Source organism: Rhipicephalus sanguineus, chromosome 5 (genome assembly GCF_013339695.2).
Source record: "Rhipicephalus sanguineus isolate Rsan-2018 chromosome 5, BIME_Rsan_1.4, whole genome shotgun sequence".
NCBI classification, from domain to species: Eukaryota; Metazoa; Arthropoda; class Arachnida; order Ixodida; family Ixodidae; genus Rhipicephalus; species Rhipicephalus sanguineus.
The window spans coordinates 64,095,438-64,167,526 of NC_051180.1; the positions used below are offsets into that span (position 1 = coordinate 64,095,438).

A 72,089-nucleotide genomic window follows, 5' to 3' on the forward strand; every position below is an offset into this window, starting at 1 on the left:
CGCGGCTTTTTGCGATCAGCGCGGGTGATCGCGTGCCGGCACTTCCCATTTCGTTGTACGCGTATTACGGCAATGCGGGTGCAGAACAGTTGATGCCATGTAGTGCGATTTCCCATTTGTTTTGAAGCATTTCTTTTAGGGAAGTATGGAATTCCAAACCACTGCATTTGTAGGCATTTGTCCACGCCTGTAGACTTTTTATATTGCAATAGCAATTATATAGACACTCTCTGCTGATTTTTGCCGTCGCCGTCGCCGTCATGTCCCAGATATGTATATGTAGGTATATATACATATGTATGTAAGGGTCAAAGAAAAATAAAGCAGAAGAAGAAAATTCCGAAGCACCCTATGGGTGATTCGAACCATCGACCCCTCGCTCTCCAGCCCACTGCTTTGACAACTCAACCATGTCCCAAGCATGCACCGGTGAAATAACGGCAAGCTATTTATGTACACCATTTACCGCTGGTGGTAAGCAAATCTCCGAGGACCTTAAGAGTGTTTTCTATCAAGCAACGCTCCTAATTTTCAGTTCTAAAACTGCCCTTGAGACGCGCACGACAAAGTGGCCTTTTTCTGTACCCACTCATGATGTGGAAGGGAAAAAAAGACAATGAACACCGGGCAAACCTTGCATCAGACGCCCCCGTGTGGCAGGAAACGCAGGGGGTCACACCACGTGCCGCTGTTTAAAATAAATAAAATAAATATCTAACAGCATTTGATTCTCCATTTGCGGCGCGTTGCTCAAGCACAAAGACGTTACAAATGCGACAGTTGTTAGTTCACGCTTGCCCTGTGTATGCCTGCGCAGTTTTTTCGGGCGTCCTTCTTTGTGCTTCAGCGGCGCGCTGCAAGTATTGAGCTGCTTCTCGTTCTTCGTGTGACGTTCCAATTTCTTGCTATCGCATTGATTGCTTCGCCCTTGCGGCGAAACTGTGCCTTTTTTTTTTCTTATGGGGATAGCAATAAAGTAACAAAATCATTTCATGTGTATATGCATTTATTGTGCTTCCGGCACTGCGTAGCTCTGGGCGCATCGAGAGAATCCACAGGCTCCATGATCCTATTTCTGTTCGCTCTGCACACAAAAAAATGTATTGGTTCCTAATGGCACGCCTTGCTTCTGGTATTGCACCGCACCAAACAGCATGCTTCCAAACATGGAACGTGCTGTTTGGTTCTTCAAATATATGGCTTTTGTGTAGCGGCTCGCCTATTCTTATCCGTGCATCGATCCTATCTATTCATTTTTCTCAACGCCTTTGTAACTGGGAGGCGACGTATCCTCTTCCCTTCGTATCCCTCAGGGGAGAATCACAGCAGCATGCAACATGGGAGCATGTATAGAACACAGCTACACGACTAGGATGCGCCCGAGCCCGTCCTTTCAATCGCAAATTCTGGAATTGTCATCGCCAACGCACCCGCCGAGGTGGCGAAAAGCCACGGTGCATTGTATTGTCACACGGTCGTGACGTTGAAGAAGGGAGCAGTCGGCGTGTTCAAGATGAAACTTTTTATGTGGCCGAAGCTGTGCCGGAGAAATTGAAACTCAAAGTACTGCAGTACACGCTGTACACTGATAGCGGTGAACAGAGCGTCGGCCGTCGATAATGTGATTTGTAGCTAGGCTCACCGGCATTTATACATGCGGCACCGACCATACGAATCTTATCGCTGGTGGCTGCGCTAGTTCCAGGAGAAACTCAACTGTTCGCATTCGCGCGCTCAAGCCTATCAGAAGATTCTAAAATAATCCATAAGCTTTCCAGACATTCTGGCGCGGTTTGCGAAAGGCAGTGGCTATATGTGTAACGGAATGGTTACATAGAAATAAAAATGGAGTGCACGTGGCAGTATGGTGCATGACAACTGTCAGCGAAATTTTCGCTGACAACTGTCAGCGAAAAACCTACACCCACTTCAACAGCGAAAGACGACTCACAGGTGAAAGCCATCTTCTTTTTCTTCTCAGTCGATATATTACCCACCGAGAGCTTTTTGCACCTAATGTGTTTTTGCACTGCTTCCAGGATCGTAGGCATTGCAAACTTTCTGCACTTCACCTGGTTTTGCACTGCCGCCTGAGAATTGGCCCACCTTTGCTCAAGCCACGATCACATCTGATGAAGTAATCGTGTGACATCGCGTTATGTGACGCCATGATGATGGCAGAAATTTTGGCAATCTGTGCCGTCATAATGACGTCGTCGCGTGCTGAAAACTTTTAACAGCGGAGCTGTTTAGGCCAACCGTTAATCAGTGCAGAGCGAACAGAAAGCTATCATCATCATGACCAGGCACGCGCGCTCTTTTCCTCCTCACCCCCGTCTTCTTTTGCTTCGATCCCAGAACACGTGCGCCGATTTGTCGGGCGTAGGGTGCAATAACTGTGATGGTCGAAAGAACGGTTACAGAGAGAGGGGGGAGAGAGAGAAAGAAAGAGAGATAGAAAGCAAGAAATTCTTGGCGAAAACATTTCGGAGAGCTGATGAACTGTGGGAATCTGTTTCATCCAAAGCAGTCAGCGAGTAGCTATGTACGCTGCATTTTGTTTTTACTTTGGGTCAAGCGTTACGAGCTGGATCAACGCGTTTTGCAGATCGAGTAGTTATGTGCACAGCTTGGGCTTACCAGAGACGTCGGGTACACTGATGTTTATAGGGTAACATAGTCTACCACAACCTCAGCACTCACATTATTGCACAGACGTCAGTTTCATCGAAATGAAGTGCAGGCTACGGCGCGATTCTATGAATATCATACCTAGCAGCCGTTAGCGTACTCCTCTGAGGTCAAGCAAAGCTTGAACACAGCTTAAACAGTCATAGGTGTACACATGTAATGTTTATTAGACTGTTATAAAAGTGGAGCCAACACTGGAACCTCAGTCGACGTTTACCCAACATGACGCCTGTATAATAACAGTGCATAAGTAATGTTTATTACCCTGACATAAAGTTCAACAGCCAGCGCTGCAACCACAGTTGACATTGCACCGACATAGCGCCTGCATGCGATCTTTTTCCGAAGCTCTTCGAAAGCCTGGGATGGCTCTGTGGTAGAATTCATGACTGCTACGCCAAGTGACTGGGTTTGATTCTTCTTGGGATTCCGATTTTAATTATTTTATTAGTCAGCATCAACGCAACCGAAGCTGCAATTTCTTAACGCTTTTGTGTTTAAATTAAGAATGTCTGATCTCCCGTTCCTGGCAAGATGTAAGCTGCCAATCATCAGCTCTCGCGCATACCCGTGACCGCGGCCCAAGCTATACGGGTAGTGCACACGTGGCTCGAGGAAAGGGTCTCATGATGTACACGACAGGATTTTCGCGTTATTCATGTCATAACCAGACAGTCATATTAGTCAAACCCTCTTACCCTCCCATGTAAATTTTGGTCAACACCATATTAAGGAGGCGACCACGAAAGCACCCAGACGTAGGCGGCTGGATAGAGATAGATACGCAGATAGAAACGCTCACAATACCTTTGGTTCGCTATGAAATCCTTCGCATTTAAAGAATTTCTTGGCGAAGCAGGATTCGAGCCCGCCTACCCGCGATGCGATTGTGAGCGTAGTGAACATTCGGCTATCCAGGCATGCGAGCAGAGAAGAGCATAGCCTTGTATAATATTGTCACGGGGTCGTGACGTTGACGAAGGCAACCGTCAGCGTGTCCAAGATGAAACTCTTTATTTGGCGGAAAATGTAGGCGGAAAATGGAAAGTCAAACTGCAAGTAATGCACACTGTGCACTTATAGCGGCGAACAGAGCGTCGGCCTTCGATAATATGACAAGCGGTAAAGCGTGTCGGCTTTGACACCTGTGCTAGCGAACATTCCAGCGTTAGCGCTGGTGGCAGCGTAATCTCTCGAAAAAACTAGACTATTCGCGTCCTTCGCGCAAGCTTAATAGAATGCGCTAAAATATTCGTGAAGCTTCTGCAACATCGTGGCGCGGTCTGCGCGTAGCGTTGCAAACAGTCTTTGCGGTTGAAGCCCGAATAGATCAAAATAACACGCGTGGCAATATAGTATAGCCGTGGGGAGGGGCGGAGAGAAGTGAGGCAGAGAAGGAGAAATGTGAGGGTAAGGAGGAGGGGGAGAGTAGAGCATAGCATAGAAAGAGAAAAACAAAGAACAAAAAGAAAAAGAAATAAACAGACAGGAGGAAGAGATGAAAAGAAAGACGAAGCGAGATATATATAGATAAAGACGGAGAAAGATACAAAGAGAAAGAAGTATGTAAACAGGGGAAATGCAAATAAACAGAAACAGAAAATATGTAAAAGAAACATAGAGATGAAAGGAAGATAAAAATAAAGAGAAACAAAGAAGGTCGCCAAGCTCCGCACTTCCTTCAGGCTTGGAACCACTAGTGGGTAGCTGCTCTAAGTTTCTTTTGCATTACTTATGCTGACGCCGCCGATGGTCAAATATTTTCGCGTTTGATCAGACACCTAAGGCTTTCGCCTTAATAACCGAATCAGACGAATGTGTACCCTACTTAGGGAGTGTGGTAAGCCCTCACATAAAACTAAACGACCTAAAAGCAATGTGTTTAGAGAAAGTGGTCGACGATTTGAGAGTACTATGTACTCTCTACTGTGGTGTACTTCTCTTTCGCTTTCTTCAGCAGGCACACGCAGACATATTCTCAGCATTGCCTTTCTAAGAGGAGCCAGTCGCACGACGTCATCACATGCATTGTCACTTGGTCAAAGTTTGGCTGATCTCGGAGGCGGTGCAAAACCAGGTGAAGTCGGAAAGCTTGCAAGCTCGCTGATCATGGAGGGGGTGCAAAACCACGTTAGGGGCCGGGGGAGACTGAATACATCGACGGAGAAGCAAATAAGGATGGCTTTCGCCTTCGAGTCAACTTAGGCGAAAGCAGAAGGTACCGTGTGAATTTTTTCATAAGCGCGCTGCTCCTCAGGCGTTCTCACAATGCTTGGTCTACTCAAACTTGCCATTCACAACAGCGCCAACGTAGCGCTTAGACTCAAGTGACATGACGAAACACGTATGAAAGGCGCATCGCTCTGCTGAAGCTTTCTGCACCTCAGGTGCTGCTGCAATGCCTCTGTAATCGGCCCACGTTTGACCAACAGAAGATGTAAATTGATGATGTCATGATGCGACACCGTGCAGTGACGTCATCGTGTGATATCATGATGACGTGACGTGAACGTCACAAATTATGCTTATCTGTCACGTATGGATGGCGTCACAGGATTGCATCATTCTGTGACATCACCGTTCGCTCCTAGAAGCTCACGTGGCCTTTCAGTTCGAGGACAAACTCGGACGGACGCCGCAAAATCAAGTAGGTGTGGCATTTCCACCCGCAGTGTAGCGAACTGATAAGCGCCCTGCGGCAGCGGGAATCTAACCCAGCGCCTCCCGTACTGGAGGCAGATCTCGCGTACATTAACGTGCGCCTAAACGCTTTCTCGTAAAAATAGATTAGCTTTAACTCGAACTTGTCTATCAATGACTTAGGGTAGCGTATCCTCCTTACTCACCAGAGAAACTGAATGCAGGGGTTGGCTATTGAGAACAACGAGTTGTAAATAGAACATCGGCGGACTGAAACAGCGTTTGATTTATATTTTCTGACGATGACTGAATAGCTGAATCTTCGTACGCGCCTACAAGCACGGACAGTACCGTAGAAATCTCAAGATATATATACAGGATGCTTCAAGAAATGTGTCCGACCTTCTCGAAAAATCAGGAAGATGCGATATTTCATTGCTCCTTTCAGAATTGGTTTTTCTGTAGTGGCAGGGATTTTAGGATGGTTAAAGGAATTATTTGGGACTGTAATTAAAAAAGTTAAATTAATTAACGTTTTAATTAGCGGAGTTAGGTGGTTGTGTCAAATTGGAGAATTGCAGTACTTCATGCCAGAAACCCAACGCAACTTTGAGATTTCGAAAAAGTGGCATCTAGTAATAGTTACCAAGTAATGAAATTCAACCAAGTTCAATGACGAAACCTAAACAGAAACACGGAAGAACGCAACTGCCATATTCTTCTGAGACGTCCAAAATGAGTGAAGGACTTTTTCTGTAGCGCTAGGCATCTTAAGATGCTTAGAGACATGCATTGAGACAGTAATTAAGAAAGTTAAATTAACTTTTTAATTAGTGGAGTTAGGTGACTGTGTCAAATTGGGGAAATGAAGTCCTTCGTGCCAGAAACCCATCCTAACATTGAGATTTCGAAAAAGCGGCCTCTAGTAATAATTACGAAGTAATGAAATTCCACCAAATTCGACGGCTTTTGCTGTTGAAAGCCGTTGCATTTAGTTGAATTTCATTAAGCCAGAAAAATTACTAGAGGACGCTTTTTCGAAACCTCAAAGCTCGGAAGCGTTCCTCGCATGAAGAGCTTCAATTCTCCCATTTGACACAATCACCTAACTCTACTAATTAAAAAGTTAATTAATGTAACTTTCCTAAATGATGTCCTTAACTACCTTAAGATTCCTGTCGCTACAGAAAAAGCAATGTTGAAAGCCCCGGGCAAATATCGCAGTTTCCAGGTTTTTTGCGATGCTTGCACACATTTCTTATATATATATATATATATATATATATATATATATATATCTGTGTGTGTTTGTGTGTGTGTCGATAATTAATGGAGGCAAGCCTGTACGCACTTTGCATAAAGGTAATGCGAATAAAAAATAATATTGGGAGGAAAGCTGCGAAGCAAAAAATGAAAAAGCACATACGCACTAACGTGGTGCAAGGCCATTCGATGAAGCCACTGGTAGACGCGAGTGGTGCCAATTTCATGCGGCAAGATATGACAGTAAGGAAGGAAAATAAAGAAATGGCATCATCGGAGAATAATACGACGCTTTTTTTGGCGCGGCGGCTGCATTTTAGATGGAGGAGAATGTGTTTGAGGCCCGTGTATTTAGATTTAAGTGCACGTTAAAGAACCCCAAGTGGTCGAAATTTCCAAAGCCCTCCCCTACGGCGTCTCTCATAATCATATCGTGGTTTCGGGACGTTAAACGCCAGATATTATTATTATAACACGAAGATTTGTCTCAAGCGTGGACTCGCTTCCCTTCGGCATGGCGTAATGCCAGCAATTAAAGAATTCATGTAAGAGTGTGCAAAATAGCGGCTGTGCAGGAAACGGTAGGCCTTGTGCCAGAGGAAAGATGAGCAAATCAACTTTATGATTGTTGACCCAAGCAATCTTTCTTGGGTGGCGCTTTAACAACATGGCTGGACCAACCGTCCAGTCACAACAATCATAGGCTCCTTTTATTCCCTTCTTTTCAGTGCCTTCTACTTTGCAATTGTTCCAATGAGAATATTGCCACTGCAGCAGAGTTCCCGAAGAGAAAAATCGGGTGCTTGTGTATGTTCCCAAACAAAAAGGTCACGATCGATATGGGAGCAGAACGCTCGATAGTGCCTCTCACAGAAGCCGGAGAAAAGAAGTAAAGAAAAGAAAAGAAGTAAATCCAGCGCACTCGAAGAAGCAAGGAGCTTAACTTAACTTGCTTCCTTCGTCCTGGTGCAGACGTTCAATATGAAATTGTGATGCGGGCTTCTGCTGCCTGCGGTGGATAACGAACGCAGAAATATGGCGCGGTGGTAAGTGCTGCAGTGCCTATGGTCGAGTCCACGTTACCATGGAGTAACAGTTGGTTGTGGTAAGGGAGCATTACTGCTCAGACTTTCCCATTCTTGGAATCGAGGTCGTGCCTGTCGACATCGCCAGCGATGAAGTGAAAGCAGCAGCGTCGCTGTGTGCATTTTCGCTTGTGTTACTATCATTTATGTTTCGTATCACCTACGTTAAGCTCGACATGCGTTTGCTGCACGTCTTCGGGAACGACATAAAAAATATATCCCTGTTCATCTACATGCGCATCCGGATTTCAGAAGAGTGATAAGCTAGGCAAGTTAGTCTGGAATCTTATGGATGCAAAATTCGTTTGCAGGCTAATCAAACGCTTAAGATAACTGAGCATTTGCGTTTATTAGCAACACACCGCTAATGAAGTTAATCTCATTTAATGTTAGTATTATAATATTTACATGAACGACTCCACACATCTTGCTGTCAGCGGCGGCTCATGCTTGTGAAATTAAAATTCGAACCTTTAGTGTAACGGACATTTTCACTCGTGCTAAATTGTTCTCTTTTGCAGCTTATTCTTCTCAGTACAGCTGTTTTTTAGTAAACGATAACACTGTTATTCGTGTTAATTACAGAACACACAACGCAAGTGGTACGTACAGGGCTTAAAGTCACGGGGTGCCCAGGACGGCCCGGCTCCCTTTCCATTTTTTAAGGAGGGGCCCGGGCCCCCCTTCGGCAGGTCAGCTCTAGATCTGCAGCACCCATTTGATAAGCGCTGGAGCTTATTTTGTTACCAGTAGTAATTTGTGCGGGGAAATTATAACTCCCCAATTTTCCGATAATGATTTAATCGCGATTATTCGGTTGACATGGCGCCCCGCAAAGCACTAAAGACTGTTAGGCGAGATTATAAAGTACACCTTTTTAGTACATAGGAGCATTATAAAGCAAGACCTATTTTTTGTTAATTTTTCATACTTGAAAATTTCATTAAAAATGAACCTTACGCGAACACTCCAAACCGACATTCCTCTCAATAGAAAACCCAATTTTTTTTATAGGGACATAAAAGAAGCTTTTTTCAGTGCAATGAACCAAAACAAATGAGATCGGATGACTATTAAATACATAGCTACTAAATAACCAAAAATTATGCACTAACACTAGGGGCGCGTTCGTATAACAGGTAGCCATATCAAAACTTGTGGCACAACTTTGCACATTAAAGTTTATTGCACACCTACTAATGGGATAAGGAAGTGTGTTATGTTTCAATGGAAAATGTTTTTTAGCAGGAAGATTATCACGGTTCGACTACGGAAAAATGTCAAAAATATGTTATGAGAAAATGAACAAAAAAGATTTGAAACAGGTGCAGCGCTTACACAAGATGACCAGGAGGGCTAAAATACTCGATATTTGTAGCCAGTTCCATCCTCGACCTTGCTCTCGTCTGCCTTTGCTAGAGCGGCACCTCGCCATATTTTTCTTTTCTAGCTCACTCTGCAGCATCAGTGCTGGGACGGGATCCTTTCGCGATGCGGGGCTAATCATCTGTGATACAAGCTTTTGCAGTGTAGGGGCCAGGCTCGATATGCCAACTTGCTTCAAAATATCAAATGTGCTTCTGTTGCCATTACTGCCATAACACACAGTCTGATACAATGGAAATTTTATGATTAACAGGCACACGCGTGTACATGAGCTTAAAGAACACATGTACGACGTTGCGTGTCCATCTGGTGAAACATTTAACTATTATGATAAAAATTATGGGATGACAATGCTATTAGAGCAGTATTACATGTTCGCACTTGATATATGTTAAATAAATAACAAAATATTACGTATCAAGCTAATCTTATGATGCACACAAAACTGGCGCTTTGAGTTTAGGTGCCTTAGATGACGCGTGGTCTATCATTTTTGCTTACATCTTTTGATAGAAGCTGCGTAAACAGAAACTTTATGCAGCACAATTACGGGCGATAAATTGTATATCTAACATAACCAAAAACCAAAAAATGACGTTTTGAAAAAAAAAATTACTTTTCCACTTGGCCTCATAGCTTACTCCTTTACATCCCGAGTTATTTTTAAAAAATCTTATCCCAAATACCAATTTTATTATTGCTTGATTGCATCGGCACATTGAATAAATGCCGGTAATACGCGACTGCCCCCCCTCCCCCACACAGACACCGGGTGTTTCAGCTAACTTGTGCCAAGGGTTAAAAGATACAATATTAGAGGCAGGCGAGCGAAATCAGTTGCATATTGCTGACAGCCACCTTGCACACTGCATATGTTTTGTTTTATAACTAATGAATTTATTAATTAGGATTATTTAACTAAATTGCTAAATATTGATTTAGGCAAGAAATGGGATTTGCAAAGTTCGAGAGCTTTACAAACCCGCATTGCACTATTTGCAATAAAGAAAGTCTCAGTATATATATATATATATATATATATATATATATATATATATATATATATATATATATATATACATACACACACCTGCATTTAAGAGGGGGGCCCGCCCGCTTAGGGTGATGACCGTGTATATATATATATATATATATATATATATATATATATATATATATATATATAACCACGCGGTAACCTTCAAATCGCGCTCAACTGTACAATGGTGTTGGACGCCCGTGCTCCCTGACTCTTGAACGGTTTTGCTGCATGAAGAAGAAAACAAAACGAAAAGAGGGGGGGGGGGGAGCAGCTACTGTACATGTCTTCTGTAGGTAAACTTGCAGCCGCGTTACAGCGACGGCAGACGGCCACTTAACCGCCCCTCGTGCCCCGACATAAAGTGCCCCGTCACTACAGCGACGCGGCTTGCGATAACCGTTCACCGCGCAGTGCTATAGGATAGGTTCACAGCCAGCCTTCTCGTCCTTGTTCTCTTTGATGAGATAAACGACCTCGGAGACGCCGTCACGGTGCAAAAACGAACGGGCACTCACGTAGTCGTCCGGGTAACGGACGTCAAGCATTGCGAGTCCTGATGCTAAAAGAAGTGCGGGGCGGCATTTTGCAAGAGGAGCAATATCGGTGAAGTGTACTTGCAAATGTGTGCCTAAGTTAAACGCAGCAGTCGCTATAGAATTTTGCGCGATTAGCCCGCACAAGTGAGCAGGCTGCGTCTTTTTTAATAACCGAAGAAGCCAGTAATCACACAATGCAAGCGACCACCTCCTGTGGCTCTCTTTGCAGTGCATGCTTTGAGCGCGGCTCTTTTAGGGAAGTAACCAAGCATGCAAGAATGTTCTTTCTTTGAAAGAGCAAAACAAGATGCTACCCCCTCTGTGTGCACGCAGTAGTATAACTATGGAATACGGCTCCGTACCTGAATAAGGTTCGTACATTTATGCCGAGAAGTAGTTGTGAGTTCGGTTTGTTGACTGCTCATCGCTTGAATAATATTAATAGTAATAATTGTTGACGATTTACGTCCCAAAACCACGATATGAATATGAGGGCCGCTGTAGTGGAGCGCTCTGGACATTTTGACCGTCTGCTGTCTTTTAACGTACACCTAAATCTAAGCACACAGGCCTCCAGCAATTCACCTCCATCAAAATGCGGCCGCCACGGCCAGGATTGGAACCCACGACCTTCGGCTCAGCAGTCGAGCAGCATAACTACTAGACCACCGCGGCTGGTCTCATCTCTAGGGAAATAAGAGCAAAAGTCTGTTTTGAATGAATAGTGTCAACGAGTGTGGATAGAGCTTTGTGTAAAAACAATCATCCTCGTCAATTGTTTATTTTTTTAGTAATGCCAAGCTTTTGCCAGATATGCCGCCAGGGAACACGCTTGTCTGGAACGCCTGCTCTTGTTTCAAAATTACAACTATGACAGTTCTTTCAGTTAGCTTACATCACTCCTCAAGTCTGGGTCGTTCTTGTGACCGCAGTTCTTTATAAATTTAGTTCGTTTATAAGAGCTAATTTGCTTGTCGACGGTCTTCTACAGTCGAGTGCAAAATTCTAGAGACCACGGCAGCACTTACCCAACCCCGTCTCTGCGCCTTCTGATGGTATCACGGGCAGCCTCGATAGCATACGTACTGCACATGCGCGTGCTTTTTTACCTTCCCGTCTCGCCCGTGCGTTCGCTTCATCTGCTCTATTATAGGAACGCGGGATGATGCGCAAGGTGCCATTCTAGACACGCCGTCCAAGTATCCGAGCGACGACATTGTGGCGAAAATACCCCTTTCATGCTACACCTCAACCGCTTTCGCCATGATTTCATCGCTCGGCGCTTCCACACTCATTGTGAAAATGGCACTTTGCGCTCCCTCCCGCTTTCTGATAAGCCAACGAGCAAGATGGACGTTTGAAAAGCACGCGCTTACGACTTATGTACACACTTTCGAACTTATCCGTAAAACCACCAGAAGGCGCAGCGATGCATTCTAGCAAGGGCTCTCGTGGTTTCCAAAATTTTGCTCTCGACTGTACACGAGTATACCCTGTGCGCATCCAAATGAAGTGTTGTGATAACCAAGACTTGGTTAAGAGACAATCCCTCAGCCCGTCCTGCCGATAACTGCTGGAAGAAAAAGCTGTGAAGCCTTGCAGTCGTAGGTAGTGAGACCTACGGATAGCAGATAGAGAGACAACCAGCACGCATGTATGCTTCTCCAAGGTCCAGGGTCCAAATGTGGGTGTGTTTCGAGAGCCGTATAAAGACAAGAAAATACAGGACGTTCTGCTGAAAGATTTCCATAGATCACGTCGTTTAGCCTGTCGTTTGTCACTGGCGCCAACTTGAGAATCTCGCCGAAGCTTCACTGTTTCCGAAAGATTCACGTACTTCGCCCGGCTGAGGCTGTGTACACATGGCCTTTCTAAGCTAGCATTTCTTTCGGGTAGCCTGATCTTCGATGCATTTCATCACATGATTTTCTTATTTTCATCGTGGGTTGGGAACGGCGAACACTTTTTTCGCTTATTCTCACCATTTTGGCACTGTATTTGTGCAGGTCTTTTTTGTTTGTTTGTATTTTGCGATAACGGGCTTCATTAGCACCATTCGAGCAGCCAAGATTCTTAAGATGAGGATTTCTAGTTGCGTGAGCTATCGCATGTGTTTCTTGTTGCCCTGATTTGCAGGAGTCATATTCTTCTTTTCTTAACTATGCAAGGTAACTTTATTGGCTCGCTAACGAGATAGCACGATATTTCTGTAGTTATCAGAGATGGCTCCTAACCACTCTCACTATCTCTCATCCGTTGTTATGGCTTCGGGAGTCAAGGCACCACTCCGGTCACTGCGGTTTTGCTGATATGTATAAAGTAGGAAGCGTTGTGCAGACAAACGTGTTGTTTACAAGTTAGAATAGCTAACTGACGAAATATTGAAACGTTCCGTATGCCATTCCAATAATTCCATATGTTCCACACGGAATACATATGTTCTCCGAATATTTTCCATATGTATCCGTAAGATAATAATATTCTTACGGAAACATATGGAATTATTGGAATGGCCGTACGGAACGTTTCAACAGGACCTTCTGTGACATATATATATCACAGAAGGTCCTGTTGTATGCAGTAATGGTTCATAGATACTGAACTGAAAGCACTAGTAAGTCAGACGCCTCAGCAGCAAGATAAGCACCTGTAGAAGCAATATATTTTGAGGCCTTTCTCTTCTCGCGAAAAAAGCCCCCAATATTATGCTTAGACACTCGCAATTACCTTAAGAAAGCGAACCCAATGAAAGCAGCTTTCATCAGCCATTAGCACACGAGGGGTGCTTAACCTCAGAAGCGACCACAGCTTTGTTAAGCTTTTCTTTTGCTGAAAGTGGAAAAGTTTGGCTCCAGTTATCGAACGTCTGTTTGCGTGTGTGGGTAGCTTAGCGAAAGCTCTAGGTTTTATTTTTATCTTTCTGCCGAGGCTTTGAGAGGCCCCTCTCTGTTAAACGACGGGGCTTTCGAAGCAACCACGCACTTGCCAGGAGGCGCTACCCTTTATTTGCGTAAATAAAGTGTTAGCCGCAGCTGCATCTTGTGGTAGCGTAAGCCTAGGCCGTCGACTTTCAGGTTACGTAGAGCTCCATTTGTAGCCGGGGCTGAGAACCGAGACCACATTGGGCTGAACTTCAACCTGATCTTTACAATATTGTGTTTACTTTTGTTTTTTACATAGAGAAACTATCATTTTATTCCTGTCGTTTTTTTAAAGATGGGAATAAATCGTTCAGTTTCCCATAAAATTACGCACTTAGAGGTGATAAATTGAGGCACCTTCCCACTAATGGGGCTAAGCCTGAAGATGGAGCTGGGTGGCCTTCTTTGCCTCTCTCTATTTTTTCATCTTTTTCTTTGCTTTCCTCGCTTCTCTATATTCTTTTTTCTGTCTTTTCTGTCTCTGTATATTTCTATCTTTTCTTTCTCTTTGTTCTCTTTCCTTCTATCTCCTTCTCTTTCTGTCTATATCTTTATCTCTCTTTCTTTGATTCTCTGATTTCTTTCTCTTTCCCTTTCTGTTTTCCCCTTTCTGTCTTTCTTTCTCTCATTTTATTTCTGTGGTATGCCTTACTCTCCCCTCCTACTTACCCTCACCCTCACTTCGCTTTTCCACCCCCTTGCTGTACTATAACTACACTGTACTATGCAAGGCTATGTTTTGCCCTGCTAACGTGCCTAGACAGCCGAGTTGTTACGATACTCGCTTTCGGATCGTGGGTATGCAGTTTCGAAATCTGGCCACGTGCCTCCCCTATCACTTTGTCATTCAAATTTCGAAGCAGCTCGCTGCACCGCACTTCTCTAACCTGCAAACGCGACACCGTTTAATGATGCTTTCGGTTATGCAGGAGACGACTGTGAAAGTTGAAAACATTCGGCTTGCACTCCATTCCCTCTCATCGCGCACTTTTCCAAAGTCATGTTCACCTTAAAAACTACGCATGAAAGATTTTGTTCTATCACGCTGTCATTTATAATTGCGACTGCTGTCGAGAACTCGGAGTTGTCGCGAAGAAACGGCGCATGTGCGGAGAGCGGTAAGGATGAACGGACGGGGATCGGCTGGTAACTCGTGTTCTCATATATCCGTATATCACACCTAGCTGCAGATGTGCGGTTCGTTTTGCCTGGTGCGGAGATGATCTATTAACCACGAAAACGCATAAATCGAAGAGTGTGCGCCCATTTTTGTTTTTGTACATAATAAAGTGGAACAGGCTGCGCGAGCCGGCACTCATTGATGCCCGATCGCATTTGACAACGTAAAGATGGCACGCATATCACAAGCCCGTTCGTATGTGTTTCTGCCAAAGAAAAAGAAAGAAAGAAAGGAAAAAGAAAAAAAAACTTCCACTTCTGTCTGCGCTCTACAATTTGCCAGTTCATGTAAATTAAAAACCGGAAGGATAATTGCGGCTGCCTGTAGGAACACGATAATTTTCTATAACTACGTTGTCGAACTACAAAGTTACCACAAGTGAATGCTTAAATGATTATAAAAAATCACAATTGTAATTGCCCAATTATGCGTCCACGCTATGATAATCGTAACATTTAGTACAGGTGATGGGCTTGAAGTGCGGCAGTGTTCCTGTGAAAAAGAATAAGACAGATTGCAGTAATGTCTTCGGAATAATGCAGAAATATTTTTTTCTGTGCGCAGCAATCCTGAAAAAGTGACATCTATCGTGTCTGTTATAAATGGGTCAATAAAAGGCGCTTTTATATTTTATTTTATAAGTGTCAATTTTGGTGATTAGTATACATTTACCTTCTGCCAGCTCCTTAGATCTTGGCTGCGTCTAAGCTGCATACAACAAAAAATACTTCCTACTGATTTATTTCACCCGGCCACTTACTACCGCCATAAAATATGAAGTGGCCTTTCCACGTACGACAGCTCTAGTCTCGTAAATCCTACTGAAGTCGGAGTCCCTGCTTCCATTGCATCATCTTTTATAGAAGTACCTCATCTATCCCAACACGTGTTCGTAGTACTAGACACCCACGTTTCCTGGTCCCTCAAGTGGCGTATACACTTCAACATAGTTCTTCAACTCCCAGCAAGTACCAGCAAATGAGAAGAAAAGCAGGAAATAAGAAATAGGTAAAGAAATAATGAATGCTGCTGGAGAAAGGAGACGAAAGTCATAAAGTGATTTACACGACAGCTGCGCGAAACTTTGCCGGGGTAACGAAACAGGGCAAGATGAAGTAGTGGAAGAATGACGGATTGTTGATGGAATTATAATTATTTATTCAGATTTTTCAACTAGCATCATACTTATCATACACCATGTTGTAGACAGCTCTCGGAAATGCTTATATTATTGTGCCAGCATGGAGTCTAAGGCCAGTAGTATAAAATTTACCATTCTTTGTAGCGTCTGCCTTCCTGCCCTTGCGAAGGCAAATCTCGCTACCAAAACGTTGCCTCCATTGGCCTTCCTTGTTTAAGAATTTGTCATCTTTATCTAGCCTTAGATTTTCTTGTGAATTTTGGCATCGCTTTGAATAACTACCCAAGGCCAGCGAACAGATTCAATATATTGGCACCAATAGAGTCAAGCAGGAAATGGTTCACCTATATTGTCTCCAAACTTTGTGCTCTCTTTATGGCACAAATACAATGACTTGAAAATTTACTTGAGAGATTTTCTTTTTTCAACAGCAGGGAAATACCTTCGTCTCATATTCAAATGTGTAATCAATGCCGTAAAATCAAAAGACCGATTATCTCACTCAGACACTTCAGTAGGAACAATAAAAAGCGGAATCAGTGTCAACTTGAGTGTTAATCACTACTAACGCATATCGTTGAAAACTTTAGGTACAATTTAGTGAATTTGAGTATACGGTTTGAGGGTTCTATGTCATTTGTGCTAGCCTGTTACGATAATCACTGTCCTAATTGAGCTATTCCTCGCATCGTTAAATTGTCTTCAGCAGTCTGGTGTCGCCGCGCTCCTTCGTAACTATCATTAGGAAAATGGAACCAGCTTTTATCCTAACGAGCTTTCAACTCTCTGTAAATGTAACGAAAAAACATGCAAGCTCATATAAAAAAGATATTCCAAATTTCGCCATCTGTTTCAGACGTTCATTCTGTTGCCATGTATAAATCGTCATGGGGGTTCTTTCTATAGTGAATCTTTTTAGTTTTGTACCCTGTACCACAAGAAGGAGGATGCGCTGTTTTTTGCAGCTCTATTGGGAAGCGCGCTTGCAAGCATTTGCAGTCTATCTCGCGCACAGAGCTGCTCTTGATCAATTATCCTACATTGCCCCTTATTTATTTGCCTCGTCAGGAAATTGACCGCCCTCACAGCTTTCTATGTCTCTTTAGAATATGTTTTTTTTTCATTTAAGTCCCCTACCAGGCTTCTCCTTAATGTATTAAAATGATCCTTCACAAAGCAATGCAACATCAGCGAAATACACAACAGTGGCTCCTGATGAAAGCTGCTTCGAAACTCCATCGAGTTAGAAAGCACAAGGTATTCACGAATAAAACAAAAAATAAATAGAGAGGACCGGTACCGCGGGCAATGAATCTGCTCTATAGAGGGATGAGAAGTGGACCCCAGTGTCAGGCAAGTCGGAAATTGGAAACGCTCTTTTAGATTTTTCAGTGCTCAGGCACTCAGCGAACAACGAAGCGAGGGAGTCGAGGGAAGAGCTTTGAGATGGCGACAAAATGAGAGAAAAAAGACAGAACTCGGACTGAGTGTATCGGAAAAGAAGACCGCACTGCCGCCGCTTCAAATGTAAGTTCGAATGCGCAGAGAACGTTAACTGGAGCTGGGAACTAAGAAACTGATGGGCACAAATAAATTCTGAGTGCCACCTTTATAGCAGCTTTTTCTGATGAGTGCCTCTTAGTCTTGGATCCAGGTCGTCCTGGATCTCGGCGGTTTTCTCAATACAGCAGTGCGTGGTACACATAACCAATTACAACGGCGTTTACAGCGACCGCGTGTACTTATTATTACGTCTTGTCAATTGTGCTAAAGCATTTACCATCACACAATTGATGGCCTGCGCGATTTTGCACGCTATTTGAATTATACTGTACTAAAATATTTCATTCGAACTTTTTGTTAATCTTCAAGTTACAAGCAGCGGTGATCAATTTGTCACAACCTTTTTGCCTATGGACATTTATTTTCTGTGCACTGGTATAAAGTTCAATATTTCTATTACGTTGAACTGGGGTTCTCTGACATTGTAAGTCAACAGTTCATTGCTCAATTTTTGAAGAAAGTGCGCGTGATTTCATTGTGCCTCATGCAGCACAGTTTCCAACAAGGACATGTCTTCAGCCTGTACAAGTGTAACTGCGCAGGACAGTATGACTGTGGGCAAAGCACCACAGCTAGCTTAGGAACAACGCACGACCGCAAATTGTAGATATGTCACGTATTACCACTTCCATCTTCCTCACCAAAGACATGTAAAATGGAGCGTACGCGGAGTGGTTAGTGCGCATAAGGGGAAAGTTCTTCAATCTGCCGCGTTTTGCAGGACAAGGCTATGCGCTATGCCACGCCCTCTGTAGGCGTAACGCTGGCATGTAATGGTATGTACACTGGTGCTTTAGTAGTATATTCAGCCGAGTATAGGTGGGATAGCGATTAGAATGGCATTATAACTACGCCATGTAGATTTGAGCAGTGTTCAAGTGCTAAACAAAATAAGCAGTGAAAAATTCTTGTGGTATTCCGTTATACCACGCATTGTTTTGTTAGGTATCCCTCTTTGTGAAGTTACATGCTTTCGTGATCCTAATGCAGTAAATTAGAAAAAAGAATTTGGTGCAGCATCCAGATTAAGAATAGGAATTTTGTGAGCGATGACAAATTGACGCAAACTGCCGCAGGGTTTTTAGAAAAATGCAACAATGTATCTTTAAGATTAAGCATTTTGTTGTCAATACACATTCAACGGCGTTGCAAATAAAGCTAATTAGCTGATTTCACAGTGAAAGACACATAAGCTTCGACATCTACAAATATTTTCCTGTCCTGAAACGGCTTTAATGTGAAAATTTGGTGTTGTTTCACATTATCAATACAATGCCCTCGGCATGAATGCTTTGGTACGAATTCCGTTTTGAGGTAAACTTTCCCTTTCATTTGTTGTTTAAGAATGAGATTGTTCCACGCAATAAGTGTGCAAGGAGCTCGGAAGTTGTGCTCTGCAAGTCGCAGTTTCACTTTCTGTTCTCTGTCAGAACCGCGCTCAATTGTCTCTATTAAATAAAAAGTCGGCAGATCGCACGTCTTGTGGAAATCGGTTGCACGCGAAGCAACCAGTGAATAGTTGTTTATGCTATATTTTTTGTCTTTGAGCAAAACGCTACGAGGTGGATTCACGTGTTTTTCTAAGCGTAGTAGTTGTGTGCCCATTGTGTCTTTACCAGGCACGCCGACCACACTGGCATTTCAAGGGTAACTAATGGTATGACGTAACATACGCACTCAGTTTAGAGCACTGACGTCAGTATTATCCAAACTAAGTGCATTTCACACTGCCACAATGTGAATATCATACGTAATTTTCGTTAGCGTATTCTTCAGGGATCGAGAAACGCTTGAATATAGCTCGTTGAATCAAAGCAGTACAAGTGTAATGTATATTAGCCTTCTATAGAAGCGGAGCCAACACTCGAACCACAATTTACACTAACATGGCATGACGCCTGTATAATATATATACGATAAATATGTAATGCTTATTGCTTTGTTATAAACGTAGACTGCAGCACTGGAACCACAACTGCCGTTGCACCGACATTACACCGGCATAGGGTCTATTTTCAAAAGCGCTTTCAAAACACGGCCTGGCTTTGTGGTAGAATACCTGACTGCCAAGCAGAACGCTGAGGTTCGATTCCTGCTGTAATCCTGTTTTTTATTCTTTGTATTCGTCGGGTCAACACTGTCGATGCCGGTTTTTCTTAATGATCTCGCATTTCAATGCACGATGTCTGTTCTCGCCGTTCCTTGGATTATATAAACTGCCAGTCCCCTGTGCTATTTCAGAGGAGGTCGACGGGGATCCCTTAGGATACCGCCTCCTCCACCGCGCGCTGGATGAGCAGGCGTTGGTCTTCTGGCTCGGAAGCACGCAAGAGGGACTCCCACGACTGTTCCCCTCCATCTTTTCATTTTTTTGTGTTCTGGTAGAAATAAAAATACAGATACCACCACTACCAATCACCTGTGGCGCATACCCGCTTACCATGGCCTGTGGTATAGGGTATGTGCACACGTGTCCGGAGGAAAAGGTTTGACGACGTAGGCGACAGGATTTTCACATTATTCATGTCATGACCAGGCAGTCGTATTCGCCAAACCATCTCACCCTCTCATGCCAATTTTGGTCTACACCAAGCTAAGGATGCGAACACAAGAGCACCCAGACGTAGGCGGCTAGATAGATAGATAGATAGATAGATAGATAGATAGATAGATAGATAGATAGATAGATAGATAGATAGATAGATAGATAGATAGATAGATAGATAGATAGATAGATAGATAGATAGATAGATAGATAGATAGATAGATAGATATATAGATAGATAGATAGATAGATAGATAGATAGATAGATAGATAGATAGATAGATAGATAGATAGATAGATAGATAGATAGATAGATAGATAGATAGATAGATAGATAGATAGATAGATAGATAGAAGCGCTCAGAGTGCCTGCAGTTTGCTATGAAATGCTTCGCATTTATTACAGAAGGGTCACCAGGTGGGATGGCTGCTCTCCACCCCTATTATAATAATAAAGAGATCATGCAGATTCAATTAGCTGTGGCCATCCATGTTATGTGAAGATGTTTGACAATCAGCAAAACGTTACGAAGGAGATTGTCGTCGTTGTGTAAATCGAGGAGTTTTGTGCAAGACACTGGCTCTAAAATGCTTTGTATGGGCAAATATGACAGAAAAATTTCCGTTTTTAGCATTCTAGTTAGATCTACGGTTGTCTGCTGATTTGCTTTCAAGTTTTAGTGCCTTAACATGCACATTCAGTACCTCCTACTCAATTTTGAAGAGTTAAACAAGGAAAGTGTCTTCGTTTTTCGGTGTTCATGGTGAACTATTCCAGATATATTTTTCGTAATTCTTTATGTAACACATTGACTGTACTTTTTTTGTGTAAGGCAACTTTTATGAGCTGCAAATAATACGCGCTTTGTTCGTTTAGGTGGGGTAGTTAAGGCTTATGTGTTTAATATTTGCTACCGAATTTGGAACATTCATTTGTGTCGTGCTGCAGAAGTGTATGTCACGGTCATTAAAGAATTTGCTTGGGCGCCAACCTCTAATAGAATGATAACGTCAAGTATGTTAATTGTAAATCATTGCGAAACTCGTTGCGAAATTATTTAAGCCAAGCTATAAGTCTGCTGGCAACTAGCGGCCCTTATGATAAAGTACGAGTAACTTGATTTAGGCGAATGTGACTGCCCCATGAGCGGAGCGATATTTAGGCCGTTCAACATTTAAGAAAGTTGGTGAACGATGACACTGATGAAGCGGCCCACAAAAGACACATTCACGTACACATAAAGGAGACGCAAACACAAGCGCTTGTGTTTGCGTCGTCTTTATGTGCGCATCAATGTGTCTTTAGGGCGCTGCTTCATCAATTTAGGCCTTTCTTGAAATATCTGCTAAGATAAAAATAAACCGAGGCGAACATTAGAGCCACTGGCTCTGCGAAATCATTTGCTTGCTTTTTTTACTCGTTACGGGGACAAGACAGGGAACAAATTTCAGAAACATATGTTGCTTCTCTGAAAACTTGCAAGCCCTATGTGGCGCTGTATGACGGAAAGGATTCAACCTGGCGAGTCATACGCGAGGAACTTGTTAACGTCTCTGATTCATTTACAACTGATCATTATCATCTATTAACAGCATAAATTCGCGTTTGTTACTTCTATCGTGACCGTGTCTTGATAGCAAAATTTAAGGGAATAGGGCAGGAAAATTTAAAAGAAAGAAGTTACCCTTGATGCGCGAACGCTCAGGTCGAGTCCTGGCTCTCAATGCTGAATCATAGAATATCTATTGTACCGCGCATATGTTTGCTGCCAAAACATAATTTCGGCCCGTTTGGATTGCTCTTTCCCGGAAACCGTGTCCATTAGTCATTGCTTCTTCATCAGCTATGCCAAGTGGGCAGGACTACATCATCAGAGACACGTAAATCGAGCATGAATAATAAGGATGGTGCTCGGAAAGCTAGCGGCTTGGGTAATCCGATGACTACGGAAAGACCTATTTTGCTGTTGTCGATATTGGCGCCATAAATGAAGGCCTACGTGCCAGACAAGAATCTCTCTGTTGCTACAGGATTGAATGTTTGGCGACTTCTTGTACCTTTGTGTTGTCCGCTTTGTTCACAATATGTTGCGAACGAGAGAACTGGCGCTTTTTACAAAAGGAAGAACATATTGTAAACATCATCGCCAGTCCCGTCGATTGTGTTGCTTCAGTACTCGTCGCTCGCGCTGTTTATGTACCTTGTAAAGATGAACCAAGGCGCCCAAGTCAAGGTATTCTAGAAATCACCATTCTGCTATTCCGTACAAATTGTTTCGAAAGACATCGCCAATGCAAGTTTCTTTTAGGGGCGAAGCTCCTTAAGGCGGCACCCGTTCGTCCCTCGTAGTCGTAGTAGTGCGTAACCAGTCGTAACGCTAGTACCAGATCTTGACCTCCAAGGTGGTGCCGGTGGGAGATTTTTCCTGTGCGTTGTTGAACAATAAAAAATTCGCAGCGTGCGCGTTAACTAAAAGCCGAATTCTTCTGTCTCTCATTCCCCATTAGCAGCCATTGGCATGTTCCAGTAGGAAGCGTTAGTAGAAGTAGAAGTGTAAGTGTTAGCTAAAAGCCGACTTTTGTCGCTCATTCCCATTAGCAGCTATTGTTTACCTCCGAGGTAATGCCTGGTGAGATGTCTCCTGTGCGGGATTAAACAATAAAAATTTTGTTCAAAACGCCGTTGATTGATGAAATAAACCAACGAAAGACGCCAGATGTTTTCTAAAAGCAAAACGAAAGAACGCCAGATGTTTCTAAAGCAAAACGAAAAGACGCCAGCTGCTTAACGAAAGACGCCAGATGTTTTCTAAAGCAATGGTTTTCTAAACAATGAAAACTCACAGCGTACATGTAAAATTAAAGTTAGCTGCAAGTCGTCATATCTCATCGAACCTTTAGTTTAAACGCGCCCGATCTCACGTCGGTGATGATGTACTCGGCAGAATTCACGGAAGATTCACGGTTTACCGATGAACCTCCGCAGCTTCGCCCACACCTCATCATTCACTCCGTGGATATTTCACTCCTTTCAGTCTTGAAGGGTGTAGTAGCTGATATGCAAATATTCATAGCAGATTTTTTGATAACGTATTATTCATATATACCGGTCGTTTTCGCTGTTTGTGTACCCTGCCGTGGCGATTTCGACATCACTCTTGCGTTGAAAACTCAATGTATAAACATTCACGTAGTCTATGAGATACCCGGCTTTGGCTCACCGCCGCTACCAAAAGAAGTCATTGTAACTGCGCACTGTATAAAGCGAACAAAAAAAAAAACGTGCACTCTTGAAATGCCTACCCTACTTATTTCCGCCACCTTGCCCCAGGATAGAAAGCGAAACCTGCTCCACGGGCTATCTCTTACACTGCCGTAGTTCCAGTTTCGCTTCCACTTACTATTTTTGCTTTATTATTCTATATACGTTCTATACTCTTTACCGCAATGCACGCCTTACCATTCTTCAAACGCAGCCGGCACAATACTGGCGGCCTGCAGCAACCCGAACGGCAGAAATTTAGAACTGTCATCTCAGAACGTGGTGCTCATTTGTCGTACTCTTTTTCAAGCTTTACTCAGCCTTCTCCAACTCATCCCTACAGCTATTATATGTGTTTCTTGTTCCCTTTCACGAACAAACTTCAGTTCTCTGCCACCCGTTTTTCTTCTGATGAAAGTTCTGACCGCTACATTTTTTTCTTTTCTCGGTCGCCCTCTTCTAGTCGCACCCAAGCTTGCAGATAGGGATCCTCCTCGTCATTCACAATGACTTCACAGTGTGCGATTCCTGGACAGTCATCCATCTCAGAACATCATTCTCTTTCCATTGTCCACCACTAGAGCATTCTTCTCCCTTCTTCGCGTTTCGACCATTGTGCGCTATCTATAAACGGTGAGGTTGCAAGCTAAATTCTGAACTTTCATTTTATACCGCACCTATAAGAAAACAGCATTTCTTAGCTGTTAACCCCACCATACTCCGCTGTTTTAATACAAGAATTGGCATTCATTTAGACGAGCCAATACCTTTAAAGGCATGGCTCGCCGAAGTGGAGAATTCGCCACCCACTCCATAATAGACTATCTGCAGCCCTGTACTAGTATCCCATGCTTCACTCTCCACCAAAACGCTCCTTTACAGCTAACGCATTTCCCAGATTTCCTAACCACGAAAAAAGAGCGGACATCCCTCACAAACACATAGTCTTTTGAGGTCGTTTATTTCACGAAATCATGCCCAGCAAAATGGGGCCTCACAATCTATGTTCACCGTGCCCCGAGCCGATACCGGGTAAGCAGGGGATAATTGACGAGATGGCAATTGGGAAGGCATCCCTTACCAAAGCATTTTTGGAAAAGCTGTTGAGAAGTGTACCAAATACGAAAAAAAAAGCAATAAGAACACAGGCTCTGATCATGCGCTTGTAACGAAGAGACTAGTAGAAAAAGAAAAGGAGTATTCTACGTATGTCGGAAGCAACACTACATTTGCTCAAGAGCGCGTATTGCTGACCTCAAAACAACTATGCGTTTTGCGAAAGAAATAAAATAAGATAAAGATGAAACCCACTGTTCGAGATGAAATAGGATATTGGAATTTCGAGGCTCGCTCACGGTGCTGTTAGTCTCCGCTATTTCGTTCAGCATGAAGGCGGCAGAGCCCTGCTTTGCTTTATTTTATTTTCTATATATTTTTAACAGCAACAAATTCCACTTTATTTTTTCTTTCAATTTCTTTGTTTCTGAGCTAAGGGATTGATCATGGCTGCAAGACGTCTTCTTCTTTTCCCGATTTTGTCTGTACAAGAGTGCTGCTATAAAGTCTGACTTTTCTTTACATTTAGTCTAACGAAGTGCGAACAACAATGCGTGACTGAGTCACACTATTTATCGAGACGTTAGCAAGCATCGCACTGCGCCTCGACATCTCATTATAGAAGCCTGTAATCTCGTGCATTACTTAGAAAGTTATGCTAGAATCGGGAACTGCAGCACACGCGCCGTTATAGATAGATGTAGTCGCTGAAGAGGGTACCTGCACTGTAAAAAATATTTTGTGAAAAAAACAGAAATTGTCTGGCAGCTCTCTTGCCACAGAATTTCTGTAAAGCTATGTTTTCTATTTTGAAGCTTTCTGTGTTTTAACAGACTTTTTCCGTTTTACTTTACAGAAGTTTTCTGCATAAACACAATGTTCAGTTTTGTGTTACAGAAAAAACTTGGTTTTCTGTTTGTCTTCTTTCTGTTATTTCACTGTTATTTTCTCTTTTACAGTACAGAAATTTTATGTTTAAAAACACGTTTCAGTTTTCAGACACTGAAAAAAACTGTCTTCTGTTCTCACTTATCTGTTATTTCGCTAATAGTGTCTATTATCGTTTACAGAAACGTTATCTATAAGTACAAGTTCTGATATCGAGTCACAAAGGCTGTGTTTTCTGTTACTGCCCTCCTGCTATTTCATTACTGCATTTTAATTCGGGAACATAGTTTTATGCATAAAGATCAACTTAATATATTTTCTTAGAAAAACATTTCTCAGTACTAAAAAGTAGTTATGTCACTTGTACAAGCGATACGCAAAATTATTTTGTTTAGCCAAATGCAATGGCAAAAATACCAATATATTGCGTTTGCATAATCCCAATGTATTCCAATTTTGTTTTATTAATATCTGGGGTTTTACAAGCCAAAACCACGATATGATTATGAGGCGCATCGTAGTGGACAGCTTCAGAAATTTCGACAATCTGGTGTTTCTAACGCGCACTGACATAGGCCTCTAAATGGGCCTCTACCATTTCGCCTCCGTCGAAATGCGACCGCCACGGCCTGGGTCGGACCCGCGACTTTCGTGTAAGCAGCCGAGCACCGGAACCATTGTACTACCGCAGCGGACATTGTGAACTTCTTGGAGCTACACCCGCGAGGTGTTGCTTCCAGCACTGTAGTAAATAACGCAATAAAAACAGGCACGTTTCAGTAGATTCTCCTCTCATGATAAAAGAAACGAATCTTTATTTAAGCGCAGGAAATGCTGCATGTAAACAGCTTCAAAATAATGAAAACTGCGTACATGTTGTCACCGTAGATTAAAACTGGTTTGGAAAATGTGCAGATATACCGTATTTACTCGAATCTAGGCCGGTCCTGATTATAAGCCGACTCTCGAAATTCACAAGGCCAGAAAAAAAAAAAAACTTAATCATTGCATGTACTCGAATCTAAGCCGACCCCCCCCCCCTTTCGCACATCGTTTTTTTTTTTTTCGAAAAAAAAAAAACACCGGCTTAGATACGAGTAAATACGGTATATTCATAATGACACTGCAATTTTTTCGTTGTAACACTTAGCATTCATAGTCTCGCAGAGCTTTGATTAAGTTGGTCATTTGTGGTGTGAGGCGGCGCTGCTTCCTTGACTTCTCGACCTTGCTCCCTCTGTCAGGGATGACTGCTGCGGCTGCCCTAAAAACGAATAATGTTATTTTTAGGTACAGCAGGCTGTTGCATGACTATGCTGAACATAATGGGCCACACTGAGAACAACACTGATTATGTTGGTAGAGCGCTCAAGAAACTCTCGCATTGCCTCTTTAAGGTGTTTGTGGAATCAGTTAAAAAAATAACCTCACGGTCCAGATGGAGATTGATTTCTATAAAATTGCATTATGGTTCATAAAATGTTATTTATTGCAGTATAATGACTTTAAAGGAAATAATGCTCCTCACAGAGCAAGGTGCATGTGCATGTTCGAAACGGGCGGCGCAAAAACAAGGGACAAAGGAAGTCTTTCCTTTGTCCATTGTTTTTGCGCCGCCCGTTTCGAACATGCATAACCAATTCCAACTTGCCCAGGCATCAATTCTTCTGAGGCTCATGTGCTTTTAAACAGTCACCCAAATACAAGAAAAGCTCATTAATTCGGATTTCACGGGTTTGGAAAAAAACGTCTGAATTAACCGAATGCCCAATTATCGAGAGTATCATGAAAAAAAATATAAACAAATGACTATTATACCAATGCATTTTCTTTTTCTTGATGAATGCGCAAATCCAGTACCTATTTTGCATAGGAGTAAAAGCCACAATTCCTGTCAATAGGTTCATCGTTCACAATGAGACCGCGGCCGAAGACCGAAACGTTTTCTCAACCCATCCCTTATTACGTACCTCCGCGAGCAACATCACCACGCCCACGTGATGATCATTTTGTCGCCGAAAAATTGGCCGGCAACTGATCGTTTGTCCATCGTAATGTAACAAGCGAGTTTTATGTGAACTTGCGGAGTGCCGCTGAAGGTCCTCACCTTCAACAGCTTCCACCATGTATGAGCTTTGTGACATTGTGCGCGCATAGCCCAAAGTCAAAACAAAGCTACCAAGCTATTAAACAAAACAAAGGTGTTATTAAACAATGCAAGTGCTTGCTGGGACCCGAGAACACCGCCGAACTGTCTGATTTTTTAAGTGCACAGGCATGATTGCATGGTAGGCACTATGGGTTTCACAATTTAGATCTGCTAAAAATTACACTAAAACCATTGTAGCGCGATAGACCCGGACAAAGTGGATGATGGGACACTACGGGCACAATTTTCACCACAGATTTTATGGCATTGCCCCAAACGATCAGGGAAAGAACATACTCATCCTAAAGCGCATGCGTGCACATATCCTCCATTGCAAACAATAGGAGATATCAAAAAGTCGTGTGTAGCTGTAGATGCCAAATAAACTTATAGACGTGTCGCTGATTAAATCTGTGCCCATTGCTAACAGGGAATTCTCGGTTGATTGCACCAATCCACGTCGGTCCTTTGTTTATTGTGTCTCTTTCTCTTTCTGCGTTGTGCTCACAATTATGGTATACCAACTAGCCCGGACACACACCTTGCTCCGGCAGCAGAACTGCATAAAAAAGCGCTATCTCTTATTTAAATTAATGAAAATTTTCATGTTACTTGGTGCCCCTTCGAAATCTTCATTAAACATCGATTAAGAATACTTCAAACGTCAACCGTTCCTATGCTAACGTTATTACTTAAATTCTTTCATGACCGCTCAGGATTCCCGTAGACAGTTTCACACTTAAGTTGAACATTTCCATTTAGTCATACCTTCCATCCGAACCCTCATTGACTTAGCCAAATGGGAGTGTAGTATCATATTGGAAATGCCCCAGTACTTGTCTACTTTTGTACTATCTAATGTGGCTTTATCTAAGTTAGTTGCATGAATCTTGTTGAAAAAGTCAGAAAGATCACATTAAGTTTTACCTTTGGGTGAACACCAGGGTTAGGCTGACCTCCTTGCGGTATTCAATAGTAAAGGCGAAGTGTGTAAAGAGCATCAACTTGAATGCCTGGCACCGTGTGGTGGATTCGATCACACCATGGGTATCAATACAGATGGTAAATGCCCCGGCAGTAAGAAAGTTCTGTCCTGGAACAAAATATTTCCTGTTTAGAAATATTCAGCAATATATTGCAAATATCCATAACAATACCTTTTGCAATGATGAAAGGGGAGCACGGCACGTCTGCGACGTTATCTTCAGTTGTACTTGCCTGCAATAATAAAAGTTATTAAGTTAATTATGGATAAGTAGCCATTAAAACTCCTGTACCCTGGAGTTCAAACAAGCATACGAAGACAATTAAAAAGTTAGACAATATTTTTTATTGAACTAGAGACATTGTAGACGTGATATAAAATAAAAATAAATAAATTCTCTCGATAATAGAAGGTAAATTAAAGCAGCGAACAATTTGAGGCGCAGGCCACTCTTACCTTCTGGTAGCTCGAGATGCAGCACCACCTTAGGGCACTATAGCATCAGTGCCAACTTAGTGTGATCCAATATGTTGTGTCTTAGTGCAGGTAATTTGGGCTACCATGACGCACAACCATATAAATCCTTTTGGACTCTTCGTTTTCTTTACAGTCCTATTTTCGTCCTCGGTATGTCGTACCACTAGCTCAGAGAAGGAACTCTCGGAACACTTTTCTGTGCTGTTCCAATGGGCACTTCATGCAGAATGCATTCATGTTTTTGTGCAGTGCGGCATACTTCATGAAACGTGGCACAGACGTCTTGGTGGCACAGAGACTGCAGACATACATCGCTGAAATAAATAAAAAACTGCAATTAGCGAAAGAAATAAAAAAGTCTGTTATAACGGTAAGCACTATCTGTAAAGCTCTAAAGAGAAAGGAAAGGAGGCTAATGCCTGACTGCAACAAACATTTTTGCTAATTCAGCGAGAATGAATCTTTAAAATTAAATGCTATACCTAATTGAAACATATTCCTAATGCTTTCAAAAAGCCTTTAAAAGCATGCGCATTTGCACGGACGTGAGGCTAAGCATGCAGACGAATAACACCAGAGCACGTGGGCGCGCTCAGTGAACCTCCATTGCAGAAAGTGTTTACGCAAGGAATCAACAATGCGTGCGCAATGACGTTCGCAATGAAGGTTGCTTCGCGTCGACTATTTCATTATTTAGGCTAGCGAGCCACCAAGTTGCGATTTCCGTCACACTTTTTCGTTACCAGGAATCCATTTATAAAGGGCACGTAGTGGGGAAATTTGTCCAATGATCTGTATCAATCTGGGAAAACTTGCCACCTCAGATGGAGCAAAATGTCCTTCGTTTTATGAAAAGGAGAGGGTCAATTGGTTTTTATTTTTACTGAAAAACTCCTTCGAGTTGGGCTAAGCCATTGGGCCAGAAGACGAGCTGCACCTGCCTGCAGGGCCGCAGCCAGAAATTGGTTTCGGGGGAGGGGTTCAACCGCTCTTTATGTATGTTCGTGCGAGCATATTTAGACATGCAAAATCTAACAAATAATTGGGGGGGGGGGGGGGGTGAACCCCCACCCTGGTACACCACTTCCTGCCTTTACGTGCTGTAAACTATACATAGCATGAAATTTGCTTCTCCGTAAAAGAGCAACACAATATATATGTTCAAAATCTATAGAATATAGCGAATGTTTACAAATCGCAGAACATTTCTAATGAGCAATTCGCTTCATTCAAGGAGTGATGCGCTTAAAGGAGTAGATGTTATGTTTTCAGTGGTAATATTAGCGTAATTACACTTTGTTTCGCATGGCGTCATTTGGCAGAAAACAGCACCGTCAAATAAACAAAGGCCATCTGTCGCGGTAGCACGGCTAGCAAAACACACAGACCATTCCGTCCTTCTAAAGCTGTCGACCAAAACGTGCGCACGTCTTTTTTTTTTTTTCAGATGCCCTAAACCTCACGCGCGACAAAACGTGCGCCTCAAAGGGCTAAAAAAGTTTGCGTTCAGCGATTTGGCAGGAAACAGCACCGTCAAATAAACAAAGGCCATCTGTCGCGGTAGCACGGCTAGCAAAACACACAGACCATTCCGTCCTTCTAAAGCTGTCGACCAAAACGTGCGCACGTCTTTTTTTTTTTTTTCAGATGCCCTAAACCTCACGCGCGACAAAACGTGCGCCTCAAAGGGCTAAAAAAGTTTGCGTTCAGCGACGAACACATCTCGTACACACATCTCGAACACACTTGCTTGCGTCATTCAAACTTTGTGTCGGTACATTTGTTCGACGATGGAAGTCTAATAACTACTGCCACCAAGCACTGGTGAACAAAACGGGCGAGAGCCAACGAAAGATTCATCCGCCCTTCAATACGCCACCAAAAACAAAGTCCGCCTCTCCGGAAACCGGGATTCTTTAACGGTAGTCACGATCGATGTCCACAATAAGCCTTCACGCACGGCTAGAACAGCGGCGTCGGCGATGGTGCTCACTGAGAGGTCACATGTGACCACCGCCTGTACTACAAGCCTGTACTTCACCGCCTGTACTACAAGCGCACTTGAGCCCACTTTCCAGAGGTGTTCACGGCTTCACGCCGTTGTGTGTAAACCACTTATAACAAACGCGTATCTAACATAAGCTTCAGCAGGCAACACGCCAATCCGAAACGCGCCGTTTCTCCTACCGAGGAGAAGACGTGCTCCACGGCAACGCAGGCGGAGTCCGATGACGCAAGGTAGCGCGTGTACACGTCAAGCCCGTGCCCCATTGGCTAGTCAATCGAGGTATCAGTTTACCGAGCGGATGTGCCCCACACGTCCATTCGGTAAACTAGGTTTACCTAGGTTATCTATCTTTCGCCAGGAACTTAAAGCTTCGTAAGGAAGGTCATCCAGTGATACTACGCCAAGAAGTTATGCGTTCGCACATTCCCGCCAACAATGTTCAAGATACACAGCATTATACAACCAAGCAGAACTTATCATGCAATGACCACTTCGAAACACTAAACGCCGTACACCAAGCCACAACATCATTGCTCAGGGCCATGTTCACTACGCAGGAGAAAGCTACGTATTACACGTAAACACACAAAAAAATGAAACGTTTGCACTTTCATTAAAAAAAGAAAGACTTATATGCTCTGTAACGTCGCTCGGTTAGCTGTGTTGAGTTATACGCACTTCATTAGTTTTTAGAGAAAGTCGGGCCAAGCATCAAGAAAAAAATAGATGCAGAAACACAGAATACACAGGTTTGATATAATAAATAAACAAAGTGGGTAAGGTGGACAAATACCTCTCATTATTCTGTTCAGCGAGACCTCGTTAATGGCTGCCCGCAGAGAACGCACATGAAGTGCGCTGCGAACGCTGTAGTATGCGCTCTGCAACAGTCCAAGTACAAATGAGAATACCTTGTCGTACGCTGCCGCTACAAGCAAAGAAATAAATGTGGTATAACAGCAGGCGTTCCCTCAAGCACCCACTTACAAGGCCTCTTCAGTATTTCTACCAAAGCATGGAAGGAATTCCGGCTCTCGCACAACGTTGTGGTCGCACGAGCTGCCGACGCAAAGCAGAATTAGAAACTACGCGAGAGCTAATTTCGAAAGCTGGCAGGCATGTTAACGAGTTCTTGTTGTAAGGAAGTCTAGTAAGAAGAAAACCACCAACCTTTCAATGACAGACGCACAAAAAGCAGGAGCAGGAGGGTGCCGTAGCCGCGCTTTACACTGCAGTCATGCGTAGCCGCGCTTCGACGTGAGCGGTAGCCACAGTAGCCATCTTGTAAATGTAGGGGCCCGCGAGGCACGAACGTAGAACCGCAGAAAAGGTTCTGAATATTAATCAATCAAAATAGCATTGTGGGAGAAACCAGAAAAACACGAAATGTTATTTCATGGACATTTGTAATCTTTGAAGTATTTAAAACTGTGGAGGTTCAATTTTGAGTCGTTTGTTTTGCTGAAGGTCACGAATAACAGGAAATTTAGGTTTCTCTTTTTAACAGATTTCCTTCATGGCACATTTACAGAAAGTTTCTTTCGCGGTACAGAAATTTCATGTATTTTATCTGTAAATTTACAACTATTTTTTACAGTGTGAGGCGGCTCGAAATGAATGTATTGGCTTCTACAATAATATGTTTTCCAATGCCTTTTAGAGTGGTAATAATCTTCGTAAAAGGCACGTGTAAAATTACGGCCGCGAGGATACGTTTCCTTCCGCACTGCGTGCGTCCCCTCGCCTAAAAACCAATACTTGAGGAGAGCAGACTGGAATGTCGACTTCTTAAAACATCGGAGCTAAGGTTGGCGAAGATACTGCTGCGGTTTGTCGAAGTACAAGAGACATGCGCAAGCGACTATAGCCTGAAACAGTGTCGTAACACCAGTGACAACCGTGGTGGTGCGTATGCGCTTTTTCTCTCTCTCTCTCTCCTGTCTAAGATTTACGGCCTCCTCCCCAGTCCACCACTATAAGATAACATGTATATATTACTTATTTTTGTCTTATCAACTCCGTTTATTTCCTTTTTCCGTAGCTTTATCAAATTAACAGCAATTTCGTATTTAGGTCTATGTGCTAAGCTTTGTTTTTTTCATTTGCTTACTGCTTTCTGTTAAATTTAATATCCGTTTAATGGTCATGCTTGCTGCGTGAGCCTAATAAGTTTCATTCGTTGTTTCCCGCCTCTTCATATCTGCAACTTCTAGTACACTACCTACCTTTATTTTCCTTTTATCGATTGATGAAAGCGAAGAAGACATTGCTGAAATGCACCGGCTATTATAGACCAATAGCGATATTGTGACTGTGAGGAGAGTGACTTTGTGTGTGCTCGCCCTCTCCATCTTTTTTTCTCTCTTTTTCTACCTCTAACTTTAAAACTCCCCTATCCATTTCATCCGTTTAGGATAGCATACCAGTTTTTTATGCTGGTTAATTAACATCCTTCTCATTCCTCTATGTCCTGTTCCTTCCTTTCTTACAGTGGTATAGCGTATAGCACCTTACTTGATACCTTCCCTTCGTGTGGATACGTGTCCAAGGCACTGCAACGTTTGTCATCTCTTTGCATATTGGATGGTCTCAAGTACAGTATAGAGCTGCAGTCGAGGGAGCTAGCAGAAACCCCGGATATTTGCCCTAGGTATTGACTGTCAGACGTGTGTGCTCTTGGATCCTGCGCCTGCTGCCGCTGCGGCAGCACTTCTGACCGGCTTCATCGAAATGCACCAGGCTTCCTCACCTGCCTTCGCTCGCCTGACCACTTCGCTGAGTCGTCTAATGAATTGTCGGCTTTTCTCTCAAGCCCCTAGCGCTGCATGATTTCTCGCTTCCGTAAGATTCGTTTTCGCAACGGTGCGATATGCCTTCAAATTAGGAGTCTGCCAACTTATTTCTTTGGGAAGCGGCTCAATATTTGGTAACGCTAAAGATCATGCTTCATTTATTCATCAACGTTATCACACGCTTACGTAATCATTCTTCTTCAGTCGGACTTTGATTTAGGCGAGTCGGTTCATAGTTTGACTGAGGAAAACGAAGTGCTAAAGAACAGGGCTGAAGAATAGGCAGAAGACCGGGTGAACCGTAATCAATGCAATAAAAACTGTAAGACAGCGTTCGTCCAGTGTTCTGCCTCTTCTTTGTTCCTGTCTTTTAGCGCTCCATTTTCCTCATTCCGCTAAATATTTATAAATATCGGCAAAAAATCTTTGTGCAGGCACAATACAAGGCCTCAAGATGCGTATGCCCAAATGTAACTATCAATCTCTATGACAAGTTTTTGCAGGTCTCTCAAGATCTTATTGGACCTGCAAAAACACGTTATCACCGGAAAGGCAACCGTATAAGACGTGCACGTGGAAGTATCTAAGTAACGGTACATCCTCTTGAGACTATCGAACGTGTGGTAAGTGCGTTGACTGAACAATGCACAAGAGACGCACCTTCATACGCTTGGAGTATACTTCCTACTCGCGTCTTGCCACCATGTTTAAGTGGCAGCGCCGCGTAACAGATGCAAAAAGAAATAAGGAAAGATCCGATCATGGCACACATAACCTAATAGACGTGGATCGCCAGACGTGAAAATGTAGGCACGTTGTACACAAGGAGCTCACGCGGAGTGCTAACCTTATTTGCCGGCGGATGGGATCGTCTCTGATATATCAGAAGAAATATGTCTTGAGTTTGTTTGGTCAGTAACAAAGTTTTCGCGTGCTGCCTTGAAGGGATCCAGCGGCTTTCAAAGCGCTATTGCAGTCTCTAAACAAAGCCGCTACGAGGAATGTTTGATATACCGAGAAGATGCTTCGTGCTAATAGTAGACAAGTGAAGCACGGAAAGAAAAAATTCGGCAGATCCCACGTACCGTGGGAGTCGATGTTATGCGAAGCATGCGGCGGGTGGGTGACTGTGGCGTAACTTTTTTTTACTGAGCGACACGTTACAAAATGACGCTAAAGATTTGTATAAATTTTATACGCACACATATATATGTTGAAGAGCCGCATATGTGTTACATAACCAGCTGTTTACGGTTGGGTAACGCTGCCAATGGCAACGTGGGTATTACCAACACCAGAAGCGGTAAGTTGATATGTAGTGGTTATACGTGTCCCCAGAACGCATGCACGTTTCACAAACCCGTGTGCATGTGTGCAAGAAGTTCTTTACAGTTCTTGAACAAGGGCACCATCACCGTGATCAGTGAGCACCAGCAGCTGGTCATGACTTCTTATAGGATCGGGTCGTGATCGTGGTGACGAGGGGTCCATGTGTAGGAAAGTATGTCGTATAGTAGAGCTGTTGGAATTCGTGGATGCCTCGGTCATTTCGTCGACAAATTTCTGTCGACAGAGCCGGCGAGAAGTCGGAATCTGAAGTCACCCTTCGCGTTGGTGAGGTATAGGCCGTCGAGGCTGGTAGGCCTGGATAGTGCTACATAGACCAACATCAGTGGATGGTGTTTGTCGTATTCGTAGACTACCTGGGCGTATGTAGCCTACGTAGCCTAGTCTACAAAGCAGCTGTCAATCAATCTGGCATCATTCTCGGTCAGCATGAGGCCATCGCTCAGCCTCGTAAGAAATGAAGAGGACACTGCGTCGTTCTGGTGGACAAAATGCACTTTACGGTGTGGTGATGTGGATATCATATGTAACTTAACTTTCGTTAATGTATTCCTCCGGGGTCGAGCAATGCTTCAATATAGCTTGCTGAATCATAGGAATACAAACGAATGTTTATTAGACTGCTATAAAAGCGGAGACAACACTGGAACTACAGACGTTAATCTCATATGACGCCTGTATCGTAGGAGTACACATCGTAGCAGTATCATGTAGTGTTTATTGCTTTCTTGTAAAATTACATAGCCAGCACCACAACCACAATTGACGTTGCACCGTTATTACGCCTGCGTAGGCTGTTTTTCCAAACCAGTTTATAGACCTGGCGTGGCTCAGTGGTAGAATACCTGATTGCCGCGCAGAATGCTTGGGTTCGATTCCTGCTGGGATCCTAATTTTAATTCTTTCCATTCGTTGAGTCAACGCTGCCGATGTTGGTTTTTCTTAACGCTCTAGCATTTAAGTTACCAGTGTCTGTTCTCGCCGTTCCTGGGTAGATATAAACTGTCAATCACCTGTGGCGCATACCCGTACACCGCGGCCCGTGGTAAAAGGGTATGTGCCACACGCGTCTAGTGGAAAGGGTTTGACGACGTACGCGACAAGATTTTAACGTTATTCATGTCACGACCCGGCAATCATATTCGTCAAATGCTCTTACCCTCCCATGCAAATTTTGGTCTGCACCAAGTTAAGGAGGCCATCATGGGAGCACCCAGACGTAGGCGGCTAGATAGATAGATAGATAGATAGATACGTAGATAGAAACGCTCAAAGTGCCAGAGGTTCGCTAAGAAATGCTTCGCATTTAATAAAGTACGGAAGGTAGACGTGATAATATTATAAGAAATGTAAAATGAAGAACGCTGCTTTTGACATGGACTGGCACTAAAACAGAGAACAGCTGGGCCTTTCATGTCTGTTTTTGCTGGATGCAGCGGAGCTGGTGCTTGTAGCTGAGCTTGAGAGCGTCGTATTCATAATAATCCCGCGGCATACACTGGTAAATCATCTACGAAGTAAATAAACGATCTTAGTGAATCGTCAAGATTTGTTTAGTTTGATGTTCATTGGAGCGTAATTTGCGGCACATCAGTTGAACAAGATTGGTGTACCACTAGCAGAAAATATTTGGCGCGTCTTTCACGTACCGGAGGAAAAATGTAGAAATGTGTTTAGCCATGACAACTTATTTCTTGCGGAATCTGGTACTGCTGAATCCGGCAAAGTATAGCTAATAAGGTCTACGAAATGAAAAATTCGGACCATGATGAAATGCTTCTCAGCGAAAAACGTTTTATTTCTCAGAAATATGTATTCATTAATTGGAGCTTCCTGATATACGAACTTGAAAATACCATTTCTTTCCTTTGTCGCTCTTGTTCTGTTTCATCGCATTCGTATGAAAAGCAGAGGTAAGCCTCTTCTCGTAAAACTCAACTGAGTGATTCGCCTCTTTTACCTTTCATTATTGTGTTCCATGATGTCACTTTTGTAGCAGTAGTTAATCAAGATTCGTTAGCAACTTCCCTTTGATCCTAATAGTACGTGTCTCACATCTCAACCAACGAAAAGGGATAAGGGAGAAAATGGGGGTTTTTTCACAGACTGATGAGAGACTCGCTTGTGTCGAAACTTGAAAGCATAACCAGTAACGTTTGTCACTTGTGCACGAACTCTTGTTTGCCTTTTTGCAAGTCTGCAGCTGAGGAGAGAGGAGTATGTAAATGAACTACAACCCACGAGAATAGATCCCATTTTGTTAATGAGACACCGACAGCCAATTACATGTCAAGATCTGAAATTTCATCTTTATTTACACTGGTTCTTGGAACTTGCGGATACTCGAACTAGTAGACCCAGAACTAGTGGATTCAAGGTAGTTACATGACGAAGAAATGAAAACACATACGCGGAATTTGGCGTTAAATGTATTTCAAGCGCACTTGGGAAAGTGTTTCGCAAGATAATCTTCTCCAGCCTACGATTACTTCCCTTGTCGCATTTTTCTTTCTTTGCCTCTTTCTCTGCGTTGTCCACAATATTAGCCTAACCCCGGTCGCCGCTACTCCAGACTATTTCTACTAATGTCTCGCATGTTTCCTTTTTGCTAGAACGCAGCATGGTATTAACGTCTCTTCTGAGAGAATAAACCGGTGTTAGGCTTGTAAGCACTTGCACAAATGACATTCAAGCTTCTGCGAATTTCTTAGTTCATTGGAGCGTAATTTGCGGCACATCAATTGAAAAAAAAATTGGTGTAGCACTAATAGAAAAAGAATTGGAGCGTCTTTCACATATAAAGGCGTTTAACCAACTACCCGGTGGATGTAGCTTAAGTTCAGAAACGCGCAAGTTTGTTGTGCTTGAATGTAGACCGGAGGTGTCATTCCATGGCTTTCAGACGTTCAAAGAAGGCTTGAGTGAAGCTGAGCTGATTTTTTACGTGATTTGTGCTTGTATCACACGTGTGCAGACAGATTCAACCACTGTATGCTTCTTTACGGCTTATTTTCTGCCTTGCAGCATAATATAGTTCGAGAATTCAGAAGCATTACTGCTTATTATTTCTCACAAATTTTCAACAAATTTGATGCCCTTTCTAAGCTCCCTTTGGCAGCAGTGCTTTGTTTATCTTTTCTCAACGTCCAAAGTTAGGCAATTTCGGCATATATCAGATGTTTCGCAGTCACAGTCGATTTGTGTATTTCACAAAAGCACATTGCTTAGTGTGCCCTCACTACAAACAGTCTGAGCAAGAAATTTGGGGTCCTGCTGACAAAAATGTGAAGCACTTGATTCTTGAGTGACCGGGGCAAAACATTGGAAGGCGAAAACTTGCTGTGTTGAAGCTACAGAAAAAAAGTGCTTGTGGCTTTTAAAACATTTGCGGATAATGTGAGCGTATAAGGCATGAACTAAACGTTCCCGGTCGCATTCATTATTACAGTCCTGAAACTCGCCTAGTTTGCACATTTACCTTAGTTCTCAGTATGCGTTTCTTACATTGCGGTTTGTTGTGTGTTGTTGTTTTTTCTTGTGTAGATGTTTACATGAGTCATTTACCAGTCTGCAGGCGTTTTTGCCCATTCTCACTTCTTAAAAAGAGATGTACGATTACTACAGAGTTCATTTACTCTCGTCAAAAGCTTCCTTTACTCGCACGCGAACTAGAAGAGACGGTTGCGATGTCTCAGTATTTGGTTTTAATAATTTTTCATTCTTTATTTTGTCATTGTATCTTTTGCCATGATGATAAAAGGAGCCGGCACCAATGAAGACGCCAATATTTCTTAGAGGAGATACTCATAAAATGGAGACCCACAGAAAATGGTTCTCGGCATATAACATGAAATTTATTGAGCGTCGGTGGAACGGCCAATGGCTCCAGCTTTCCAAGTAAGGAGGCCGACCCAGACAATGACTGTTGACTCTAAGAGGCGAAAACACGCTTGCTGTAGTCCCAGTCATGACGGCAGCAACTAAGTCACGCTCACAGCACTAATATAAATATCCCAAAAAGAGGCGTTAGAAACAGAACGCTCAGCGGCAGCGCTGTGGCCAGGGGGGCCATTTCCGCTCCGCTGAGATTGACCGCAAGGGAGTGACAAAGATTGATACGGTAATATCGTGTCTCATGCGAGAGGATCATAGACATCCTTTATAGCCACGCCATTACGACAGAATCGATTGTATATCAAAAACATAGGCTCATCATGTGCTCGCTCCAAGGCTCTCCTTCACCTGTCATGATCGCCATTAGTACTTTCTTTTGCATTTCTTGTTTCTGCAATATGTATCTTTTCAGATTTGAGGCTTTGACACGTAGCGGATTTGATGATTGACTGCCAACACTGCTTAAGAATATTATTTGTTCCTGTTTTGTTGGTATCTCGTCTGGTGGTCTTCTAACCTGCACAATATTCGGCCTGAATTAGAAAAGACAAGCAGTTAATTTTGTGAAATATGACCATGTGAATTCACGTATCGCATTTTGCTGATCACATTTTGTGTTGAAGATGATCGTAGTCCAGTCAAAGAAGAAATAAAACAGAAGAAATAAGCAAAAAAAGAGAGAGGAAGACGTTCAGCTTGTTTTATCGCTTCATCTGTCATGCAGGAAGAGCTCATTAATTGTGTCACTGGGTGGAAGCTTCGCACTTCCGAGATACTTGCTGCAACGTCCTACTTGCAAACTCGTATGTGGTAAGTTACTCCTCGATTTTTTGTCCAAAAAAAAGCAGGAAAAGAGACATAATGCAGCGCTAAAACACAATCACTAAGAAGAACAGAAGAGGACGGAACAGGCGTTTGCGCTCTTGTGTTCCTCTTCCCAGTGATTGTGTTCTAGCGCTGTATTATGCCTCTTAGCAAGCACCAAATCGCCGAACAACACGTTCTTCTGAAAGGCAAGAAAGACAGAGAAAAGAAAAAAAGCAGAGTGGCACTGTAATAAAGTGTAGCGCGCCTTGAGATCCGGATCTCCCTTTAATTACTGCCCACTAGCACTATCGGTGCCGAGAAGGCCATCGTGAAGACTCAGTAAGCCGAAGTGGGTGGAAGCGCGAAGTGGGCAAAACATAGCGCACCTGTAGTAGCCCAGTATGACGACTTCTCGCATTATGTTAACATCTCACAAAAATGTCACTTCATCGTCGCTGCCATAGCCGAGAAGGTGTGCGAAGTGCCGAAGCACGTATGAGCGCCTCTATGCTTGAGAACGTTAAAGCTAACCTTAACGTGCTTCCTCTGGCACGCACACGGCGTTGGAGAGAGTGTGGAGTGTGAGCAGAGGTGTGGTGGAAAATAAAGTGCCTTTGGCAAAAAAATCTGCTTGTATTAAATTGAAAAACGCTTATTAAAAAGAGAAAGACAGACAGGTTTGAGAAGCAGGTGGGCGGGGCCCCTAGTCCAGGGCCCCACTGGCCTCAGCAGCGCGTCGTGCCTGGTCGAGGAGCTCCACTTGGGCCTCCGTTTCCTGGCTGGTGAGCGAGGTCTCCCGCGGCTCCGTTCTGAATTTTTGCGCCGGAATCTGAGGCATGTTCATAATGGGTGGCCTATAGTTCACATTCCAGCGTATGTGAGCGAGAGTTGGCTGTCCTCCACACCACGGGCAAGTACCGGCGTATGCGGTTGGATGGATGGCAAGTTTTAAACGCAAATGTGGACCTCTGTTTGTCTGCAGTCGGCGCCACTCATGCTCTTCTTTTACACCTCGCCGAGGGTGTGGCGGGGAGTACCGCCGTCGTTGTCGACGCTGGGGTTCTAGGATTAGTCTACACAATTTTGTAGGGTGGCCAAGAAGAAAGGCGAAACACGCTAAGGCACAAGTGTTACCTAAATTGCTAGATGCAGCGAACGTTGGGCACGCAGGCTCGCTAACGCTCATCGAGTTCCACGAGCAGCAGCAATCTTCAGGTGCTACCCTGTAAAGCAAAAAAGTGAGAGCTGTTGAGCCTGAGTGGCAATCGACCATGGTGCTATGCTGAGCTCTACGGCAACTATTTCGTCTTGGTTTGCGACCGCTTGCGCTAAGTACACCTTTGGTTTCATTTTTTTCCGCATCATTTTGAAAGCATGCAGAACGTTACGGATCAAATGCAACTGTAGTATGCGGGCATCTACAAGTAAAACTGACTCAATTGTTTTCTGCGGTATCTTTGTGTTACCCCCATAGGACGATTTTCTATAAAGGCTTTTATTGAAGTAAGTTTTCTTCTAGGTCATTCGTGCAGCTTACTGGGAAAGCTTGACACTCTGCATTAAAACTATGCGTTTAACGGGAAATAACTAATGCTTTTTAGTACAGCTAGCTCACACCAGCGGCAACGAACCATACGCGTACACAAAGTGAAAATTAGAGCGAGGCAAAAGGAGAGTACCGTCTAGTGTAGCAGTGCGCATAAAGGCTTTCAGATAACGACCCTGCTTCAAATACCTATTCTGCTACACGAGCGGAAATGGCCGTCTAGACACCATAAGTACGCCATTGTCACTTGAAAAAGTAAAAAGAAACAAAGCAGAGGGAAAAATTCGAGATTCTCGCATCGATAAGAGCTGGCACGGATTATGGGAGGCGCGACAGTGGGCGGTTTGGGGCGCTGTTCTGCTTGCAATGGGCAGAGCCAGCGCCGATATAGTGACGGTGCTGGATACTACCGGGATATAGCTCGTGCGGCTGCTCCGCCAAAGAGCGACCGGGCATGCGACTGTCGTTGGTGCCAGTGGTGCGGGTTTTGAACGAAAACCGGAAACATGTTTGAGGCCCGAAGGGGCGCTGTTCGATTGTGGCCGGAAAACGAGCCATTTGGAAATGATTCCAGAGCCATCCCCTTCTCTCTCAAAGTGACAGTAGAACGCACTGCGGAAAAGGGAAATGAACGGAACCCCCTAACGCGGCTGCTGGTCCCGGAAATGTGCTTCGAGATAAAGTACAAAAACTAGCAATGAGCCTATCAAGCGCGTTAAAATTAAACAAGTTTGAAGTCCTCAGTCAAGGATATGAGTGTGTCAGCTATGACGTTATCTCAGATACGACAAACATATATGTGCACTCATATATGCGGTGTGCCGCAGAGATGGCAGACATTTCGCATATTTCTACGAGGCTTTATTGTCTTTGTTATGGTGCTTTCTTTTTTTAATATTTTTCGTTGCCGATTTTTTTCTTTATTTTCATTTTTGGGAACCCTGTCTTCAAGCGATCGTTGCTTTTTCTTATCGCTCGTCTTTGTCCGTGAAGAAAAAAAATTAGCGCAACTTGCACTAAGTCGCGCAAGGTTGGGTCACATCAGAGCTGGTGGGCACCTAGCGGGTGCTGGCTTCGCTATAGGCTTTCATTCTCTCACCTCTCTCTTTCCCGTCCCTTGCTATACTATACTATATGACTAGGCTTGCTCTCGCCATGAATTTTTCTCGCGAAGAATTTTGGTCTTTCTCTATATTTACTTCTATTTCCTTCTCTCTTTCTCTCTCTACGTACTCGTTCTATGGCCCATCAGCGTTATTGCCGTGCACACCGGAGAAATGGGCGCGCGTGTTCTGGGAGTGAAGAAGACGACAGTGAAGAAGAGAGCGTGTGCCGGTTCATGATGATAACAAATTTCTACCTATGACACACGGCCAACGTCGAGTATGAGTGACGGCGCTGACGCATGCGCGCGCGGTGTTCCCTTGAAAACCGCCGCAGGTGCCGCAAATGCGTTTGTGACGCCGTGCTCGTTCTTTTAGCCATTTTTATCACGAGTATGACAGTTCTGCCGTGAAAAACGGTATGAAGCGAAAATTTCTAGTTTGAAGTTTGTCATGACTGGTCGTGGAAGGCGAGAATCTCGGATTTGGCCTTGCGAAGCAAGCTGGAAACCCTGAACCAGGCTCGGCGAGCCGCTATGACCAGTGGAGCCCTGGACGAAGGGCCCCATCCACTTTAGTTTTAAGGTTTAACGAATTGATAATAAACGTTTACTCTCTTTCTGTGGCTCATGATCACTGCTCACAAAATGACCAGTGCGAGAAGCTTCGCAACATAAATCTTTCTTACTCATATTTACTCCTTCAGTTTCTTCTATCAGACTTTATGAATGAAAATTATTTTCTTGGGACAAACATAACTTTGATATCAGCAACATGTCAATAACGATGAGGATGACAATTATGATTCTGATTGTAATGACGCACTTTTGTGTTTTTTCTGTTCCATTTCAATCCCTTGGATCTCTGCCTTCCTTCAGCGGTCTTACTTTTTTTTTGGTGTTCCTTCTGCTTTGTGTCCGTGAAGAAAAGACGGGTAGTGTGCGAAAAGTCCTGGGGTGCTATGCAGGATGGCCCGAGCTTCTCGGGAACACGAGTTTGCTCCGAGCTCGTGTTCCCGAGCCAGTGCGACAGTGCGAAGCGCGCGAGAGCAGCGTCGATAAAAATTGCAGTGGCTTAGCTCGGCTATGCCAGGATATACGTAGCGTTAGCCAAAAGTTCAGCGGATTATTCTGAGCTTTCCATATTGTCTAGGATTAGCTTGATTGTCATATTTACTGCTGCTCCAATGACACACATTCAACCCCATCGTTCAGAACCGGTTGACCTGGTGGCATGGCCGGGTAACGATACCCATTAGTAACGCTAAAGAGCGTAATGTTCTGCTTAACGAGAAAGTTCTTGCACGTTGTACAAACCCGCGCCACGGTTTCACCCCACTCAGGCGCCGCCACTAAACTAAACGTTTCACGCATGGTACTACTTAGCGGCGTCAAGTTTTTCATGTGCCATAGTCTTTCACATACGTCGCACACCTATCCAAATGGATTGTTTACGAAGTCCGTCTCGAAGGTCCGAGTCGCACTGGCGCTTTCGCTATGTTTCACAGTATAGGCAGTCGATCGGTGAGCCCTGACGTCATCGACGGCGTCTTGTTGTTGCTGCTGCACAGGTGGTCGGGCACGTCGCTCAGCATCCTGGCGACGCCGCTTTGCTAGACGTTCCTCCCTTTCCTCCAGTGTCTCCGCAGCACGTTTAGCCTTCCTCTGTTCATTCTTCATATACGCTGAACCGCTAATTGCCAGGCAACTACTACGGAATCCGATGACATAAGCTTCTCGGCTCTTCTGCGCCGTTAAAGCTGCATTTGCGCTCTCCTTCTCCGTGGCGTTACCCACATGCAAACGCCAGTCAGAAGCGCTATCAAGCGGCACCAGCGCATTGTCAGACGGCGAATGCACAGCGAAGGCGAATAGCTGCGCGCGCCATGGCTACGACGTCATTCCTCTCGAATGCGCAGAGCAGCAGCGGCGAGTCGCGCGCGCTGGCGCCAGTCTGTCTACCCGGCTACGACGCCACTCCTCCCGCTCTCCACCACCAGCAGCGGCGGTGGCTGAAACCGCGTGAGATGCTGGCTCCACACTCATCCTCGCGCATGCGCAGCACGGCTCATGATGACCCACGCGAAACTAAACTGGCTCCGGCTAGACAAGTGTAGCTAACGCTACAAAAATGGCTAAAAGAACGAGCACGGCGTCACAAACGCATGCGCGGCATTTGCGGCGGTTTTCAAGGGAACACCGCGCGCACATGCGTCAGTGCCGCCACTCAGTCAACATTTCAACAGTGCAGAGGCGTCAGCGTGATTGTCGCGCTATCTTTTTGCCCACTGAACATCGCGCCTCCCACAGGCGTGTTCGTGGGCGTTTTTCTTCTTTCAGGCAAGTTCTTTTGTTTCACCGGCATCATGGACATTTCCACTCTCGAAGGCAACAAGGGCGCATACTAATCACTCTCGTGCAGCTGGTTTCGCTTCTCTTAACATTACAGATAAATAAATGGACAGGCTACTGCTACTTACATTGCACGTCCGAAGATACGTCCGAAAATTACACGTCTGAAGATACAAACAAGTAAAGTGTAAGGTTTCTCGCCTCAAACGCCTCCTGGGGCGCTTGCTTCACGGCTGCGAGTGGTATGTCGTGAGCGCGGTGAAATTGAATGCGAGACATCGTAGCCACGTCGTGATATAACGTTTAGGTCTTCGTGCGTGTGTGCATAGTCTGCGATTAAGCTCATAAATGAATTCTGCCGCTCGCTGGCGTTGTGGCGTGAGCACTGCTCCTCGGCAAGAGCAAACGCGGTGGGCGGAGCCGACATTCACCGCGGGCGTCTGTCAATCACACTGATTGTCGCGCGAACTCGGGTAAAAACTCGTTGATTCTGAAAATGCCCCAGTTCAACGCGTGACTGTCATAGTGCCGGTGTGCCTGTCAAGCAGCAGCCTCTTTGCATATTTTAATTAAATCAGCTAGCACTACTTGTGCAAGACCGGAGCCATCGGAAGAGCTTGTCATCACCTAGCTTCTTCCAGCTTTTTACCTGGATTGTCTACTCAGTCTGATCGGTCTGCTTCGGAGTGAACACCATGTCAGTTCGGCTTCAATATTGATGGCGTTAATTACCTAGATCTTAAATATATAATATTGAGTAGCTCTGTCTTAAGTAGTAATGTCTGAACTAACGCGACATTCATTACCCAGGTCTAATTATCAAGGTCTTAATCAAGGTCTTGATTAGCTTGGTCATAGGATGTCTTGACTTAATTAGCTAGGTATACCGACCAGCCAACTAGCTAATCAGCCGGGCGCACGTGCTCGGGGAGCGAGCAGACGAATAATAAGAGGACGAAAACGGCGCGCGCCGGCCGAGCAACACGCTAGAACGTTCAGGCCAGTCATGATAATAACACACGTGGCCTCGGCGATTAGCTCCGGTCGCAGTGTTGTAAGGCGCTCGGCCGGAGCTAATCTCAGAGGTCGCGGTGCTGATTATTCTAAATGATACTTAGTGCAGGTGTTAACGCTGTAAAAGGAATTTAAACAGCCCGAACCTGTAAAAATATTGTTAGCAAAAGTTTCTGACACTTTTCTTGCATGGGTACACTTCTGCACTCAGTGGAACGACAAACAAATAAAAGAAGATGCCTCTGGTTTGAAGACACCACCCAACTTCGTCGACCGCCGCTGGCGTGACGCCGCGTTCCAACGTAACCAATGGAACGCAGCTCGCGCTGAGGGATGGATTTCACCTTTTAGTACTGTTAGCTCGTTCAACAGGGGGTGTCACCAGAGCTCGTAAAGATTCCGAGTTTTGCCAAACTCGGACCATCCTGCACAGCACCCCTGGATTGAAGTTTCTGGTCACTGGTGCTCACAGTGTTGACCAATACAACCGCATGCTTCACACTATAAATTCGTTGTTTTGTTTTGTCCCCTAATGACCACTGGCCCATAACCACGAGGACGATTGGCCACCCTCGATTATAAAGGAAAATGCAACCACTATGCAAGATTTAAAAAAAACGAGGGAAGAACGAAACGCTAAGTAAATCAAATGTGAAATACGTAAAATAATTCAAAAGATGTAGGAAATAGACTAGAAAAAACTTTTTTCCCTGGTCGGTAGCACTAGCAGCGTAATCTTCCGGTTGCTTGAATGAACTTGTTTGTGTAACGCGGTCATAATAGCACTGCGGATCACCCCAAATTGATCGGCTCTGAACGACAAGATGTTAGGGATAGAAAATGGTAACCCAGCGAGAGAAAAGAGAGAGAAATGAACAAATAGAAATCATGAGGAAGCGATAAATAGAGAGACAGTGAGAAAGAAAAGGAAGAAAGAGGAAGAAAGATAGAACTAGAAAGAAGCAGATACAAGAGCATAGTTGATCAATCTGTCATAGGAATCGGTATAACACGAAAGTAAAACGTAAAACGTAAAACAACCCTTTGTGGTAGATTTGTGGTAACGGCCGGACTAGAGGAATACGCAACGCACATCCTGTCTCCTATCTAGCTCGGCCGCGATTTTTCTCGGGGCGAGCCTAAGCGGGGAACCCAGTATTACAGCCAGGCGAGGCAGGCACAGGTGCAGGGATATTTTTAATGTGGATGAACGCTGTCAGCGAGGCCCAGGCTGGGCTAACGTCGCCACCTCGCGGTGTGTTAAGGCGTTGACAAAACTGCACTTCTATTCGAAACGCGCCGAATGGGACTGACGCGCACCGACGATGCATATCAGGTGCTAATCGCCGAGGCCACGGTCATGATACATCACTTCACTTTACCGCTCCCAAACGCCGACACTACCCCGCCGACCACGAGCACTGCGAGAGGAATGTGTGAGATATAAAATATGCGTTTGTAAAGCCTCCGCAGTGTGCCCGGCATTTGTTCTCGCGAAATGAGAGGTCGTAGGTTCGACTCCCGTTGATGGAACGTCTTGTCTTCAGTTTTTCTTTGCCATCTGAGTGTGTCCCTTTTATGACGTCATTTCCGTGACGGCAATACGTTACTGAAGTCTTGGTGGACCCCGGCATAACACACTTTCGTGTTAAAAAAGGCATACAAGAAAAAGAAGAAAAAAAAGAGAAAAAAATTACACCATCTCCCGCTAAAGGGGACTATGAGTAGATGCGAAGCCGGAGCACTTGCACGATCGCGTTCCTTTGGCGTTCGTTGGGCATGCTACCGAGCTCGCGTCGTGGAACGCGAAGAGCGACGCTACGCGCGTCGTATCTTCCATCTAGCCTGGCCGTTAATTCTCACAGGGCGAGCGGGGAACGCGGTCGACAGGCGGGCGAGAGGGGCAGCGCAGAAGAGGAGAGAGAAGGGGAGGGGACGCGCATGCGCTCGAGCTCATCGCGGCGTTGCGCAGGAGAGAATTTCGGCATGTCTAGCCCGCGTTTCAGAGGAAGAGTGGAGAGGGGAAGGGGAGAGGGTGAGATGAGAGTGGAAGGGGAGAGGGTGAGAGGAGAGGGGAGATGGGAGAGGGTAGATGACAGGGGTAATGGTGAGGGGGAGTGGAGAGGAGGTGTGTGGAGAGGGTGTGCGCATGCGCAGTAAGGGTGGTCAATCCGCACACCACCACCGGATTGAGCTCCGCCTTAAGATATTTCGCATCTAAAAATGAAAAGAAACAATGAAGGCCACCCAGCTTCGCTCTTTCTTCAGGCTTGGCACCACCAGTGCGCAGCCGCCGTAATTTTTTCGAACCAGTTTATGTACTTATTTACTCAAAGGACCTTCTACGCCGTTATACGCTTACAGATGAAATACACATGGGCTGTACTAGCGCACGATGCAAATGCCGTTTCAACGAGTACTGCAAGGTTCTCTGCACCCAAAAAGAATGATCAGTTGTGGTGGTGTACGCTTTCCAGGCTGTACTAGCGCTAGATGAAAGGCTGTTTTATTGTGTAGCGCAGCGTTCTATCCACCGCAAAGAAGGTGCGAATGTGGTGGTGCACGCTTTACAGGCTGTACTAGCGCTGAATGAAGGGGTGCTTCAATGTGTATGCGACGTTCTCCCCGCCACAAGAGGCACGCAAGTGTGGTGGTTCACGCTGTACAGGCTGTGCTAGTGCTGAATGAAAAGCGGTTTCAACGAATACCTCAGTGGTTTCTCCCCAGCAAAGAGGGTGCAGCATGGTGGAACACGGTGCACAGGCTGTACTAGCACTAGATGAAAACCTGTTTTAATGTGCCCTGCTACGTTCTTCCCACACCGTCAGGGTCGCAATGGTAGTGGTGCACGTTTTGCAATTAGTGCCAGCCTTCGAATGAAATGTCGTTTCAACTTGAAAGACGAACCTCTATAAACGAAACGAAAGGTTTCGTCGTGGAATACCCAAGAACTCGCATTGCACTTCGAGGATCTCCTGTTATTGGTGTGCCTCGCTCCAGACACTCAGCAAAATTTGACGCCATTGGACTCGTGAAGTCACCTCCAATACTAGTACCCCAAGTTTCTGACCCGGAAGCTGTTTTTCCAGCTAGTACGAATGAAACAAACCGTCTACTACGTGGCCACCACGCGAAGAGTACCGACAGATAGGAGAAACTTGTAGCTATGCAGGCGCTAACAGCGGCAAAAACAGCTGCGCTTTGCGCGGTAAACGCCGGTGCATGTTCAACTAGCCGCGTCAACCACACAGAAAAAAGGTATGTACTTTTTCGAGACCAAGCCTGCGCACAGACAACTACACGTCTGGAGCACCGGTGGCTGCACCCACCACCACCGACGCTCCACCAAACACACAACCGAACGCTGACAACGATGAAGAAGGATCGAGGACGATACTCACGCTCCGCCAATTAAAGGTACGAGCAAGGGAACGCCAACAGTTTTCAAGAAGCGGCCCTATGCACAAGCACTTTTCAACAACAACCGCAAGCCCAAATACCGCAACCTCCCCCTGCTACCAAGGGAAAACCAATTTTTTTTGTAGGGCTGCACCAAGGATTACCTATACGAACACTCGCCATTCCTCTACTGGCGGAGGCAGCCAACGCTGCGTGCGGGTATAGAATCTAAACCGAGCAATTGACGCTACGCATAAACTTCTAGGCTGGAACATTGTAGTTGTGTCGGCTCCTCATCAGGAAGTAGCCGTAATTGCACGCAAACTTACGTCTATTACGGTAAACAGCCGACTTCATGCAGTTAATGCGTATGGAGCTGCGGAAGACGGTGCCGTACGAGAAGTTATTCATTGCCTACGACTACATAACCTGTCCGATACCCTTAAATCGAACATATGGATGTGCACTCAAAACGTCGAAATCGTCCGTCCTCGTATGCAGGCTGACTCAAGGACAGGGGTCATCGCATTCTAAGAAAAATTCATGCCCAAGTCCTAATACTACTAAGGAGGCGAATTGGCCTGCTACTCACATAAGAACACGGCACAGGTTTGCAATATCTGTCAGCAAGTGGGCCCTGCAACGGACATCTGCCCACAGCCTTAACTTCACAGCTGATGACTGTGTAGAGTCTTAGCCCTAACGGACGGACATGAGCATACCCTGCGTTGTGAAATGTGCGCAGAATATTACTTCACCGGAGGCTGCAGCTGTCGAAGATAAGACTTGCGAGGCTCGCCCAGAAAACCAATGAATATGTTTTAACGCTAGACACGAACTGACTTCAAATCTGCAAATCCTTTCAGGGTACTTCGCACACGAACAAAGATGGGGCATTATTACTCAGCATGTTAGATCCGATTAATACACGAACAGCCACGAACAAATGCTCCATCGAAATTCTCGAGCCGGATACGGTTGTAGTTTGTAACTGTTCAATATTTCAAAAAAGCATGGCCCCTGGGAAAGACCAAATTATAGATGCAATGATCCGCAACGATGCGCAACTTGGATGACGAAACTCTATCTCAACTCTCGGACTTTTTCAATGAAAAGATATGATCCAATAGAAACGTACATTTTGAATCAAAGTAAATCGAAACAATATAAAACAGAAAATGCAAACACACAAAAAGTTGCATTTTGCAGATGTTGCATATGAAACTTCTGTTTGAACAAAGAATCCTGCAAACGAGTGGAAATAAATATATAATTACTTCTTCTACACATATTTAACTAAGATTGGACTGACGCTGACTACCGACATGCGTCTTTATATTTGTAATCACATTTCTATAAAAACTGTATAGGGTATCAAGTTAACAGTCATCTTTGACGCCCACATGGTATAAAAAATTGAGTGGTGCGTACTCTTTATGCTTCCTCGCACTATTTATTTCACTTTTCTCAATTTTATGTGACCGTCACCGTCCGTGCTAGAGAAGCTCTGTTTAACTGAAGCATCCTCCAGGGCATACAAAAAGACAGTACGAAATTCACTCCGCTTTCGGTAAATAATAAAAAACACAAATGAAGTAAGATACGGGAAAAAAGAATGTATAGAAAAATTATAATAATCCTAATCATGGAAAGATGTGGCATTCAGAAAACGTACACTTGTGCTTGCTGACGTGAGACATATAACTGCACAAGCGATCAAAGATATTTCAAAAAAATATGGCGCTGGAGTCCACATTTCGACAACCGCCCTGATGAGGGCATGTCCTCATGTGGAAACGTGCACTCCGGTGACATTACATTCCCTGTTCAGAAGTTATTGATTACTTCAATCAACCATCTTCTCTTTAGCTTCTATACTAATTACAAATAAGAACAAATGCTCAACTAAGACCGTCGCTACTATCTTCACGGGGTAACGTACGACGAGTATGAGCTCTGGTTAGCTACCGATTAGAAGTATTGCCTCTGTTATGTATGCATGCACACTGTGAGGCCACACGAATTACTGTAGTATACAGCTGGTGTAAGGAGGAAGAAGAACAACATGCCGCAGTGGGACACTACCTTAGCTGGAAGAGACAAGCACGAGCTGTTGGCGCCAGCGCTGCTATTCTTGTGTCGGTTGTCGCCGCCCGCTATCAGCGTCCATAGGCATCCTGCTCAAGTGATATTTGCGTCAATAAACCCCGTATCACTGGGAACAGCTGTGAGTTCGCATCCATCCTGTTAACCTCCCCGGTCATCTCACTGCCTTGCTCTATAGAATGCTCCTAGTGAAAGCGCTACGTGGCGCCGACGGTTGAGCCCATTAAGGTGTGCTCCAAGTGTGCGGTGTTAAGCGTAATCCTGTGGAGCGCCGCTAATTCCAACAGCGTGGCTAAGATGGCGGTATCACTTTTCTGTTGTCCCCTACGGCGAGTAAGTGAGCAGCTAGTTTAGCAGGCTGCTGTTGGTTGCAGTTTGGTGGTTGTTGAGTAGCATGATACAGGACGACCGCCAAGCCGTACATTTACGTAGGTCAGCCACCTACGTAAATGAAAGTGAAAGGATGGAGTTTGACAGGGTGGGAAGCTTGGGAGCAGCAGAAAGAAACGATGTTAATGAACTCTCAGTCACATTTCATGCAGCTTCGCGTGACTATCCCGACATAGGATATTGTTGTTTTCGTAGTGCATATCTTATGCTGACAGAAAGTAAACTGGCTTTACTGCGAATCTTCCTGAAAGTTGCATCTCAGCCTCACAAGGGAACGTGGATGATCATGCCGGGCTTGGAACAATAGGTGATGCGCAACGCGCCGACGACGCAATCTGCCGCCACGGCTCGGAAGCGCTGATGGGTCCCGGCGAGCAGTGTTCCCGCGAGCGTCAACGCGAGTGCACGAATAGATGTGCTTTCAGCGTGACTTAACGACTCTGTCGGGCTTCAGCGATGTCGAAAACTAACTGGTGCGTTGTCAGCTGCTCAAGCACACAGAAAAAATCGCCAGGAACGCACTTATATAGGTTTACAGTGCTATTTCATGAGCGAGAGCGACGGCGGTGGTCGATTGCGACTGTACGATGTAGAAGGTAAGCAATCGCGCTTTGTTTACGGCAGTGTTAGAACGATTACCATGTTTTTATTTCTCCATTTATGTCGCTACGTCTTCAGCGAACGCTACTACGTTTACACTTGGTCGCCTCGCCTGCATTGTAGACGCTACAATGCACATGAGGCTGTTATTACTGATAAGGCGCGATGCCTAGGCTCTCTTCAAGAACGAATGACGCGAAGCGCAATGCTAGAGAATGTGAGGCAGGTGACGGCTCCTTTAAAAAAGCGCCGTGGAAATACACGTGTGCTGCACGAAATCGGCTGAGTTCTACCGAATGATGGCACTGGAATGCGATCACCGGTGCCTGCATACGGCTCACAAAGGAGGTGGCTGGAGAGGATCCACTGAGAGGATCCCATGGCACGTCGGTAACGTGATGATGCAGACGCTGCGTGGCGGCACAAGCGGCGCTTCTGCAGCCCGACCGCGCTCGCCCGCTCCCTAAAAAAATAAAAAAAAGAAAGAACATAAACACGAAACAGCTCAATTCGCTTAAGAAAGGTCGAAATAATAAGAGAACACCTGCTTTCACTTATAGACAACAAAATATATTTTTTCAGCGAAATTACAGGGGGTCGACGAACATGCACCGACGTTCTTATCTGAACAAACACAGCAAATACGTAGCCATGACAAACTAGGTGACCATGCTATGACAAACATGCTATGACAAACTAGGCGACCACCAGCTCCGCAGTGACGCAGTCCCGCGCCACTGCTGAGATATTTTTAGGGGCGAAGCTCCTTAGGCCGTGGGTCTGTCCATGCTCCGTTTGTTTGTTTTGTAGTAGCCACCTCTAGTTGGTGAAGTGCTCACTAGATGGCGTTGGTGGTGCTCGCTCCATCTATATATATATATATATATATATATATATATATAGTTGAAGAAATGAAGGAGCACACTTACGAAAATTGCATATTTTTACTCATTTACGTTTCGGCCGTGGCACGGCCTTCGTCAGAATGAATATATATATATATATATATATATATATATATATATATATATATATATATATATATATATATATATATATATATATATAATTGCATATAATATCACTACATGGTGCTAGATTTAGTATAGTTCCAAAGGAACCAATGAAATTGGTTGGAGAAGGCAGAAAAGAAGAGGCTAGAAGAAGAGGTAGAAGAAGCCAGGAGGAATGTAAATAAAATGGCTGAAAGCAAACTGCTTTCGTTGGAACTTTGCATGCCCACATAGACGATGTGGAACGGGACCCCATACTTACTGCGGTCGACGTTCTCTGTCTTACCGAGACGTGGAACGCCAAAAGACCGTATATCAAAGGATACGTTCCAGTCGTGTGCATCGATGATGCAGAGCGTCCTGCAGGTGAAAAGGCACAAGATCTGCAACTACTACCAACGACACAGAGCCACAACGGTGAATATGCTGCCATCAATTTTGATGCATGCATCATCATGACCATGTACCTTGCACCCAATTTGTCGAGTGGAAATATGAAGACATTCGTTGACACGGCATTTTGTAATTATGACAAGTACAAGTAGACCATTTGTTTTAGTTGGTGACCTGAATATCGATATTACCGAAAAGAACAATGAGTGGTTAATACAACATATGGCAGCCAAATATGCTATCATATGCACGTCCTTTGATCGTATGAAACCAACGACTATCCGAGGGACGCGTATAGACCTGGTATTTTCAAATTTCCAATTGCAACCCGTACAGGAACCGCTATCCCTTCATTTCACGGACCATAATGCCGTAATAATGAAGGGACAACGCAAGCCAACCATCATCTAATTAAGAAAAAATAAAAGTTTGATGTTTGTAATGTATACACAGTGTTTCTCATTATTTATATGTTGATTGATGGGGCGTTACCCGGAAGATTCACTGTTTACCGATGATTTCCTCCGGAGCTTCGCCCCACTCATCATGATTCGCCACGTGGATATGCTGTGATTTTCACAAGTTTATCATGCTGGTTTCAAAGTTTTACCAACGCTGACCCTTCGCGTGGCCGCACCTGTGAAATCTATACGCCGGTGCGACAGCGCTCCCTCAAAATCTACTGTATAAACACACGGCACGTAAACGAAGCTACTGTGTCGAGAAAAAACGTTGGTTCATGCGTCAACGCATGCAGGCATTAGTGATCGGGACGTTATAAAGAAAGCGGTGTACTTACGATGAGCTCCACTTCGTAGGGAAGCTTGTTGACGCTTGTCTGTGGCAAACACTTGGTGTGTATGGTGACATTGTCGTCCAACACAACTGTGACATCGGACGCATGTCCACTATTATAAAGTGCGGCTCCTTTGCGCACACTATCGCAGCAGAAGTAACTATCTGATACGCGCACAAGCGGCAAATCGCACGCGCGCACTTCCGTCATGCTTGAAGTGAAATGAGGCGTCTGCTACGCGACCAACCAAGCGGTTCTAACGGCCGCCGCTACGCGGCTTTCGGTGGCGCCCCTATAGGCGCTGCGCATCGCGTATACTTCGAGGTGATGGCTAATCTGTAAGGTACCTCACTTCCGCCTGGTACAGCTTGTAGAGCCCCTTGCTCTGCAAGTTTCACAAACGGGTTTTCTAAGTCACCTCTATACCCGCGAAAAGTATGCAGTGGCCTTAATGAACAATACGTACCAATTGTTACAAGAGTGGCGGAACTTGTGGCCACCATACGAAACTTCTGTTGTGTCATGTAACAAGAGGCAGTGATGAACACTTTACGCGCAAATTCTGCTGTCGAATTAACTCATTCATTCTTAAACGTTTCAGTCTGGAAACTTTGCCAGTGCAACAGACTATATATAGTCAGTCTGTTGTGTCGGCGGTGAATGCGAGTACAGCCTAACCGTTTTGCGCCGTGCGGATTTATTGCGTAATTGAAAGGCTCAGTATTTTCGCAGGCCAGAATCAGTTGTCAGCTGCCTTAAAGTTTTTACATGAAATGACAGGAAAAGAAACGAGATAAACCACCTCTAGGCAAGCAAAGCGTTAAATGATGCTCGCTTTTTTGTTGCACGCAAAGAAAGAAAAAAAGGCGAATGAACACAGAAAAAAGGTTTACTTTCCAAACTTTTAGCACTGAAACCTGCAATAAATTAGCGCCCGCTGCATCACACTCATCGTATTCCTAATATTTTTAAGATATTTTCCTTCCCAGCAAAAAGAAGAGTCCTAACAAATAAGTCAGTCAACTAACCATCAAGCGGTCTAAAATATTCCAACCATCTACGACAAGTCGGAATCAAATGTCACAAATTTTCGAACCATTACCTTTTTTCTATTAGGCGCCATGACGTATGTAATGTAAGAGAACTTTTAGAAATTATAAAATATCGACAAAGTGTGCCAATTAATTTGACATTTTAAGAATAATAAATAAAAGTACGAGCACAAAGCACATAAGACGTGGGATTTATTTCATACTATTTTATGGCACGCATCTGAGTTTGTCGGCCTTGACGCACAGCTGTACAGCTGTTACTAAACATTTGCCAACGCCTGCCGCAGTCCAGAAATAATAATGAGAAATGTTTCTCTACAGCACGTAATCGAAAATTGCTGTCAGTAACATTCCGCCAGTTACACGAAACTTTATTTTGTTGCTTCTAGTTTTGTTCTCCCACGTTTGGCAAATATAGAGCAAACTTTTTTTCAATTGTTCTTTTTTTATTTTCTAGATCGCTGCAAGACAAAACAAATATTACATTGTGTAGCAATAGAGAAATCATTCTTTGTTTTTTTTTGTTTTGTTTTCGCTTACTCGCGGTCATCGTTCCTTTATGAACAATTAGGACGCAGCAATTCCCTTACAATTTCGGAGGCACATCAGCATTACTTTTATCTAAACTAGGAAATCCGATCGTAAAATATAAATAACCTGTACGCATTTTGCTTAAAAGTCTTGTGGCCTGTCTTTTTTTTTACTTTTGGGTTTTATCTTAGTGTGTGCCGATGTTGACCAAACTCAATGTAAGCAGTGCCTTTATACAGCTTTATTTTTTACGTCAATCCAATTTTCGACAGCTGCTCAAACATGCAGGTGTGCTTACACTTTGGGGGTCATATATTTTTCAAGTCAATCGTTTAATTGTAACCGGGCATAGCAGCTTATCGCCCCAGGCGATTCCGCTGAAGGTTCCGGCAACAAAATTGCAGAAAAAAATGATAGAAAAGACGATGAAAACATTGTTTCTTCGGGAAATAGCTGCACAACGCTCAACAACTTTTTCCGTCAAGTGCGCTTCCCGACAAGTAGGATTACGCAACAGCTTCTTCAGTTTTCCGCTACAATTATGTTCTAATACTAATTAAACCTACGGAACAGGAGAAATACGCTTAAGACTTTAGATAGAAAATAATACACAATAATGTTTCCAAATTCATGCAGACTCCCCATTTCATTACAAGGCTCGCCCACTCAAGTAATGTTCTACCAGTGTCGTATAAACCACGAACAAGCAACATGATCTCGATTCACAAGAGGAGCCAAGCACGGCAAGTTTCGGCTTTATCTTTCTTATGTAAAGCACCTCAAATTGAACTTTAAGCCAATCGAACATAAGACAAAAGAGACGTGTCCATCTTTCCTTTTCTGCTGCCCGTACTTCTTGCAGCATGGTAGCCGATGAAACCTTCACACATTTGAATATAGTTCGAAATTTTTTTTCTAATTCCTCAACTCCAACGTTTCAGTAGCTTTAAGTCACGGAATGAAAAATACCGAGACCAGGAATAATGGCACTGCAGTGCAATGCTGTCATGCTGCATCTTTGAGTTTGTGCAGCCTTTCGTGGCACGTGTAGAACAAAATGAAAGAACGAAAGAAAAGGTTTAGAATAACAGAGAGCTGAGCTAGTTGGTAAGTATTCATTTTAAACAGACAGGGCGTGCAAACACGGACACAAGAAAGAAGTCAAGACACCACAAACGCCGACGTCGGCGTTTGTGGTGTGCTGACTTCTTTCTTGTGTCCGTGTTTGCACGCCCTGTCTGTTTAGAATGAAAGAAAGGGAAAGAGGTGGGAGGAGAAAAAGCAACAAAGATAGCACAGAACAAGAATGTGCTACTACTGGGATGTGAAGGGGGGGAAGAACACGTTAAACAACTTTCAATAGAGCATGTATAATCTTTTGTTATAAGTTTGCTTCGCTTCTGTGTAAGTTAGTTTTTGCCTATCGCACATTTTTTGTTGTATTTTTATTCGGATATTGTAGTTCAATGCCTCACAAAAAATCTGCTTTGCTCATTAAGTAGAACTATCGCTTTGAATAAAACAGATATTCTTATTTGTTAGGGTAGAAAAGTGCGCGTGTTGGTATTGCATGATTGGATGTAGAAGACGTGAAGACGACGACAGACAAGAGAGAGATGAGAGAGACACACACACGGGGCGCTAAGATATTCTTAGCAATTCCCGAGCTGGTAGAGTTGACTACAGTCTCAATGGACACGTTGAAAGCAGAGCACTACTTCATTTCGCTTACCACAAAAGTGGTCTTTTGCAAAGGTCCAATAAAAACAAGCAGTATAAAGGCGGCTTTCTTGCAGACAAACACTGACACATGTTCGCTGAAAGAGAATGAAACGAAAAACCTCTCTTTATCTCGGTCAAAAAAAAAAACACAACTGAGGAGTGGAAATGACTAGACTAGGAGAAAAGTAATCGAAAGAGTAGAAAGAAGAAAACCAGCATTCCTTCGTAATCAACCGTTCTTCCGTCCCTTTTTGAGTCAGTTTGCACTAGTCAGTCTTCGTCCACTTCCTTTGATTACATTCGGCACCGAAACGAGCATTCTTAATTCTTTTATTTGCGTTAGTTAGTCGTACGGCATAAATACACATTACACAAAATTGTGCAACTGTGTCTCCTCCATGAAGTCAAGATATGTCCTATAATTTGGACCGTCTATCCATCACTGCATGTCTAGGCGGCCTGGTGTGCTGAAGCCCCGCACGCCGTAGGTGGCGTCGACGAGCCGCTTGTGGCTCAGGGCATACTACAGTGCGTCCTGGTCCTGTTCTCCCGATTGATCTGTGCTGGATGACTCAAGCGTAGGCGCTCGAAGTTTCTCTATAATGTGAAGGTTTCTGCTGGGAATTCGCTTTTCGATACCTCTATATGTAAACCTGTTTTAAGGCGTTTTTGTGTCCTCGATTACATTGCTGTTCAATTCTAAGAACCCTTAGACGCCTCATTCTCGTTCGATTCTTAAGAGGTATTCACACGAGGGAAAAATCAACTGTGGACACGGGGGATAGCGGATCACGTGACCGCGACATCACGGATTAGGGAGCGCCTCCTCGGAGAACACGTGGACGTTTTCCCGACAGGACAAATGATCCCCCGGTGCTGGGAAATATAGGGGAATTTCAGGCCCTTGCTTAGCCACATTGTTGCACTTGCTCCTGCAGAGCAAGTGCAAGCAAGTGCTTAGGGCTTGCTTGCTTAGCACTTGCTTGCTTAGAGCAAGCAAGTGCTTTAGGGCCTTAGCTTCCCTATCAAACGCGAAAATTGACCGGCGTCCCGCGTTGGCGGCGTCAACACGAGTGATGTAAAAAGTAATCACCACGTGATCACGTCACCATATCGCGCCACCACGATGTCACAGATCGCCAAAATTTGTGACGTCATTATGACGTCATTATGAAGCCACATCCCGTGACGTTACATGATGACGCCATCGCTTGGCGAAAGATGGGCCGATCACGGAGGAAGTGCGAAACCAGGGGAGGTGCCTCGGATGCTGGAGGTTATGCAAAACCACGTTAGGTGGGCGGCGGTGCTTTCGGTGGGCGGCGGTGCAGGATCACTACATCGACTGAGAAAATAAAAAGATGGCTTTCGCCTTCGAAGCGTCTTAGGCGAATGCATAAGGGACCCCGTGAATATTGTGCGTGTGTGTGTGCGAGAGACGCAATGATCTTATTAAGTAAACGTTGTTTGCAAAGCAACTCTCTGTAGCACGCAATGTTGCCACAACCTTGAGGCAACTCTCTCAATGTGACGGCAACGTTGTGTCAACATTTGGTGCTACTAGGGCTCGTAGCTTTCGTGTGAATAAAGACACGTATCGGTTCTTTCATATACTCTGTTGTGTGCATAACATGTTGATGGTATAGAGCAAACAAACAAATAAAAACATCTAATCTAGCGCCCTATAGTCTATAATATGACGTTATTATATTATAATATTATATATAACAGGCTCAATATTATATATTGAGCCTGTTTACCAGCGTGATAGTCCCCAGTGACTCATCTGTACTGTATTAATTACTGCAGACGCCTGTCGGGCTATGATGCCAGAGTTCTACAAGCTTGAGCACGCGAGGTTTACGAGCCTATTTTTCGAGAATTTTTACTTGTAAGTTGCACGGAACGCCACCTTACAGCAGAACGATGTGGCGTACATATTGGAAAAAGGAAATTATTATGCTCCTTTAGGCGTTACAGAAATCGACGCACGTGTTAATGAGCATGTCAAACAAGCACATGGAAACTGAAAAGCAGGTTTGTGCAACTGGAAAGTGTACGTACGATTATGGGACACGTGTAGTTTGCGCCTTATTTATGAAACGGCGCTTCCGCTTGTTTCTGACGTACTGCTTCTTGGCGAACACGAGAGATAACAGATTATGTAGTGTTATCCCGATTTTTGTTTTTAAGTACAAGCCAAACAGCTGCAGGAGTTATATGAATCCGACGCGCTGGTGCGAATCAATTCCAGTGAAGCATTAGTGCGTGTTTGTGAGTCAAGCGAGCGCCGTTTAGCGGCCATAATCAAGTGCACCGCCTACGCCAAAGTTTGACACGTCTCGCTGAACGAAAGTGGCGGTAGTCCGATATCGTAGTCCTAAGTTTTTCTTGTCCCAGTCCGTTGTATGACTCGTTTTTGTTCTCGATGCTTTTCCCGTGTCATTCAGTCAATACTACGGATGTTGCATTTGCCATGTGGAGGCCTTATATGAAATTCGGTCTTTCAACAACCTAATGTGTTCGCTGTGACGAGACAAAGAGAAAAGTTCAAGACAGAGTCATGTCAGAAGAGGCTTTGACGTTGTATTGAGCGCAACCACGTGCTTTCGCTTTTCGCAGACAGATAATGTGGGGCACACGTGTCTGATCTACCGATTGGTTTCACTATGCAAATTCGTGCGACCTCGCGACTTCGTAAACGAGCTCAAAACAATGATACGATCTTGGAACACAGCAAAAGTTTCTGTGACAATAAATCACCAGCTGTTTAACCAAAGTGATGTCGACGATCTCACTATAGGTTTTAATATGTGAGCTCCTGCGACCTTCAGTATCCTAATTGAGTTTGAAATTGTAATATTATCGCAGCACACAGCACTGCGTTTCTGTGACTATTTCAGTTCAGTTTCAGTTTATTGCAATTGAGCTTACAATGATCGGTACAAAAAGATATGCAGACGAGGGTCCCAAAGTCAGTGACTGCAAACGGGACCCTCGGTTAAAAATACAAAAAGAGAAGATATACAGTAAAAACAGGGAAAAAATATAGGATACAATTCAAAAGAAAGAAAAAAAAACATAAAAAAGTAACGCAAGTCAACTGTAGCATAAAGAAACATCAAACAATGAACGTTATACACCGAGAAATGGTCAGAATGAAAGCGAAAAAAGCTATCAGTGAAACTATTTACAGAGGGATCCTTTGATGGGCGAGTTGGTACATGTCTTGAAATATACTGAGTATGTGCGGCGCAATGGTACGAAGACAAGAGAAGACACACAAACGACATAGACTGGCGCTGTGTGTCGTTTGTGTGTCTTCTCTTGTCTTCGTACCATTGCGCCGCACATACTCAGTATATTTACAGAGAATATAAAGCTTTAATTCAAGCCTAAATGTGTTTAAAGAAGTCAGCTGTTTAAGTTGTATTGGAAGGTCATTCAAAATTTTAAGCGATGAAAAAGATGATGCCATTTTACCATAGTTGGTGTTACATCGAGGAAGCAGAAAATTAAGATTGTGTGCAAACCTAGTGCAGTTATTATTGGTACGCAATCTGCCATCAATATATACATAAGGTAGACGATTATGCAGTAATTTAAAAAAGAGAATACATGAATGATATTTAAACAAAACAGAAATTGGTAAAATAGAGTTATTTAGCAGAAGTGTGCAAGCATTCGATTGGAATCGACTATTAGTGATGATACGAATAGCCATGTTCTGTAAATGTTGAATAGATGTGAGGTGAACATTGTACGTGTTTCCCCATGAAGCGATCCCATAAGTAATATGACTATGAATGAACGCAAAGTATAATGATAATAAAGCCTGTAGTGGAAAATAGGTTCGGGCTTTTATTAATGCTCTTATGCAAAAGCAGTTTTTTGTTTAATGAACGCAATGTGGTGGGTAAATTTCAAGTTTGAATCTAATTTTATTCCAAGAAATGATACACAGTTTGTCGCAGTTATGAAATGATTGTTGACAGTTACTTGAGGTACACATGACAACAACCTATGTTTAGATTTAAATAACATGAACTGAGATTTTATAGGGTTTAAAATGAGATGATTTGTCTTACACCACTCAACGACTTTTTCTAGTTCATTGTTTAGTTTAAAAAGTAAGGAAGTTATGGACGTATCAGACGCGGAAATAGTAGTGTCATCTGCACATAAAACAGTGTTTGAGAGCTTAAGATAATCAGGTAAATCGTTAATATATATACAGAACAACAAGGGACCCAATATTGAGCCCTGTGGTACGCCTTGATTAAAAAGTTTTGATTCAGAAAATACTCCACCAACATAGATTGATTGTTCTCGATTATGTAACTTTTTATGAGAGTAAGGGCAACGCCAGTTATACCTAAGGATTCAAGTTTAGCAAATAATATAGTGTGGTTAATAGTATCGAAAGCTTTGGTAAAACCTAAGAACACTGAACCAATAAACTTGCGTTTGTCAATAGAACTTCTTATAAAATCGGTTAATGCTATCAAAGCTAAGCTGGTCGAGCTGCACGGTCGGAAACCAAACTGGAAAGGGTTCAACAAATTATATTTAGCGAGGTACTTATGTAAAAGTGTTAGAAACAATTTTTTCAATAAGCTTACTAGTCGACAACAGAATAGAGATGGGGCGATAATTAGACACTTGAGATGTGTTCCCTTTTTTAAAGACAGGAATTAATTTTGCTTTTTTCAGGGATTCGGGAAATATACCACTTTTAAAAACTAAATTAATAAGATTGCACAAGGGTTCCGAAACAGATGAAGCAACAAGTTTTAAGTGATAGGCGGAGATGTTATCTCTACCAGAGCTAGTGTTCTTAAGATTCAGTATTGCAGAAGACTTCATCTGCTGACACTGGAAAAAGAAAAAAAGTATGATTACAACAATTAAGCGGAACAATAGAATCTATCGGGATGTTGTTGTAAACTTCATGGAAGTAATTACTAAATGCATTAGCTATACTAGATGATTCAGTGTAGGCTATATCATGATAGTATATTTTATCTATTGCACCATTACCTGTCGGCGAGTTCAGAAAACTATTAAGTTTCCATTGCTTTTTTTGGGTTATTCTTAGCTTGGTGAAACACTTTTTCATTGTAAAGCCTTTTAGATTTTTTTAGCAAATTGTTCAGCAAAGTATTGTATTTTTTATAGCGCTGCATTAACTTTACATTAAAAGGCTGTTTTTTAGTTTTTTTTATAGGTTATCGTTTTTTCGCAAGCTGGTTAACAAATCATTTTTCATCCAAGGACTGTGAATGAATTTATATCTTTTTTTTGCATTTAACGGTTGAAGTATTAGCGTACACGGCTTTCAGAAATACAGAGCGGAATATATCTAGAGCCATTTCAGGGTGACATTGGGCACTCACCGATGACCAATCTGCCTCACTTGTCGCATTAACAAAGTTATCAGTGTCGAACCTGGAAGTGAAATAACTTTTGTTGCATTTAGGTTTATTTGTAGCAAGGGAAACGAAAATGGGATGATGATCTGTGATTGGCATGTCAATGACACCTGCAATTGGAGACGGAGTGATGTTACACAAGACATGATCAAGGAGAGTGTTCCAGAAGCGGAGTACCTAGTAGGAGAAGTGATCAACGATTCCAATCCTAAACCAGCAAAGCAATCGCTGTAGATTGATACTAGAGAGTTGTCTGTGTCAAGTAAATTAATATTAAAGTCACCAACTATTAAAATATGTTTGTTTTCCAAAGTAATCTTTTGAAGGATTCTAGAAAAATTGTGCAAGAAGTCAGGTATAGAAGATGATGGTGAGCGATAAATGCAACCGATGATTAGACTGTTGTGATTGCTAGGAGAAGTCAAGTGTGTTTCGATCCATACTGATTCGCAATTGGATACATTTAAACTTAAATCAAGCCTTTGTTCATAGTTAATTGCTGATGAAATGCAAATAGCTTAACCGCCGTGGCGACTGGCGATGCGGTTCATATAGGTTGCCATCAGAGGCTCCAAGCCAGGTTTCGGAGATACATAAGAATGAAAAAGAATGACCGAGTGAGTCGATAAGTGTAGCAATCCTGTCATAGTTTTTACGTAAGCTTCTTGCATTTACATGTAGAATTGTGTAGTTAGAATCAATAAGCAGTGCTTTTGGTGTCTTCAGTTGAGAACAAAGACATGCAGAGAGGCTGTAGCAAGAAAGTTAGGTGATTGATTTTGTCGGGTTAATGTCTAGGAGAAGACACGAAGATCACAAGTCATAATATATCCGGAAGACCTTGGTGTCTTCAGTTTTACGCGCTTTGATGCGGCAGTTGTCGGTCCAAAGGTAACGCCATTTGAATTCTTTTTTGAGAGTTCGCGCTTTACTGAAAAGGTTCTTGCTGGCGATAGTCAGATGATCATTGACAAAAACGGCATTATCAGAGTTACCAGACAAGCCTAGCTGAGAAGTGCGCGAGCGCGCCTTACGAGCTTTCCGAAGAAATTCATTCTTCTTGCCACGCGAGCAAAATCGGGCGATAATATTCTTATCTGATGTCTTACTCGCCACACGATGGATAGTGTCAATGTCTGAGCATGAAACATGAAATTCAATAGATTGGGTGGTTGTTTTCAAGATGGCGGTACAATCTTCACCTTGCGTACTGGGGACACATTTGATCTCAATATTATTTAGCCTGGTGTATTCTTCTACGTCAGCGACTTTTTTGTTCAGTGCTTCATTGTCGGCCTTCAGGCCTTTGATCGTTGTTGCCATATCATCGACAATTTGTCATATTCATCACTCATAAAATGCACACTGTCAACCAGTGACGTAAGGTTACCAAGACCTTGACCATCAAGCTGCTTGACAATCTTTGAGGCAAGGTCATCAACAAGTTTGTCAAGCTTATCGTTAAGCAATGATTCAAGCTGCTCGATCTTTCTAGCCAGTTCAGCATATGAAGGCATACTGTAACACAGGAAAATGCGGTAAGATTTGTCAAATCCGGCTACAATATCGCGGTAAGATTTGTCCGGCTACAATATCGCGGTAAGATTTGTCAAATCCGGCTACAATATCTTCACAGTAGAGAACAACCAACCTGAAAAAGTTGGTTTATCGCACGAACACCACTAGGAAAACACTAAAAAGTCTGCAATAAGGACACGCCAAAACTACACTAGAACAAACACTAAAAAGACTGCAATAAAGACAGCGCGAAAACTACAAAAAACTGCTGGCAGCAGTGGGAGCGGTCCGGAGTTTCAAGACAAAACCAAAAGTAAGGAAGCCAATGTGTACCACGCGGAAGCAGGGAATCAGAGCGTCGTCCTTTAGCCGCAACCACTGCTGCCAAAATGACGAGCCAGGACCAGAGGGAATCCTTATGTAGGGTCCAAGGCGCCGAAGGGTAGCAGGCCAAGCTGTCCAACGACGTCCACTCCGTCGGTGGTAAGGGCAACCCAGCGCAGATGACGCAGGTTTCCCAGGCACGTGTACTGACCATGCAATTGCAATCAGCAGGCAGCTGATTGAACGTAGGCGAAAGGCGGATAGGTGGTCGACCTAGGAACGAGCTGGCTGTCACCAACCTGTATCACGCGGAAGCAGGGAATTAGAGCGTCGTCCTTTAGCCGCAACCACTGCTGCCAAAATGATGAGCCAGGACCAAAGGGAATCCTTATGTAGGGTACAAGGCGCCGAAGGGTAGCAGGCCAAGCTCTCCAATGACGTCCACTCCGTCTGTGGTAAGGGCAACACAGCGCAGATGACGCAGGTTTCCCAGGCACGTGTACTGACCATACAATTGCAATCAGCAGGCAGTTGATTGAACGTAGGCGAAAGGCGGATAGGTGGTCGACCTAGGAACGAGCTGGCTGTCACCAACCTGTATCACGCGGAAGCAGGGAATTAGAGCGTCGTCCTTTAGCCGCAACCACTGCCGCCAAAATGACGAGTCAGGACCAGAGGGAATCCTTATGTAGGGTCCAAGGCGCCGAAGGGTGAATAACGCCAATGCTCTTTCAATGGCTTCAGTACATGAGCTGGAACGATCTAGTGGTCCATAAATGGGTTTAAATCAATGATATCATCCTTGAACACAGCAACATTTTCTGTGCCAATAGATAGCGGTTGTTTAATCCGGTTTATAGTAACGCAGTTTACCCTCGCAATATATAGGTTGCTTTCAAGCGTCTGTTGCATATTTACGGCTATTCCACTATGGTAGGTTGCGAAATACAGGAGACTGCAGGTTGTGAAATGCTGCACATTATTCGCTGTGAAGCATTTAAGCAATCTAATGCAGCGATCGTATGCAAGCTCACGTTTTGAACCAATTTAATTCTCTTTTGTAAGTACACCGTGAGATCAAGGCACCTTAATGCTTATGGGTGGCATAAGCATTAAGTTACATTAAGTGCGGAGTTACTGGCTTGAAGCCTCACCATTATTGCGATGATGGCTCCGGTTTGCATTATATTACATATTTTTTTTTGCTTTGACCGTAAGCTGTAGGTATGCAATACCTGCAAAGAAACATGCAATCTCTTAAGCCATAATAGGCCTCATTCCTGGCCCGTCTTGTTAATTAAGAAGGTGAAGTAGTGTTATCGGTGCTGTCCATGTGCTATATTTTGGGTGCGTATCAGGTGATGCACACGTTCTGTCAAATCCTTTCTGCAGTTCTTTGATGGGCAATGTTAAGAAGTACGTAGTACGGCCATGTTTTTTTTCTTTTTGCTGCGAGAATATATGTACGCGCTATTCTAAGCGATATTTCATGATCCTGATAGTATGTAAGATATATCTGAGTCGAATCCTCAGGTGAAGTATTTGTAATGCGTGCGGCACTCTAAAGTTCCAAAGGTCGCAGGCGTGTAAATTGTTGCTCGCCCAGGTTGCTACAAATGGGCCTGGCTGCTCTCATAGCATAAATGACGCCGAATAAGTGCGATAGTTGTCAATTAAAGAAATAATTATACCTCATTGATTGTATCTTTAATGCTTTTTATGGAGACTGCGATTTCCCTTCTGGGCAGTATGATCGAGTAGCTCTTTCTATTTTGTGTAAGACTGCATGCTCGGGAAAAAACAATTGAAAGTCTGAACAGGCTACCGACTTCTGCTTTATACGATGAAGCCGTGTTGGTCTAAAGTAACTGAAGAAAAGGACACGTGTGTGGTTACATAGGATCGCTGGAACGTCACCGACAGCACTTTCCAGAACAGTGCGTACTGGTCTCAGCATGTAGGTTCACCAATGCTGCGGATCTCTTGCACGCATGAGTTCAAAGAAGCGAAAAAAGAAATGGTGAGAACACATTGATGTGACAACACTAAAACGTATGGGCATTGGATTCTTCATCCGATGTCATGACATGTTCGTAAAATTGATAAAGTAATTGGTGCGAGAAGAGTGCGACTTTCCCTTATAATAATTCTCTATTTACATCACCCATCATGTTTCTGCGAATTTAGATCTAGATCGTTGCCGTAAAGGACGCTTCATCGCAAGGCAAATACCACGCTAGTCGTCAGGCTCTACAAGCTGCCCAGGACTTTCCGGAGCACTTGCCTGGTGGGCATGCATGTGGGAGTTAAGAAACAGGACATAGCCGCAGGCGGTCCGCCATTAGAAACATGGTCCACCCAAAGAGCTAATTTGGAAAGTAGGCAGCACAGAGAAGAGGAATGTAGAAGGCAAAAATGAAAGTGAAGCTCTAGGGATGAGCCTCTGAAGCTGCCGCCTATGTCGACAAGGCGCAAGACTGGACATTCGCACCCAGCACCGCATTACGAGGCTGATATAGGAGAGCAGGAAGGAATCAACGATTCCTTCCTGCTGAGTCACGATTGATTAAGCACAGATTATGACTCGAGCCACGAGCATAGGAGACAGTCGTCTGTAGCGGTGCAGCGTTTGCGTCTTGCAAAAGAATCTGGTGATGAGGCTTGAATTGCGTTTTTGGTGTGGCACTCCTAACGTGCAGCCGCGCACTGCCGTAGCTCCAGTGAGCTCGTTAACAAAGTTGAATTGCGCTCCGCACGAGTCGTTTTGAGTACGAAACTTTTTCGTTAAAAGGTACGTGTGACAAAACGAATGGTGACATAATTAAATCAGTGCGAAGAAATGTACATTATATACATATTTCTTTGCACTGATTAGGTTCGAGCCTTTCTTTGCATTAATGATTGTAGAATAAACAATACACACTTTAAAGGTGCTCATTGGAGCAGTAACAATGACTGAAAAACGTAGAATGAATACGATGGTGCTTGTTTTCTCATGCCTGTGATTCTTCGAGCCACTTAGACAATGCTAGCTGTCCCTTAGACTTCTTGCTCAATAATCTCACCACCCCGTCTTTGCTGCTGAATACCACATCATTCCTATGTTTCGTGTTTCTCTGTTTCTGCAAAAAACATGCATAAATGCTTGTTCAGGTGCTTCCGTAATAAACTACGCCTTAATTACCGGCATCATTCGCGACGCAAGTGAATCAATCATGATGCACTCATTTATTACTTCTAAGTTACGCAGCGGATGGATAGCTATTGTTCAGGTAGCAAACAAGCAACTCAAGCCTACACAGTGGTAGAGTGGTTAGTGTGCTCGGCTGATGACGCCAACGTCGTGGGTTTGTCCCCGGCCATGGCGGTCGCATTTCGATGGAGGCAATATACTAGAGGTCTGTGTACTTATATTCTGGTGCACTTTAAAGAACCCCAGCAGGACGAAACTTCGCGAGCCCTCCACTGCGGCGTGCCTCATATTTCTATCGTGGTTTTGGTATGCAAAACCGCAAGTATTATTATTATTATTATTATTATTATTATTATTATTATTATTATTATTATTATTATTATTATTATTATTATTATTATTATTATTATTATTATTATTATTAATAGCAAACAGACCAAACAGCCTCCTGACGCTGCCACATTTACGATTGATCGCTCATCTAGACATTCTCCAAATGACCTTACGTTGTAAGTGACCTCGCTAAGTGAAAACAAACAGCTTTGTGGCAGTTGCCGAAGAATGAAGAAATGACACGGACCTTTGCATCGCATAAAGCAAATATTTCCAGATGAAGGACCTAAGAAAACCGCAGGAAGCGGAGACAGCAAACTTCGTGGTTCCCCCAAGGAAACGATGTGTGTTAACTTCGCTGCCTGTTTGGCTCAGATCCAGAAAGCGAAAGTGCCTCGAGAATCTAGGCTTTAGCTCGTATAAATAAAAGCATTCTCACTTCCAGAAAGATGTTTCAAGGAGAAAAGAACGAAAAAAAAAGAACTACAGCAACACAACACCGGAAACCGCCATAAGTGTACGTGGATAAACGGAACCCCGCCCTAACCGCTCAAGCAGGGCAGGCGCGAATGAAGCAGAAAAAAACTCCGCAGCGGTGCCAAATCTCAGAGACCAAGGCGGCCTTAGTTGAAGCGGAAACGATGAGGGCAGTCTCATGGCAATGATATAGATGTGGTTTGTGTGCACTGCATTTTTTTAAGTACTGATTACGTCTTATGCTCTAGATGTAGTACTAAACATCTTTAGGAGCGGTGAAAGAAAATGCAGAGTCGGCATCCGGAAATAAGGTCCTAAGCGAGGCAGATTGTAGAACAAAAACTGCATGAAGAGCGAGAAGTGTTCTGTCATCAGGCAAGACGCTCACCGCGTGGCGCCTCTATATGAGGCGATATTGTGAGTCCCTTATTTTTGTAATGAGCACTCAGAAATTTTAATATTAAGGTAATAAGCATGACTTTGAACGCACCTTCAAGCTCTGTTATGTTTTCATGGTATGGTGATCTATTGGCAATTTGGGTGGAATAGAATACTGAAAACGTTGTGTTCTTAACATTAAGGGCAGAGATTAAGGAAAGAAGCATCGGGGTATGCAACTTTTTGTCACTGACTTTGAAACGACATCGTTCAGCCATATTTTACTTGTACTCACCTCAGCCTATAACAAGAGGGAGCCGAACAGAATCCTTGCGCGGTCTCTGGTAGGAAATATTGAGTTAGTATCGCAAAAGAATTACAAATTCTGGGAATAGGAACAGCGCTACTTTAAAAAAATATCTTGTGCCATGCCTTCTGAATATACATAATACGTATAAAGAAAGATACGCAGCGCTAGGTGTGCAGCACGAGACATACCGTTATCATTTACCTTTTGAGAGCTGAGTAACGCCTAGCTTGTACACATCGTTCTGAGTTAGTATGCCCGTTCTGGATTAGCAGTCGGGAGCCCACCTGCAATATAGGCCCAGAAGAAACTGTCGTTCTGCCCCTTATTCTTCACTGAACGTACTAATGCAGCAGCGGTACTCGCGTAGACCCGCCGTCCAGGGCTGCAAATGTATGTTATTTCAGTATTATATATATATATATACATATATATCTTTTTCTTTTCTGTTTATTACATTCATTGCCTGTGTGCACAAAGATTCTTGAGCTCTGGTATTGTGCAAAATACTGGAGACCTCAACACAAGTTTTCAGTACTTTATATTTATCGAAAGGAGCTATATGTTGAAAAGAGTCACATTGTGATCAATGATAAGTACGTTTACTAGAGAAATACATCCCGAAACACCTTTTTTGTTTTTGTTGTCATCGTATATGAACGTCCGCAGAGAATTTCGGAGGAGGTTCTTGATATAGGCCTGCAGTGAGCATTGAACGCATAAAATCACGGGAACCCAGAAAAGCGGCAACCTACCGGATGCCTGGAACTTGCATTCTGCTGTCGTCATCCGCTCCACACTTACGTCAGCGTTGCAATCTTATGGTGTACAGCAACTTGGGCGCCACTTGCCGCAGTATACTATCTCATCCCTTTTGACTTCACGATGTACTTGACACGTAGCGGCGGGTTTGAATGCGTTGAGAGGAGCTCATTTGTGTGTGTCCCTGTTTTTTTTTTTTTGCAAATTCCAAGACCTACAACTTCTTAAGCTGTACAAGACTGGTTTCGCCCTTACTTCTTTAGTTCCTTGTAAGCCTCCCTTCCACTTTTTTTAGATTCTCTCAGTAGCCATACAAGCAGGACTGGCCTTCCCATATCAACACCACAAAGCCGAAACATATTTCTAGTCTGCTTAACTGATATTCTTGTTTCCCGCTTGTCTATTTCGATCTATAATATTTTGTTTGCGTTCTTGAGAGCCACGTCTAAAGAATCTTTTGTTCGAGATTTCGCCCAAACATCACTGACATGATTTGGGGAGCCCTTTCTGCCTTGGTTAATGATGGTCTGTAACGTAAAAGAAAGACAAATTAACTTTTGTGGTGTGAATGGGTTCTTCAGCTTTGCGCCGCAACGGTGTTCGTAAATGGAACTTTAGGTCAGATTCAATGGTGCGAATTTGGTGGCAAAGAAAGAAAGCAGAAATACCAAAACGGAAGTATTGAAGAGCGGTTGCAATGACGGTATTGCCTTTATTGCAGTTACAGAGATATTTAAGCGCTACCTTTTAAGCGTCCAATTATATATTCTTTCCTACTGTCCTTCACCTTGGCCCCTAGTAAACACGCGTAGCTACTGTGGGGCTCGCTCGTATAACTTAGGGCTCATATTATTCGATGCTGCTGCTTTCATTGCTGGATGACAAATTTTATTTCGACTTTTAGGGACGAAGCACCTCAGTACCTAGCCTTGTCGTCGACTCTCACTGTCCGCTGTCACGATATTTAGAAAACCATTGTTATAGTCGAAACATATAGCCGAAACATATGTGTGTACGTTGCGACTACGATTACGATTATAAAGTCTCAAATAAAAGTCGTACGCAGCACTCGAAATACTCCTGAAATATGTTAATAAAAATGAAATCGAATAATAAATAAAGGCACTCTGTTCCCGAAATAAACAAATGTAGCTATCACAATTCTGAAGGATGTGCATAGTGGGATATGGAAGGTGTCGTGCCTGACAGTTTGTCTCCAACAAAAAAAAAAAAAAAAACCTGAAAAATGCTTTCGTAACAGCTTGAGTCGGAGACAACTTTAGAAGTCCGGGGAATTTCCATCTCAAAGCCGAAACATATCTGTGAAGCGATTATGATTATGAAACAAAGTACAAGCACAAACCCTTCATACTAGTCGGTGACTTCAACGTAGATATTATGGACAGCGACTGGATTATGCAGTATATCATGTCTCGATACGCTACGCATGCATACGATACGCTACGCATACGCTACGCGATACGCATGTCTCGATCAACAACCACCCGAAGAACATGCAGAGACCTTGTCTTTGCCAACTTTATGTTAGATCCACTCTAAGAACCATTGGCTTTCTATTTCACAGACCGCAAAGCAGTAATAATTAAGGGACAACGGAATCCAGAACTTAAGACGATATACGAATTATAACAAGATGATTAAAATAGAAGAGCATTAAAGAGAAATCAAAT

At 43.7% G+C, this 72,089-nt stretch overlaps 1 long non-coding RNA gene across 1 annotated transcript; it reads right to left on the reverse strand.

Moving 5' to 3' along the window:
* Positions 1–26,027: 26,027 nt before the first annotated feature.
* LOC119392857 (uncharacterized) lies at positions 26,028–32,300 on the reverse strand. The gene is made up of 5 exons (XR_005183731.2): positions 31,989–32,300; positions 28,790–29,124; positions 28,506–28,566; positions 28,276–28,441; positions 26,028–26,463 (listed from the first exon to the last, which is right to left on the reverse strand). It is a non-coding gene; the product is annotated as an uncharacterized LOC119392857 (long non-coding RNA).
* Positions 32,301–72,089: the final 39,789 nt, after the last annotated feature.